We start from the raw sequence: 72,089 nt of genomic DNA, 5'->3' as shown, positions 1-72,089 counted from the left end.
GTTTCGCCATCACGGTGCTCGTGGCCACTCGTGACGTCGACGGTGTAGTTTCAGCGGCCTTGTCGCCGACGAGGTTCGCAAAGAGCGCCTCCTTGTTGCTGTTGTTCCAGATGGCAAATAACCGTCACCTTCCTGCCGTGTTTCCCTTCTTTCCCTTCTCCGTTTCTGTTCCGGTGCTGCACCACTGCTATGGCTCCGAAGGCTACCCCACTACCACTTCCCTGTTCGACTGCCTCGCGCCGCCGCATGGGGTGGCTGAGGTTGGATGCTCCTTTCCGATGAGGACTTGCTGTGGTTGATGGAGAGGCATGTGTATGTGTTCATTAATTGTTTGTCTAGGAAGACTCGAGAAAACCCATCATGGTTTCTGGCCATGGTGGCTGTCACAGATAACGTTGCTGCTCCCCGCCACTCCGAGTTGCCGCCGCCGCCGTACGCCACCAGGTGGGTGGCTGGGTTCCGCCTTCAAGCAGATTATGTGTGAGTTTATACTTTTGTTCTTGTGTGTGTGTGTGTGTATTTTGCTATGAAATTAGGTGTGTGTGTGTGTGTAGCTTAGTGTGTGTGTTTGGTTATTTCGTTGTAATTTTGTATTAATCGGAATAGTGGAAAAATCCGTCACCACCACCGTTAGGTAGTGGCTGCCGCCACCGGCCGCCGTGTCGGGTGGCGGTGTGCTTGTCTTGTGAGTTGACTCGATTGGGGATGCTTGAAACCCTAATGGGCCCAAAGAAGCTCAAATGGGCCCAATGAAGCTTAATGGACTCTAATGGACCCTAATAAAACCCTAATGGGCTTAATGGTATTATAGTGGGCTTAATAGGCCCAATAAATCCCTAATTGACCTAAAAGCCCAACAAATTATTCAATGGGCTAGTATTTGGGTTGGAAACCCTAATTAGGGTTTGGAAATCCCTAATGCCATCAAAAACCTAATTTGGGGAATTAATCGGGTCATACGGGAATTATTTAATAACTGGAGATATTAAATAAAAATATTAGAAGAAATTAATCTATGCATATTGGACTTAATGGATTAAGTCCTTAGTGGATTAAGTCCTTAATGGGTTAAGTAGGAAACTTAACCCTAATCGGCATTTTATGTGAAAACCTAACTTCACTTGGGTTTATTATTGGGCCTTTCTATTTGGGCCTAAATGATCGAGATAATAATGGACCATCCAAGAACAAGCAATTGAACTAGAATAATTTAATGGGCCTGGGGTAAGGCCCATGTAAGGGGTTTGGGCCCAATTTGGAAAATTAGGCCATAGATGGGCCATAGTTTGGGCCTTAATGATTATATAATGTTGGGCCTTAGAAGAAGACCATATATAGGCTTGGGCCCAATTTGGAAAATTGGGCCTTATGTGGGGTGTTGATTCCTAGTTGACTTTGGGCCTACGGATTGGGCCTTGGGCAAATCCAAGCTTGGGGTAATGTAGTAATTATCCAAAGTAAGTGTTTATGGTTATGTAGTGGGACCCAATTATTAATTGGGTTATGTTTTGATATTGACATATCGTGAACCTGTCATCCAGCAGCTGGGGTTGAGTCAGTAGGATTTCAGCAGTACGAGGTTGAGTCTACGGGACTTCAGGAGTGTGAGGTGAGTTACCTTCCAGTAGCGGTGGGTCTACGGCCACAATGCTGGCCCACCAGTAGGAGTTGTGTGTTAGATGATTGTCTTTGTGATATCATCTAGTTTTGCTACTACCTGATATGTTATATGCTAGATTGATGTGTTGTAGTAGTAGAGTTCGGTTGTTAGGACCGAAGGGTAGTCAGACACCCCAGATACGTCTGACAGTGTGTGATGTCATGATTATATGCTAGCATGATCTGAGATATGTGTTAGGGGTAGTAGGAGGGGACCAGTCCCCGAGTTCGGATGTTAGGACCGAAGGGTAGTCAGACACCCCAGATATTTCTGATAGTATGTTATGTTACGATACGTGATAGTATTAGTGGTAGGGGTGAAACAGTCCCCGAGGTTCGGTTGTTAGGACCGAAGGGTGGTCGGCACCCCAAAATGGCCGCACGGGTAGGACGGCACCCCAGAATGGCCGCACGGGTAGGTCGGGCACCCCAGAAATGCCTGACAAGTATGGTATGTTATATGATTGTACAATATGTATGCTATTTGATTGTATGGTATGTGGTATGATGGGGGAACTCACTAAGCTTCGTGCTTACGGTTTACAGCTTTGGTTTCAGGTGCTTTGTTTCAAAGGAAAGAAGTCGGCTTGATCGCAGCGCATCACACTATGTCTTCCGCACACGAGATCCTTAGGATTACACTCTGATATGGTTTCATGATATTATATTTCGATTATTAACACTTGGGTTTTGAGACAAGACATTACTATGAATGTTTTTATATTAATGGTTTTATGTAATGACTTATTTAAAAATGAAATTTTTGGCCTTGAATTTTGGGATGTTACACACTCCCTTGTATAGTCATATACCACTCATATACAATCTCATATGGTTGTAACACTTCATAATAAGTGTTTACTAGTCCCTAAGGTGGTTCCAAATCAATAATTAGTTATTACATACACTAACTGTATACATATATATGTTATTATATGGTTAATAGGATTCGTTTGTGCTCAAGTCTTCAATTGTCACTCAACTTCCTATATCGATCTTACATTCGACTTATTCACAGACAGGTGAGTTTATACCCCTTAATTAACCTTTGAAATGTTATTAAATGTTTTTAAATGCTTTTATATGGGTGGGGGGGGGGGGGGAATACAAGTTGAATCATGTTAGTTATTAGATCAATCACATGTGATTAATAACTAGCATACAAATGGATTTTCTATACGTTAAATTGTTTAACCAAACAAATGACTTCAAACTGTTTATCAAACTATTTTACATGTCAAACTCTTTATCAAATTCACTTTTGTATACTAAACCTTTCTTTTACATTTTTTCAACTTATATATTGTTAAAACCATGTCTACTACATATATAGTTATATAAATAAGGTTTGAAGGACTTAGGAGAGATAACCCACTTTATTTCCTATCCTTGTTTGGTTGTGGACTTAAAGTACTCGGTTGTTTGTCCGAGTGTCGTTGAATCCTTACTTTTATATTATGTATATATGTATAGATATAAAGACTTTTACCTCAGTTCAATACAGTCAGTCATACAGACAAGTCTACTAATAAACTATAATAGGTATAGTTTAGGGTTATACTACTTACTACTTCTAGTCCAATGAAGCATACAAGAGTCAGTTCATTCATGAGTCACTACTTACTATTATGAGAACCTATACAACTATACTATGATGAGAACTTATATAACGATACTATGATGAGAAATAATAAATTCATTACATAAGTACATACATTACATATACAAGTATACTATAACATAAATGTGATCCACTGTATCGGAGCATGCCTTCATCGTCATGGCCCGAGTTGTAACCAGAATCTCTTGGAGGGAGAGCGTGAGTTTGCGTATAGATCTATACTGGATTGACTATCCTACACCTTACTGCTAGCTACAGTGGGATCGGCAGGTCTTCGGGTGCCAAATGTCATACCTTTTGACGATTTACATTGTTGTGTTTCATAGTCGATAGTACGGTACAATTAATCACATAATACCTCGATATAAATCCGGCTTAAGGTAGTTAGTACAACAGTAGTTCCTATAATACAACACTACAGTACTACATTAATTTACCCTTTACATTTATTTGGTGATTACTTCACTTAAACATTAATGTACAAACTATATTTTGATAATGATAGTTACACTTGGGAAAACTACACACTTTAACAAGAAACAAACATACAAAACAGTTGTGCCTTGGTAGAAGGCTGCTTTTAGTAGAAAATATAGGATTTTGTAGGAGTTACAAACTTTTACGAACATATTCATACTTTTACTACAAACATTTACAAATTCGTACTTCAAACACTGTTTCAAACATTTTGATACAAACATAGACACTAAATACTTATGAACCCACCAGCTTTAATGATGATAAACTCTTTCAAAATAACTTGTATTCTTAGGTCATCAGTAGACAGGTACCGATGCCAGCTTTTGAGAAGATGGAGCGCATACAAGACTCATCTTATATTTTGATTCATATTTTGGTGTCTTATATACTACAGAACACACTTGTATTAAAATTATATATTTAATGCAATGGATGATGTTGTTTACTTGTTTACTATTATTCTGTGTTGTGATAATGTACATGACGTCCTCCACCCCAGAACGTTTCCGCCATTCTTGGTTTTGGGGTGTGACAACGAGTTGTTCATACAACTCGGTGAGTCGAGGACAAGACTTGTTCATCATATGAATGTGGACTTGACGAGTTGTTTATACAACTCGGCAAGTCGGATGAGGTTCATACGATGTTCATATAAGAGAGGAACTCGTCGAGTCGTTGCCAAACTCGACGAGTCGAGTTGTGGATAAGGACGGGTAAAGGGTTAAGGACTCGACGAGTTGACGACCCAACTCGACGAGTCGGCTCAACTTGAAGTTGACTTTGACTGGACTTGGACTAACCCTATTTAGGGTTGCACGTGCTGTGTGTTGATTTGAAGGTTGTCGTGTAGGGATCAAGGAGTCGAAGGGAGTCGAATTGTGCGCGGAGGATAATTCAAACACTGCACGACATTGAGGTGAGTTACCTTCCAATAGGGGTGGGTCTAAGGCCACAATGCCAACCCACCAAAAGGGGTATTTAGAAGATGATTGTCTTTGTGATAATTATCTTGGTCTGGTTATGTGCTTTGCCCATGAGATTTATCTGTATGATATGTTATGTGTATAGTAGGGAATAGTTTCCCTGACAGCGGTCCGTAGGACCGAAGGGTAGGTCAGTACTCGGATATACCTGACTATATGTTTATATCTGTTGCTGTATGCTAGTGGTAGGGGTGGAATAGTCCCCAGTTACCTGTTGAAAGATACCGATAATGAATACCGGTTGAAAGATACTGATGATGGTTACCGGTTGAAAGATACTGACGATGGTTACCGGTTGAAAGATACCGATGAAGGTTACCGGATGAAAGATACCGACGATATATTATGGTATGTGGTATGATGGGGGAACTCATTAAGCTTTGTGCTTACAGTTTTGGTTTTGGTTTCAGGCACCTCTTCGTCGAAGGGGAATGAGTCGGCGGTGTAGCAGCGGATCACACACACACAAGGTTTCCTTATTGAGTTTCTGGGATTGTTCTCTGATTTTCATTACTTTTGATGTCATGGTTTGGGACACAACCTTATGATTTTGTAAAGTGTTGTTTTATCGACAATGTTTTGGTAAAATGTTTATTAAATTTTTAATTTAAAAATGAAATTTTCAGGCTTGAATTTTGGGATGTTACATGCTACTTCAAATCTAGGCTTGTCTTGATCCATAAACCCGTAAAGTATCAGCCTTTGGTGTGTTGGTGAAGCGTGTTTGTCATAAACCCTAGCCCTAGGGTGTTAGCCTATAACTCCTTGGTTTCACGTAAAGTTTGCAACTTTACGTGAAGGGTGGGCCTTAGAAGAGTTGATCTACAGTTTGGAGCCCCTGCATGGCTCGAAAAGCCACTGTATGGATTAAGAACTGAAGCGACTCGACGAGTCACATGGGTGGACTCGGCGAGTTGTATGAAGATGGGCAGGAACTCGACGAGTTGGAAGAACAGCTCAGCGAGTCTGTTGAAGATTGACTTGGACTCGGCGAGTCAGATCGCAGAACCCCAACCTCTTTTGGTTAAAGCCTTGGATTAGTGAGTAGGTTGGCGACTCAGTGAGTTGGGCAGGATGGGACTTAGAGATCGTTGGACTCGGCGAGTCTTGGGGCGACTCGGTGAGTTAAGTGTGTTATGAGAGTTTTCTGGGTGAGGGAACTCGACAAGTCGACGGGGTGACTCAGCGAGTAGAGTCAACGAAGAAGGTTGACTTTGACTTTCACTTTGACTTTCACCAAGAGTTGACCAGTTTGACTTCCAAGGGTATTTTGGTAATATTGGTATTTATGGAATTGGTTCTTTGGTAGTGTTCTGTGGTGAAGATCGTGTCGGTGGTCGGATTTTGGTCTTATCTTTTCAGTCGGCAGTGTGAGGTGAGTTATCTTCACTATATTGACAGGGTCTACGGCACCAAGGCCGACCCTTTATCGGATGGGAATCCGGGTATTGTTTGCTATGTTATTGATTTGCTAGATCTGCATCCTGGTATTTAGGATGGTATTATGTTAGTGACCTTGTTAAGGTCGGTATCCCAGTATATAGAGTAATGTTATGCTAGTGACCGGTTAGGTCGGAATCCTAGTTAGGATGTTGATATGCTATGTGATATGTTAGACCGTCTGTCTAGTAAAGGATTTTTAAGTGATTAATTGTTTTATGTGCACATGGTTGTTTGACTGGGGTTGGGTTGAGGCGGGTCCTGCTTTGTGCTGTAGGCCAACATACCTAGGGCGGACCGGATATCCCGAAGGCCCAGCGAGCGGTCCGGATAGGTTTTAGGCCCCAAGAGGGCAGACCAGATGATATGTGTATTTTTATATATATTTATGTATAACATATCTTAATATTTTAGCCTTTATTATTATTATTTAGAACTAAAATATACTTAATATGCTTTGAAATATTTAATTACAGTTAAAATGGGAGATGGAATGCAAAAGAAAGAGAATGGAGCTGAAAAGATGCAAAAATGATATTGCTGGCAGATTGACCCCTCTTCAGTGTTTTGGGTATATCTGATGACTCACAAGTCCAATTGACTAGATTCAAAATGTTATGAAAACTAGACGAAATTTCCTACAACTTATGTGAGAGGGACTTTTGGCTAATTCGACACTTATCTTATCTAAAATCGGCCTTGAAGATGAAGCATAAAAGCTGGACGGAAATTCCCTCCAAGTTACTTATTCCCCAAGCACCACTTTCCTTATCTTTATTTGCTTAATCCCTAAGCCACATTAGTTTCCTTATTCCAATCCAACTCTAATATTCCATATAATTCCATCTCCATCAACTATAAATACCCCATATCATTCCACCAGTTTTATAATCTATGATATTCCACTTCGACTTGTGCAACAAGAAAACTTCATAGTTGCCGTTCTGAGGGTCTAGGAGGCGGCCGGAAGGCCGTTAAGCTAACGGGAGCGGAGATCGGAAGGATTGGAGAGGATACATGTCGGTAATCATATGGGTTGTTAACGTGACCATGTTTAGCATTCCATTGTGTTACTATTCTGTATTTAGTTTCTGATTTGGGTGTAAAAACCTTTTACTTTGCGTTTATGATTGAATGAAACTTTGATTATTAGACTAATTGCTATATTGAATTATTTTTTTATGTTTAATTTATCTTGCCAAGCTTGTTAGAAGATCCTTACGTATTAATGATAATTATTTGCTGTTAATTATTAAGTAAATTGAGTTGTATGAACATCTGCTTGATTGCTTGTTGCTTATGATTTTGATGACCATCAAGATTATAAGTCTAAGAATAACGAATGTGAAACTAGGATTAACTTGGGAATAAGTAAGTTAATGTGTGAGCCTTGTTTGATGACCCTCAACAAGAGGTTAAATTGAATTAGTAATTTGATTAACTATATTTACAAGTCTTGCTTGATACGAACTGAACACTAGGAAGCATGTTAGTTTAATCAACTGATCACTGCTTGAATTGACTTGTTTGCTAAACGATTAGTTGTAGTGAATGCGAATCTAATCATTTAGGAATCGGTGAACATAAATAAATGAATTTATGTATGCAATTGTCTATGTTTTTAAGGTGTAATATATCTAAATCAAAGTACCTGAAGAGATTTGTTTTCCTGTTAGTTTATCGAAAGTTGTTAATTAATTGTTAGTTTGAGATTTATTAAACTATTTCTTTATTCTTTCATGTGACCTGTAGCCTATAATCAAATATTTTAAATTAATTCACCACCGTTCCCTGTGATCGACACCCGACTTACCTAAGCTATACTGTAATCTGACTAGGTACACTGCCTATAAGTGCATAGTTAGTCTAAGTTTGTTAGGTCATAAATATTAAAATTAGTGGGTACTTTTGTGCACATCACCAGACGTGCCGAGCCTCAGAGAGTGGACTAGGCTGACTGAAGGCCCGGTGCGGGCGGACCAGTCATATTGTAGACTCAGAGAGTGGACCAGGTGGATTGAAGGCCCGGTGCGGGCGGACCAATCACACTGTAGACTCGATGTACATGGCTAGGCTCGGAGAGTGGATCAGGCCGACTGAAGGCCCGGTGCAGGCGGACCAGTCATACTGTAGACTCAGAGAGTGGACCAAGTGGATTGAAGGCTTGGTGCGGGCGGACTAATCACACTGTAGACTCGATGTACATGGCTAGACTCGGAGGGTGGACTAGGTGGACTGAAGGCCCGATGCGGCGGACCAATCACACAGTAGATTCGATGTGCATGGTTGTTCTGTATTGTGATATGATATGAGTATGGTTATATGTGGTTGGTATATTGGGGGTAACTCACTAAGCTTTCGGGCTTACAGTTCAGTGTTTTGTTTCAGGTACTTCAGGAGATCGTGGCAAGACGAAGGCGTGATCGTACCGCTCCTCATGTTTTATGATTTATGTGATATGGTTCTGGGGGATACTCTGATGTTTAAACTATTTTGAAAACACATGTATGAACATAATGATTTAAGTAAGAACACCAATGACACCAAGAACACCTACTAAGTTTTTGGACCATAAACACCCCTAAAGGATTCTATATCGTAAGTACCACTCCTCATACTTGTTACTTACTGAATTAATCCTTAGAAAACACCCAAATGATGATCAAAGAGGAGTGTACGGCCGTACACAACCCATGTGGTCGTACACCCCTCCATTTGATGCTTAAAGGCCTTAAAACTCATGTTCTAGGCTAGCACTTGATCAAGGAAACTTAGGGAATGGAAGATAAAACCTTGGAATACATATTTGACCATTTTTACATGATCAACAAGGGTGTATGGCCGTACACTCCTTGTGTGGCTGTACACACCCTTTTTAGGGCCCAAAATGACAATGTACTTTCAATAAGGTTAAAGCATTGGTCAAGACACACCCCTAGATGCAAAAGAAGACTTTAAAACACAAAATGGCAGGTTTCACCATGAGTGTACGGCCGTACACTCACTTTGGCCGTACACGCCCATGAGACACCATATTCTGGCCTTACACTCCTATGTGTGGCCATACACCCGTTATAGGCAACCCTTGGTACTTCTAGCACTTTAATATAAGTGTTTTCTATGACATAGGGTGTCCTTACTTGTATAATTAGTTGTTTAAACACTAATTGTATACATATACATATCATTATATGATAAATAGAATTAGTGTGTGTGCTCAAGTCTTCACTTGACACCTAGCATCCTATACTGCTCATTCATCCAAACCACTCACAACAGGTGAGTTCATACCCCTAATCAACCTTTTAAATATTTTTAAACACTTTTATGGGGGGGAATACAAGTTGAACCATGATAGTTATTATATCAATCACATGTGATTTATAACTTGCAAACAAATGGAATTACTATACATTTAACTATCTTGTCAACAAAACTACTTCAAAATGATTATCAAACACTTTTACATGTTAAACTCTTTATAAAACTCAGTTTTAGTTACCAAATCTTTACTTTCAATTCTTTAAACTTATATATTTTCAAATCATGTCCAATGCATATATAGTATCTAAGTAAGGTTTGAAGGACTTAGGACTGATAATACACTCTATTTTATGTTCCTCGTTTGGTTGTGGACTTAGAGTACCCTATTGTTTGTCCGAGTGTCGTTTGATCCTTAGTTATATATTATGTGTATATGTACAGACATAAAAGCTTGTTATCTCATTTCAACACATTCAGATATACAAACAATTCTACTAGTAAACTATAAAAGGTATAGTTAGTAAGATACTACTTATTACTTCAAGTACAATGAAACACACAAAGAGTCAGTTCATACATGAGTCAATACATATTATCATGAGAAACTAAGAGAACATACTATGATGAGAAACTAGGAGAACATACTATTATGAGAAACTAAGTGGATACTATAACGAGAAACAATACATACAATACACTATACTATACAAGAGAACATACTACATACTAGATAGAGAGTACATACAATACTCCAGTACATACAATACACTAGTACATACAATACATACTAAGATACTATAACAGAGCGAACATACTAAGATGCTATAGCATGGAACAACTACAAGATCTAATTATACCATCAAATCACTAACTCATTGTTCTAAACAAAAGGTGATAGTTAAATTGGGTATACATGATCACATAACTTTAATGTGGATGTACACGACGCAACTGCCGGTTTGCTTGAGTCGCGTTTGGTTCCCAAAATATTTTGACAGGGAGAGCACATAGTATGGGAACTACCCATCACATTATACCTTAATAAGCAATTTAAGGCAATTAGCACAACAGTAGTTATTATAACACAATACTACAGTACTATTACTATTTCCCCATTGTATTCATTTGTGATCTTCTCACATAAACGGTAATGTAAAAACTATATTTTGTTAATGATAGTCACACTTGGGAGAAATATCCACTTTTACAATAAACAAACCTACGAAATATCTGATGCCTTGGTAGAAGGCTACTTTTAGTAGAAAATATAGGATTTTCTAGGTGATACAACATTTACTACAAACGTTTACAAAACTTATACTTACAGCACTTACAAACATTTTCATACAAACAAATGACATTAAAATGCTTATGAACTCACCAGCTTTAATGCTGATAAACTCTTTCAAAATAACTTGTATTCTCAGGTCATCAGTAGACAGGTATCGAGGCCAGCTTTTGAGAAGATGGAGCACATACAATACTCATATGTTATTTTGATTCATATTTTGGTGTCCTATAAATCACATAATGCTCTTGTATTAAAATACATTTGTTAATGCAATGGATGATGTTGTTTGCTTGTTTACTATTATTCTGTGTTGTGCTACTATACATGACGTCCTCCGCCCCAGAACGTTTCTGCCGTTCCGATTTTGGGGTGTGACAGATTGGTATCAGAGCATTGTTTATAATGAATTGAGTATATCAACCTATAAAAGATATACAACTATAGACACAATGGGATTAAAATACTCTGACCAAGAGTTTATACTTTTAAATAATAAAATATTTAACTAAGTATACATACCTGCATTCATACTAAATAGTGTCACTAGGACAGTAAAAAAGTATTACGATTGTTGAATGCCACAAGTAGGATTGGGGATGTATGGTCAGTCCTAGGAGTGACATAACCTGATCAACTATGTTGGTTCGAGGAGTGATTAGCATATGATTGAGAATGGTTGTGATATGGAAACAAGTCTAAAAACTTACCAACACTACTACAATGAAAACATTAGAACAAAACATAAAACTAAAATACTATAGGAGTATTTTATGTTACTATAGTTACTTATTCGAGAACTAAAAAGGGTATTTACTAAGCAGTTCAATAGTTGCTAAGTGGATACACTAAGGTTATATGGGATTAGGGTGTTATAGACTTAGAATCTGTTATCTTTGCTTTACTTCCTGTTATAACACCGAAATTTTCAAAACAAAATTTTCATTTAAAATAGTTTATCTCTTTAACACTTTTCATAAAAATCTCCTTTTTGTTTTAATTACAATACATGACTCTTTTGTTCAATCAATTAATAAACTAGGATCCTCAAAACAAGCGCTTCCTCTGGTGTGTACAATCGAGCCGGTGTCGTGATCCTGAGAAAACCTGAAACATATAACACAAAACACTGTAAGCACGAAGCTTAGTGAGTTCCCCAAAATACCACTATAACACATATTAGCCACTCAAGGCTATAAATCTGTTGACCCTCTGGTCAGTGTGTCTCAGTGGGACCCTCCAGTCCCAACTCTCTATGGACCTTCCGGTCCTAACTCTATGGCCTTCCGGTCCTAACTCCGATAACTCTGAATCATGCATATCACATATCACAATAAATCTCATAAAATAAATAACATACAAATACACTGGCACATAACTCTAAACCTAACTCTGTGGACCCTCTGGTCCTAGCTCTGTGGACCTTACGGTCCTAACTCTGATATACACACACCATAAATCACATAGAAATAATGCAGTGCCACACATCGCATAGATAGCATACAATAACTCTGTCACATAACTCTGTTACCACTCTAGGTAAAGTATAGTGAGAAGACTCACCTGGCAAGCAGAAAGCAGATATCCTCACACTTGAATCTCGAACACGCCACCGCCTAACACATAAGGAAAATATCTCTAATTAACACTTGAAGTCTCAAATCTAATTAAACCGGCGATTACTCTTTCCCTCTCTAATCTGTTAGTGGGTAAAAGACCATTTTACCCCTCCATGGCTTCTATTACTTATGTTGACCAAACCCCAAAGTCAACAAAAGTCGACTCAAGTCAACGATCAACTCTGACCAAACTCGACGAGTACACAGGGGTAACTCGGCGAGTCCATGCATGTCTTCTGACTCCTCCAAGGCCTCACTCGACTGGTCGAGTGAACCTTCCACTCGACGGGTTTCCACTGGATTCGAATCGCGGGGCAACCCAACTCGACTCGTCGAGTCTAAATATGAACTCGGCGAGTTGCTTTCATGATCAAACTCAAACGACCTTCTGAGGTCAGATCTGTTCCTCTAATCCATAGATCCAACCTTCCCAAGCTCAATAAACACATAAAGGTTCAAACTTTAAGTTCATGCAACTCACATAAAGCCATAAATCGAGAAATGACCCTTAAAATGATAACCTTAGCTCCAAACTCATAAAGGACTGCATAAAGCTGGGAAATAGGGACTCTCTGGACCTCTCAAGGTCCAGATCTGAAGATATATACACAAGGGGGCATCACATACTCTAGATCTCTTACCAAAAGAAGAGAAGAAACCCTAGATTCATGAAATCTATCACCCAAACGAAGATGGACATGAATCCTTACCTCTCACAACAGCTCTGAATGAAATGGTAGAAGATTTGAGTCCCACAAGACATCCTAGCTCGAAATCCATCCTTCCCTTTGCTAAGACACACCAAAAGATGATGACTTAGCCCTCCTCTTGCACCATATGCTTTCTCTCTGCTCTTTAGGGTTTCTCAGGGTGTAATAGCCACAAATGAAGGCCATAAGGACCTTTAAATAGGTCCCAAACCCGAGAAATGAGGCTTTCTCTGCCCAGCACCTACTCGACGAGTCCCTCCTCTGACTCGTCGAGTCCACTCATTAAATCCGCATTAAAAGCCCGACTCGACTCGGGGAGTTGGATCCTCAACTCGTTGAGTCTCTCCTTTAACCAAAAGATTAAACTACACAATAATAACCCCGAAAATCTGGATGTTACACCTGTTCCTTGTTTGGTTGTGGATTTGGACTTAGGGTCACTTATTCGAAGGTCTATCCTATTTTGATTTCATATAACTGCTATACACCATGCAAGTATTCAAGTAACTGGTAAGGATTATCTTATAATTATCTTAAGCAGTACGTCTATTTATATAAGATTCTTATATCCCTTTTCTCACATAGATATCATGGTTGGATTCCATCCCGACGGCGACCCGTACTTCCCAAACGAAGGCAATGTTGGATGGCTTGAGGAAGAACCAGAAGATGATCACCCAATCCCTTTGGATGATCACCATGCTGAAGGCTTTTCTGATAGTTATGACTTTGATCCTGAAGTCAACAACCTACCCCAAGTGGGTCAAGTCCCAAATAACAACCCCCGACCAACATTTCAAGGCCCCACACCCTTGTAGGCGACAAACTTGAATCGTTGGAGTGACGAACATGGTCAACCCTTACCTTACTATGGGGACCGAAGCTTTTACAACCTTAGTGAAGGTGGATCAGCTGATCGAGCTCTGCCCGTCATGATCTGCAGGATTACTCGTAATAATGAGTAAGGTCGAGTAGCCATCGACCGAGTCATGGAAGTTGATGCCAACTCAGGCGTTAACACTGTCCGCATTCGCCATCTCGAAGAGGCTGTCGAAGGGACGAGAAGAGCCAATAAGGCTCTGCAGCAACAGTTAACTGCATCCCGAGCTGAAGTCATAGAACTTTGGGTTCGTCAGAGAGCTCACGAGCGCTTGTCTAGTACATCTTTTCTTTTGGTTTAAGGAATAGCCTTTTCTTATCTGTGCTTTATGTAGCACTTGTCTGTAAAATATTCCTATCTTCCAAGTGCTTTAACTAGACTTCTAAAACTGTCAACTTTTTCCCTTATGGTATGATGTAAGACCTACTAATAGGTCATTTTTCCCGAACTTGTTACATCAATAATACCAATAATATTGGCAGTTATCAAATCTGTTGGAAAAATCTGTACTCTTGTGTTTCTCTACTCTTCTATTATGCCTCTATTTCAAAAACATACCCTTATTCAACTTTTGGACTATGACTATTTAGCCCATGGATCACTCTCGCTATACTTACAATTGATTCTTACTATTGTGTTCATCTTTATAAACTTATAGTTGAAGGATGCCTCCTCCCAAATCAACAAGGCATAATCCACCACCACCGCCTCCTCCATAATTCGATGCGGCAGCTTTAAACGTTGTAGTAGCTGCGGCTGTGGCAACAACCATGGCTCAGTATCACTCTACCGGTGCCAGTAGAGGTGGAACACCTATTCATTCTACTCAAGGCGAACTCCTTGTGCGCTCGAGGGAGTGCTCCTACAAGGACTTCACCAACTGCAAGCCAAAGTCCTTTAAAGGGACTGTCAGAGTCATTGCCCTCTCGCAATGGTTCGAAAAGACGGAGTCGATCTTCGAGATTTGCTCTTGCCCTGTAGGGAGCAAAGCCAAATTTGCTGCTTGCACCTTCGAGGAAAAAGCCCTGACATGGTGGAATAGCCATGTCAAGTCACTAACTCTAACAGTGGAAAACGATATGGACTGGGAAACTCTGAAAGACCTGATGATCGAGGAATACTTCCCGCGGGGAGAGATCCAGAAACTAGAACAAGAACTATGGAGCCTAACCATGAAGGGCTCCGACATAGTTTCTTATACCGCCAGGTTCAGCGAGCTGGTGGCCCTCTGTCCCAACATGGTTCCCACGGAGGGAAAGAAAATAGAGAGGTACATCTGAGGGCTGGTGCCTCAATTTCAGGGAAATGTCTTATCTTCAAACCCGGCTACCTTCGATAGTGCCAAGCGATTGGCACAACGACACATTGACCATAAGGTCTGTACCCCATCATCAACAACAACCCTATCCATCTCTGAACCCTCCAAATTCGCTTCCAATAAGCGGAAGTTCTGGTATGACAAGAAAAAGCAAAAAGTTGCCAAAAAGCAGCATGTCGTGGCGGTTCATGCCGCGATAGCACCTGCCGTTGCTGCTCTGGTAAAGCAGTACACTGGAAGTTTGCCTAAGTGCAACAAATGAAACTTCCACCACACAGGAGCCTATCAGGAAATGCAGTGTTCTAACTACAACAGGAAGGGACACACAATCCGTTTCTGCAAAGTTCTGGCAAGGCCAATCAACCAAATCACCGGCGATGGCGTGGGCCAGGCATGCTACGGTTGTGGCGAAGTGGGCCACTTTAAAAGAAACTGCCCTAAGGCAGGGAATGCCGGTGGAGTAGCCAGAATTTTGGCTATAGACCATGAGGAAGCAGCTGCCGACCCCACAGTGGTCACTGGTACATTTCTCCTCAATGAATCTTATGCATGAATTCTGTTTGATAGTGGAGCAGAGAGGAGTTTCGTGAACCAGAAATTTTCTCACTTACTTAAACAATAACCACGCTCACTTAAAGAACCGTTCACTGTAGAAATGGATAACGGAAAAACTGAGAGCACTAGTAATATATACATAAGATGTACTCTAACTTTAGATAGACAATCATTTTCAATCGACCTCATGCCGGTCTCAATTAAAAGTTTTGACATCATTATCAGCATGGATTGGTTGAGTATTCATCGTGATGACATCATGTGTTATGAAAAAGTTGTACGCCTTAATCTTCCGTCTAATGAGACTCTTATTATCTACGGTGACAAACCCGACACGAGCCTTCGTATCATCTCAAGTATTCAAGCTCAGAAGTACTTGTGTAAGGAATATCGTGCATTCCTTGCACACGTTGTTGATACAATCCAAGAAACCAAAGACCTAAAGAACATCCCCGTAGTACACGACTTTCCCGACATCTTTCCAGAAGAACTACTAGGTTTACCTCCACAACGTCAAGTCGAGTTCAAAATCGACTTAGTTCCAGGAGCTACCGCCGTAGCCAAATCGTCCTATCGTCTAGCACCAGCTGAGATGCAGGAACTATCCGGTCAACTTAACGAACTGCTCAGCAAGGGCTTTATAAGACCGAGCTTCTCACCATGGGGAGCACCAGTCTTATTCGTGAAGAAGAAAGACGGGTCGTTTCGTACGTGCATCGACTACAGAGAACTCAACAAACTAACGGTGAAAAATCGTTACCCTCTGCCTTGCATAGACGATTTGTTCGACCAAATGCAAGGGGAGAATTACTTTTCAAAGATTGATCTGAGATCCAGGTATCACCAGTTACGAGTATTAGAGGAGTATGTTCCGAATACAGCCTTCCGAACTCGTTACGGACATTACGAATTTGTAGTGATGCCATTCGTATTGACCAATATGCCCGCAATATTCATGGACTTGATGAATAGGGTGTGCCGTCCTTACTTGGATCAGTTCGTCATCGTATTCATTGGTGACATACTTATCTACTCTCGAAGTAAGGAGGAGCATAGTAAGCACCTGAGACTTATCTTAGAAACACGACAGTCAGAGAAACTCTACGCGAAGTTCTCAAAATGCGAATTTTGGATCCAAAGGGTCGAAGTCTTAGGACACATGGTTAACGAAGAGGGAATCCACGTGGACCCATACAAAATTAAGGCCATTGAGAACTGGTCAGCACCGCAGACGCCTACATAAATTCGTCAATTTCTAGGCCTCGATGGCTACTACCGCAGATTCATACAGAACTTCTCTCGAATTGCGAAACCTCTTACAACATTGACCCAGAAGGGCGTGCCCTTTGACTGGGAAGAGAAACAAGAGAAGGCATTCCAAACGCTCAAACGAACCTTATGCACCGCACCGATACTATCCCTCCCTGAAGGAATAGAAGACTTCGTAGTCTACTGCAATGCGTCCTATCAAGGGTTCGGTTGTGTTCTGATGCAACGAGGTAAGGTCATCGCCTATGCCTCAAGGCAGCTGAAGACACATGAGGTGAACTACACCACGCATAATCTTGAGTTAGGAGCAGTTGTGTTTGCTCTAAAGATCTGGAGACACTACCTGTATGGCACGAAAAGCACTATCTTTACAGACCACAAAAGCCTACAACACATATTCAACCAGAAGGAGCTCAACATGAGAAAATGACGGTGGTTCGAACTACTCAATGACTACGAATGCGAAATTCATTATCATCCTGGTAAAGCCAATGTAGTAGCAGACGCCCTAAGTCAGAAAGAATATTCCGGTCAAGAGTCAAATCATTGACGATGACTATCCATTCGCATCTGTCCACACAAATTAAGGAAGCTTAACTCGAAGCCTTGAAACCTAAATATGTGGCAGGTGAATCCATGTGAGGGATGGATAAGAATCTAGAAGTCAAGGGTGATAGAGCGTTATATCATATAAACCGGATCTGGACACCGAAACACGGTGGCTTCAGAGACTTGGTCATGACCGAGGCGCACAACACTCGATATTCTGTCCACCCAGGTTCAGATAAGATGTATATGGATCTTAAAAAGCTATACTGGTGGCCTAACATGAAACCAGAGATTTGCTACCTTCGTGAGTAAATGCCTTACTTGTGCAAAGGTTAAGTCTAATACCAGAAACCATCAGGTTTACTTCAACAACCGGAGATACCGGAATGGAAGTGGGAGCGGATCACAATGGACTTCATAACTAAGTTGCCCAAGACTACGAGTGGACTTGATACCATTTGGTTCATCGTCGATAGATTGGCCAAATCCGCACACTTCCTACCCATCAAAGATACCGACAAGATGGAGAGACTCACAAGAACTTACATTCGGGAGATTTTACGACTGCATGGTGTTCCTATATCCATTATCTCCAATAGAGATAGTAGATTCACTTCAAGGTTCTGGCAGTCGCTACAAAGTTCCCTTGGAACAAGGCTGGACATGAGTACAACCTACCATCCTCAGATCGACGGACAAAGTGAGAGAACGATACAAACAATGGAAGATATGCTGAGAGCTTGCGTGATTGACTTTGGGAAGGCATGGGATAGTCACTTACCCCTTGTCGAATTTTCCTACAACAACAGTTATCACACGAGCATAAAGGTTGCTCCATTTGAATCCATCTATGGTCGGAAGTGCAGATCCCCTCTATGCTGGGCTGAGGTGGGTGACACACAGTTAGATAAAGGACGAGCACCTGACAGCGCTCTCATAGGTCTGGAGATCATTCGGGAAACAACAGACAAGATCATTCAAATTCATGAACGATTGAACGCCTCTAGAGACCGACAGAAAAGCTACACAGACAAACGAAGGAAACCTTTGGAATTCCAGGTGGGAGACCGCATTCTTTTGAAAGTCTCACCCTGGAAGGGCTTGATACATTTCGGAAAGCGTGTAAAGCTAAATCCAAGATACATAGGTCCTTTCTAGATTCTCGCAAGAATCGGCCCAGTAGCTTACAAACTCAACCTACCCCGTGAACTTAGCAACGTACATTCTACATTCCACGTTTCGAACTTGAAAAAGTGTCTGTCCGACGAGGCTCTTGTAATCCCACTCGACGAGATCGAGATCAACGAGAGCCTCAACTTCGTGGAAGAACCTATAGAGATCATGGACCGAGAGGTCAAGCAAACGAGGCAAAGCCGCATCCCAATAGTGAAGGTCCGCTGGAACGCCAAACGAGGACCTGAATTTACTTGGGAGCACGAGGATCAAATGAAATTGAAATATCCTCATCATTTCGCTTAGTTATTTATAACTATTTATTTCTTAAACTCTAATTTCGAGACGAAATTCTCTCTAACGAGGGGATGATGTGACAACCCGAAATTTCTACCATGTACAATAGATCAATTCAATCAAAGTCAGACTTGTTTCCGCTATCTTTTAGCACTTTCTAGAGCCTGTTTGAGTGTTCTAAGCATAGTACATTCAAGGTATGAGTCCCGGGATGAGTGTATAGGAGTTTAATACCCTTCAAACGAGCCAAACACCCCTTGTTAAGGAGTGTACGGCCGCACACCTGGGTGTACGGCCGTACACCCCCCTTCTGGCCATACACTTATGTGTATATATGTGGGACTTAGCCTCCTTTCATCCCTTTTCACTCTCTTAAGGCCGAATATCACTCCTCTCTCAAGTATCATCCGATTTTGACTTCAAATCTTCAAGTTGTAAGTGTTTCTTCCATCTATTTGATGATTCATTACTCTATATAGTAAAGATCTTCAATTTCATCCATAAAACTACTGATTTTATTTATATATTCAAGTGTTCATCAAGAACACCAATAACACCAAGAGCACCTACTAAGTTTTTGGACCACAAACACCCCTAAAGGCTTCTATATCGTAAGTACCACTCCTCATACTTGTTACTTACTGAATTAATCCTTAGAAAACACCCAAATGATGATCAAATAGGAGTGTACGGCCGTACACACCCCATGTGGCCGTACACCCCTCCATTTGATGCTTAAAGGCCATAAAACTCATGTTCTAGGCAACACTTGATCAAGGACACTTAAGAAATGGAAGATAGAACCTTGAAATACACTTTTGACCATTTTTAGATGATCAACAAGGGTGTACGGACATACATTCTTTGTGTGGCCATACACACCCTTTTTAGGGCCCCAAATGACAATGTACTTTCAATAAGGTTAAAGCATTGGTCAAGACACACCCCTAGATGCTTAAGAAGACTTTAAAATACAAAATGGCATGTTTCACCATGAGTGTACGGCCGTACACTCACTTGGGCCGTACACTCTGGCCGTACACACCCATGAGACACCATATTCTGGCCTTACACTCCTATGTGTGGCCATACACCCGTTATAGGCAACCCTTGGTACTTCTAGCACTTTAATCTAAATGTTTTCTATGAAATAGGGTGTCCTTACTTGTATAATTAGTTGTTTAAACACTAATTGTATACATATACGTATCATTATATGATAAATAGAATCAGTGTGTGTGCTCATGTCTTCACTTGACACCTAGCATCCTATACTGCTCATTCATCCAAACCACTCACAACAGGTGAGTTCATACCCCTAATCAACCTTTTAAATATTTTTAAACACTTTTATGGGGGGAATACAAGTTGAACCATGATAGTTATTATATCAATCACATGTGATTTATAACTTGCAAACAAATGGAATTACTATACATTTAACTATCTTGTCAACAAAACTACTTCAAAATGATTATCAAACACTTTTACATGTTAAACTCTTTATAAAACTCAGTTTTAGTTACCAAATCTTTACTTTCAATTCTTTAAACTTATATATTTTCAAATCATGTCCAATGCATATATAGTATCTAAGTAAGGTTTGAAGGACTTAGGACTGATAATACACTCTATTTTATGTTCCTCGTTTGGTTGTGGACTTAGAGTACCCTATTGTTTGTCCGAGTGTCGTTTGATCCTTAGTTATATATTATGTGTATATGTACAGACATAAAAGCTTGTTATCTCATTTCAACACATTCAGATATACAAACAATTCTACTAGTAAACTATAAAAGGTATAGTTTAGTAAGATACTACTTATTACTTCAAGTACAATGAAACACACAAAGAGTCAGTTCATACATGAGTCAATACATACTATCATGAGAAACTAAGAGAACATACTATGATGAGAAACTAGGAGAACATACTATTATGAGAAACTAAGTGGATACTATAACGAGAAACAATACATACAATACACTATACTATACAAGAGAACATACTACATACTAGATAAAGAGTACATACAATACTCCAGTACATACAATACACTAGTACATACAATACATACTAAGATACTATAACAGAGCGAACATACTAAGATGCTATAGCATGGAACAACTACAAGATCTAATTATACCATCGAATCACTAACTCATTGTTCTAAACAAAAGGTGATAGTTAAATTGGGTATACATGATCATATAACTTTAATGTGGATGTACACGATGCAACCGCCGGTTTGCTTGAGTCGCATTTGGTTCCCAAAATCTTTTGACAGGGAGAGCACATAGTATGAGAACTAGCCATCACATTATACCTTAATAATCAATTTAAGGCAATTAGTACAACAATAGTTATTATAACACAATACTACAGTACTATTATTATTTCCCCATTGCATTCATTTGTGATATTCTCACATAAACGATAATGTAAAAACTATATTTTGTTAATGATAGTCACACTTGGGAGAAATATAGACTTTTACAATAAACAAACCTACAAAATATCTGATGCCTTGGTAGAAGGCTACTTTTAGTAGAAAATATAGGATTTTCTAGGTGATACAACATTTACTACAAACTTTTAAAAAACTTATACTTACAGCACTTACAAACATTTTCATATAAACAAATGACATTAAAATGCTTATGAACTCACTAGCTTTACTGCTGATAAACTCTTTCAAAATAACTTGTATTCTCAGGTCATCAGTAGACAGGTACCGAGGCCAACTTTTGAGAAGATGGAGCACATACAAGACTCATCTATTATTTTGATTCATATTTTGGTGTCTTATAAACCACAGAACTATCACACCCCGAAACCGATGGCGGAAACGTTCCGGGGCGGAGGACGTCATGTAAAGTATCACAACCAATGTACATAGCAAGCATAGTAACTCAGAACATTACATTACATAGGAATATTTACATTTGTTTGAAAGCAAGGTAATACATGTTTTATATATACATTAGTAACAAAAGTAAAGACGTGACTTCTATACGCTCCGTCTTCTCCAAAAGATCATGGGGTACCTGACTAACGAGGACCTGAGAATACAAGCAGTTTGAAAAATATCAGCATAAAGCTAGTGAATTCATAAGCGGTTTGTTTCTGGTAAAAGAACAAGTTTCCTTTGGTTTTCTGAAAAAGTTGTTATCCAAGAAATCCCATATTTCCTTATAAGAGGAGTTTAGTTATCCATTTGTTAAACAACCTGGTTAAGAAAGTTAAGTTATCCCAGGAAAAACCCTTATTTTCCTTAAAAATTGGTGGTTGGTTATCGATTAGGAATGCAGTGTACAAGTATCTACCATACTTGTAGCGTTTAAGTGAAGCATCCTGAAAGCCTGGTTATCCTTGAAAAGTACATTAGTTTTAACACGTATATAAAACTAATAAGTAGGTAGTAAACTAATTTCTAAGGGTGTTAGTTTACTAGGTTCATTATTACTAAAAAGTAAATCTCCATTATTCCAGTTTGCGAGTTCCATAACCATACGATAGACTAGATATGGCAATAAGAAGTCCATTATCATTTTATGACTTTTGTCACCCGTAGACCTGCCGGTCCCACTGTAGCTAGCAGCAAGGTGCGGGGTAGTCATCCTCATATAGATCTATACACTCAAGCCACGCTCTCCGTCCAGGAGATTTTGGTTACAGGGGCGGTCCTCCACTCGCGTATCTCTGTGGAGTGTTACAGAGGACGTGTCTCCAATCTTAAGAATAACGAATTTACAAGTAATAATACGGAAAATCCTGTTTAATGATTGGTGTGAAATCCTTTATGAAACATAAAATATAACATTTTATAATGAGTTTCACAATTAGTTTGAAAACTAACTCTACAAGTTAAACGATTGGTTAATACGGATTTCAGTGTTAAAAACATACGGAATATGAAACATTTCATACGAAATAATAAGTTTGAGTACAAGATTTCCTTGTACTTTTGCTTGTATCCCCCCCCCCCCTCTGAAAACATGAAAAACGCGAAAAATGGTGTAGGGGTATGAACTCACCAGACGAGAAATGTGCCAGTTAGGATGCTAAGTGTCGGTTTAAGGCTTGAACACGCACGAGGATCCTATGTAACATGAGGATATATATAATTGTATCTAATTAGACTTTGAACTACTAATTAAGTAAAATAATACACTCCGAGACGCGAAAACACTTTATTTCAAGTGTTAGGAATGATCCGGGTTGCATCTAAGGGGGTGTAAGGCCTAGATATGGAGTTTTCTCTTCAAGAGTAAACTCTTAGGGGAGATTACGGACCATAGACCATATCCCCATGAGTTTACGGCCGTAAACTCATGGGTGGGGTTCTCTTGGTTGCTCAAAGGGCTTATAACACTTGGGAAATTAAGCTAGGTTCATTTCTAGGGCATATGAAGTGACTGAATCAACAAATGGACCATGATCTTGTGTCGTAAACTCATGTTAACTCCCCAAATATCAATATTTTGGTGTTCTAAGTCCATTCATGTAAGCCCCTAAGTCATATCTAAGCATTAGAAGTGATTTGGAAGGGTTTTAGGGCTTCAAAACCCCATTTATGGGTGTTTGCGGTTTGGGATTGTTCATGGGATGTAAACACATGTCTTTGGTCCTTTTGGATGATTTAGACACGGATTTGAATACTAAACAAGCTAAACTATCAGCTAGGATGGATTACTTACCAATTTGGAGCTTGAAATGGGTGATTTTGGATCAAAACTTGGATTGTAGAGAGAGAGTAGTGAGAGAGAGTGAAAAAGTTTCAAATCAAGTTCTTTCACCTTTATATAGGGTTTGAGTTTAAGGCCCGGTGGAAATCTACCCGATACTGACGTTAAACGGGGCTTATGGTCGTATCCGATTAAGTTGTGGTAACCCGATGTGGTCGTAACTAAAAATTTTCTAGTTAATATCGAAGGTGTTTTCACGTGTTTCTAATGTATTTGGACACTCATGAAGTCATAATAAAGGTCTCAATTTAATTAACTTAATCCAAAAGTTAACGGAAAAATTGAATTACAAGCGGGTTTTATTAACGGAAATGGGTCATAGTGACGGAAAATTTTCAGATTGTCACATTATTCCCCTGTTAGATGGAATTTCGTCCCGAAATTTAGAATTAAGATACAAATCATGGATTTGGAAAGAGATGCAGGTATTTCTGTTTCATCGAGTCTTCGCGCTCCCAAGTGAATTCGGGTCCTCGCTTTGCATTCTAGCGAACCATCACTATCGGGATACGGCTTTGTTTCGTACGTTTGATCTCTCGATCCATGATTTTGATGGGTTCTTCCATGAAGTTCAAACTTTCGTTGATATCGATCTCATCAAAAGGGATTACGAGCGTTTCATCGGATAGGCACTTCTTAAGGTTAGAGACGTGGAAGACAAGATGGATGTTGTTAAGCTCTTGAGGTAGTCGGAGTTTGTAGGCTATGGGACTGATCCTAGTGAGGATCTCGAAAGGTCCTATGTACCTTGGGTTAAGTTTTCCATTCTTTCCAAAGCGTATCATGCCTTTCTAGGGTGAGACCTTCAATAGGACATGGTCTCCAACCTGGAATTCCAAGGGTTTCCGTCATTTATCGGCGTAACTCTTTTGTCTGTTCGTGAAGCTTTCAGTCGTTCTCGGATCTGGATGATCTTTTCGGTGGTTTCACGGATGATTTCAGGACCAGTGAGAGAACTGTCGGGGACTCGACCCTTAGCTAGCTGCGTGTCCCCTACCTCGGCCCAGCACAGATGGGATCTGCACTTGCGACCGTAGAGGGCTTCGAACGGGGCAACCTTGATTCTGGTGTGGTAGCTGTTGTTATACGAGAACTTGATCAAGGGTAAATGAATGTCGCATGACTTTCCGAAATCGATGACACATGCCCTCAGCATGTCTTCCAGGGTCTGAATAGTTCTCTCACTCTGTCCGTCTGTCTGAGGATGATAAGATGTACTCATATCCAGCTTAGTTCCAAGAGCTTTCTGAAGGGACTGCCAAAACCTTGAGGTAAACCTGCTATCCCGATCGGAGATAATGGACACAGGCACACCGTGCAGTTGGACTATCTCTTGGATGTAGGTTCGCGTGAGTCTTTCCATCTTGAACAATTCTTTAATCGGAAGGAAGTGAGCGGATTTTGTCAATCGGTCGACAACTACCCAAATGGTGTCGTACCCTCGGAGATTTGGGTAACTTCGTGATGAAATCCATAGTAATCATCTCCCATTTCCACTCAGGTATCTCGGGCTGCTGGAGCAGACCCGAGGGATTCTGATACTCGACTTTTACCTTAGCGCAAGTCAGACACTTGCCCACGAAGGTAGCGATTTCGGCTTTCATATTTGGCCACCAGTATAGTTTCTTGAGATCCAGGTAAATCTTATCCGAACCTGGTTGAACGGAGTATCTGGTCTTGTGAGCTTCATTCATAACAACTTCCCTGAAACCTCCGAACTTTGGGGTCCAGATTCGATCCATGAAACAATAGGCTTCGTCACCTCTGATCTCAAGTTTCTTATCCATTCCCCTCAAAGCTTCATTCAACACGTTCTCTAGTTTTAGGGCTTCCGACCGGGCTTCTCGGATCTGAACGGATAAGTGGGAATGGATGGTCATCATCAGTGTCTTAACTTTGCGGCTTGAATTCTCCTTTTGGCTAAGGGAATCTGCTACCACATTGGCTTTGTCGGGATGGTAGCGAATTTCGCACTCATAATCATTGAGCAGCTCTACCCATCGCCCCTGCCTCATGTTTAAGTCTTTCTGGTCGGAGATGTGTTGTAGACTTTTATGGTCGGTGAAGATCGTGCACTTAGTTCCGTAGAGATAATGTATCCAAATCTTTAGTGCGAAGACCACTGCTCCTAACTCAAGGTCATGAGTTGTATAGTTAACTTCGTGTGCCTTCAGCTGCCTCGAGGCATAAGCAATAACTTTTCCCCTTTGCATAAGCACACAACCTAAGCCCTGATTGGACGCATCGCAATAGATAACGAAATCCTCTGTCCCTTCGGGCAGGGACAGGATAGGTGCGTTGCAACAGGCTCACTTTAACGTTTGGAATGTAGTGTCCTGCTTTTCACTCCAACAAAAGGGTACACCTTTCTATGTCAGAGTGGTTAGGGGTTTGGCGATTCTGGAAAAATTCTGAATGAATCTGCGATAATAGCCAGCGAGACCCAAGAATTGACGGATTTCAGTGGGTGTCTTCGGTGCCGACCAATTCTCTATCGCCTTGATTTTGGACGGGTCCACGTGTATACCCTCCTCGCTCACCACGTGACCAAGGAAAGTTACCTTCCGAATCCAGAATTCACACTTGGAGAATTTCGCGTACAACTCCGATCTAAGAGTTTCCAACACTAATCTCAAGTGTTGTTTGTGATCTTCTTCGCTTCTGGAATAGATATGTATGTCGTCAATGAACACGATGACGAACTTGTCTAGAAAGGGGCGACACACCCGGTTCATCAGGTCCATGAACACAACCGGTGCATTGGTTAGACCGGAGGGCATCACTACGAACTCGTAGTGACCATATCGAGTCCTGAATGCTGTCTTGGAAACATCATTCTCGTGAACTCGAAGCTGATGGTACCCTGATCAAAGGTCTATCTTCGAGAAGTAACTGGCTCCCTGAAGTTGATCGAAAAGGTCGTCTATTCGAGGAAGGGGATAACGGTTTTTGATGGTCAATTTGTTCAACTCGCGGTAGTCTATACACATCCGAAAGGATCCATCTTTCTTCTTCACAAATAATACCGGGGCTCCCCAGGGTGAGGAACTCGGTCTGATGAACCCTTTGTCGAGCAGCTCATTGAGTTGGCTGGATAACTCCTGCATTTCTGCCAGAGCTAAACGGTACGGGGACTTGGCTACAGGGTTAGCTCCAGGAATTAGGTCGATGCGAAACTTGACTTGGCGTTAGGGAGGAATTCCCGGGAGCTCTTCGGGAAAGACATCAGGAAAGTTACAGACTTCGGGGATGCTCTCGAGGTCTCTAACTTCCTGTTTCTCATTGATTACATGAGCTAGGAATGCATGACACTCCTTTCGCAGAAGCTTTTGAGCTTTGATGCAAGAAATGATGTGAAGATTGGAACTAAGTTTATCGCCGTAGATCATGAGAGTCTGACCAGATGGGAGATTGAGACGGATGGATTTTTCGTAACAAAGGATATCAGCATGATTGGAACTCAACCAATCCATGCCAATGATAACATCAAAGCTTTTTATGGAAACTAGCATTAGGTCAATGGAAAAGGAATGATCATTCAGGGTAAGGGTACAACCTATGAATATATCGTTAGCGTTTTCTTTCTCACCGTTAGCCATCTCAACGGTAAATGTTTTGGTTAATGGTTGAGGATTAGGTTTAAGAAAATGTTTGAATGAATGGCTAACAAAACTTCTTTTAGCACCAGAATCGAAAAGGATATTAGCATAAGAGTTGTCGAGAAGGAACGTACCCGAGACAACGGTGGGATCAGCGACTGCCTCCTCCCGTCCCATAGTTAGGACTCTTCCAGTGTTGCCAGCTGTTGCCGCCTTGGGGCAGTTTCTCTTGAAGTGCCCGACTTCACTACAACCGTTGCAGGCCTGACCGACACCCGCTCCGGAAGCTTGATTGGTTGATTGAGTTGGTGCTTTGCAGAATCGAGTCGTATGCCCTTTTTACCACAGTTGGAGCATGATAGTTCACGACATGGACCGGGGTAGTAGCAGCGTGGACTGCCACAGTTTGTTGCTTCTTCGAGGACTCCTGTGAAGACTGACTCTTATTCTGCTTCCAAAATTTTCTTTTATCACCACTCCTTTTTGTCGGTTCAGGAGTGGTGGCCGCTTCCTGAATATTATCTTCATGGTCGATTAGAGTTTACGCTAGGCATTTGGCGTTGTCGTAGGTGTCTGGCTTTGCAGCCAAGACATTTCCCTTGGTTGGCTAGGTTAACCTCGAGATGAATCTTTCAATCTTTTTGCTTTCCGGGGTAACCATTCCCAAAAAGAGAAGCGCCAAATCATCAAATCTGGAAGTGTAAGCGGCGATATCGGAACCCTTCATCTTTAGGTTCCAGAGTTCGTGCTCCAGCTTTTGCATTTCGCCCCATGGGCAGTATTCAGCAAGTAGAAGCTCTTTCATGCTCTCCCAACCAATAGCATTGGCTACAGGTAGGGTTAAGGATTTGACTCGGCCGTTCCACCAAGTCAGGGCTTTATCGGTGAAAGTGCAGGCGGCGAACTTCACCTTATCAGTTTCTGAATAGGCACAGATTTCGAAAATAGATTCGATTTTCTCAAACCATCGAGTTAGAGTAATAACACCTCCAGTGCCATTGAAGGGTGTGGGTTTCGCGTTCATAAAGTCTTTATAGGAACACTCCTTCCGGTGTCCCTGACTACTTTCCTGGTTTTGGGGCTGAGTGCCACCTCCTGGCCCGCCTGAACCACTGGGGTTCATTTGTGACATAGAAACAGCCACAGCAGCAGTAACAACTGCTTGGAACATGGTAGGATCAAATGGAGAGGGAGGTGGTGGTGGAGGAGGATTGTTGTTCTTTGAGCTGGGTCTTTTCCTTGGAGGCATCTTGATCTAAAATGATCAGGAAAGAGAAGATGGTAAGTCCTCTAAATGGACTCAAGAGATATGAAATAAGATATATCTCATTATGGCAGATATAGAGTTCTAGTTAAGCGATAAAATAGGAAAGAGTTATCAAAGCGGGTAAACTATCGTTAAGGAAAGAATGAGTACCAACATTCGGAATGAATTTCTACAACATATTCAGCTTTGGCTAAAATACTCCTATAATATTTTATGGTTCGTTGCGACGATGACTCATTGTTTGGATATTTGGTAAGTTTTAGGCATGCTGCACACCACAGTCACTCCCAAGCACATGTTGGTCGTGTCTCGAATGAATATAGTTGATCAGGCTATATTGACCCTAGACACGACTACATAACTGCTCAGGTTTGACCGCAGTACACAACACCTAATTACTTATGTTTTTCTCTACTTGAGGTTACGGTCTCTAACGTTTAGGTATTCTTGTATACTTTTGAAAAATACTTATATTTTAAATTATACTTTTAGTTCAGAGCACTTCAGCCCCTTAGTGTTTATAGTTATATACCATGTAAGGTTCGGTATACTTAGTTCACTATAAACAAGGGCTCTGATACCAATCTGCCACACCCTGAAACCGATGGCGGAAACGTTCCGGGGTGGAGGACGTCATGTAAAGTATCACAACCAATGTACATAGCAAGCATAGTAACTCAGAACATTACATTACATAGGAATATTTACATTTGTTTGAAAGCAAGGTAATACATGTTTTATATATACATTAGTAACAAAAGTAAAGACGTGACTTCTATACGCTCCGTCTTCTCCAAAAGATCGTGGGGTACCTGACTAACGAGGACCTGAGAATACAAGCAGTTTTAAAAATATCAACATAAAGCTAGTGAATTCATAAGCGGTTTGTTTCTGGTAAAAGAACAAGTTTCCTTTGGTTTTCTGAAAAAGTTGTTATCCAAGAAATCCCATATTTCCTTATAAGAGGAGTTTAGTTATCCATTTGTTAAACAACCTGGTTAAGAAAGTTAAGTTATCCCAGGAAAAACCCTTATTTTCCTTAAAAATTGGTGGTTGGTTATCGATTAGGAATGCAGTGAACAAGTATCTACCATACTTGTAGCGTTTAAGTGAAGCATCCTGAAAGCCTGGTTATCCTTGAAAAGTACATTAGTTTTAACACGTATATAAAACTAATAAGTAGGTATTAAACTAATTCCTAAGGGTGTTAGTTTACTAGGTTCATTATTACTAAAAAGTAAATCTCCATTATTCCAGTTTGCGAGTTCCATAACCATACGATAGACTAGATATGGCAATAAGAAGTCCATTATCATTTTATGACTTTTGTCACCCGTAGACCTGCCGGTCCCACTGTAGCTAGCAGCAAGGTGCGGGGTAGTCAGCCCCATATAGATCTATACACTCAAGCCACGCTCTCCATCCAGGAGATTCTGGTTACAGGGGCGGTCCTCCACTCGCGTATCTCTGTGGAGTGTTACAGAGGATGTGTCTCCAATCTTAAGAATAACGAATTTACAAGTAATAATACGGAAAATCCTGTTTAATGATTTGTGTGAAATCCTTTATGAAACATAAAATATAACATTTTATAATGTGTTTCGCAATTAGTTTGAAAACTAACTCTACAAGTTAAACGATTGGTTAATACGGATTTTAGTGTTAAAAACATACGGAATATGAAACATTTCATACGAAATAATAAGTTTGAGTACAATATTTCCTTGTACTTTTGCTTGTATCCCCCCCCCCTCTGAAAACATGAAAAACGCGAAAAATGGTGTAGGGGTATGAACTCACCAGACGAGAAATGTGTCGGTTAGGATGCTAAGTGTCGGTTTAAGGCTTGAACACACACGAGGATCCTATGTAACATGAGGATATACATAATTGTATCTAATTAGACTTTGAACTACTAATTAAGTAAAATAATACACTCTGAGACGCGAAAACACTTTATTTCAAGTGTTAGGAATGATCCGGGTTGCATCTAAGGGGGTGTAAGGCCTAGATATGGAGTTTGCTCTTCAAGAGTAAACTCTTAGGGGATATTACGGCCCATAAACCATATCCCCATGAGTTTACGACCGTAAACTCATAGGTGGGGTGCTCTTGGTTGCTCAAAGGCCTTATAACACTTAGGAAATTAAGCTAGATTCATTTCTAGGGCATATGAAGTGATTGAATCAACAAATGGACCATGATCTTGGGTCGTAAACTCATGTTAACTCCCCAAATATCAATATTTTGGTGTTCTAAGTCCATTCATGTAAGCCCCTAAGTCATATCTAAGCATTAGAAGTGATTTGGAAGGGTTTTAGGGCTTCAAAACCCCATTTATGGGTGTTTGCGGTTTGGGATTGTTCATGGGCCGTAAACACATGTCTTTGGTCCTTTTGGATGATTTAGACACGGATTGTTCATGGGCCGTAAACACATGTCTTTGGTCGTAACTAAAATTTTTCCAATTGAATATCGAAGGTGTTTTCACGTGTTTCTAATGTGTTTGGACACTCATGAAGTCATAATAAAGGTCTCAATTTAATTAACTTAATCCAAAAGTTAACGGAAAAATTGAATTACAAGCGGGTTTTATTAACGGAAACGGGTTACAGTGACGGAAAAATTTCAGATTGTCACATTATCCCCTCGTTAGAGGGAAATTCATCCCGAAATTTAGAATTAAGATACAAATCATGGATTTGGAAAGTGATGCGGGTATTTCTATTTCATCGAGTCTTCGCGCTCCCAAGTGAATTCGGGTCCTCGCTTGGCATTCCAACGAACCTTCACTATCGGGATACGACTTTGTTTTCGTACGTTTGATCTCTCGATCCATGATTTGGATGGGTTCTTCCACGAAGTTCAGACATTCATTGATCTCGATCTCATCAAAGGGGATTACGAGGGTTTCATCGGATAGGCACTTCTTAAGGTTAGAGACGTGGAAGACAGGATGGATGTTGTTAAGCTCTTGAGGTAGTCGGAGTTTGTAGGCTACGAGACCGATCCTAGCGAGGATCTCGAAAGGTCCTATGTACCTCGGGTTAAGTTTTCCATGCTTTCCAAAGCATATCACCTTTCCAGGTCGCGACCTTCAACAGGACACGGTCTTCACTTGACACCTAGCATCCTATACTGCTCATTCATCCAAACCACTCACAACAGGTGAGTTCATACCCTTAATCAACCTTTTAAATATTTTTAAACACTTTTATGGGGGAATACAAGTTGAACCATGATAGATATAATATCAATCACATGTGATTTATAACTTGCAAACAAATGGAATTACTATACATTTAACTATCTTGTCAACAAAACTACTTCAAAATGATTATCAAACACTTTTACATGTTAAACTCTTTATAAAACTCAGTTTTAGTTACCAAATCTTTACTTTCAATTCTTTAAACTTATATATTGTCAAATCATGTCCAATGCATATATAGTTATCTAAGTAAGGTTTGAAGGACTTAGGACTGATAATACACTCTATTTTATGTTCCTCGTTTGGTTGTGGACTTAGAGTACCCTATTGTTTGTCCGAGTGTCGTTTGATCCTTAGTTATATATTATGTGTATATGTACAGACATAAAAGCTTGTTATCTCATTTCAACACATTCAGATATACAAACAATTCTACTAGTAAACTATAAAAGGTATAGTTTAGTAAGATACTACTTATTACTTCAAGTACAATGAAACACACAAAGAGTCAGTTCATACATGAGTCAATACATACTATTATGAGAAACTAAGAGAACATACTATGATGAGAAACTAGGAGAACATACTATTATGAGAAACTAAGTGGATACTATAACCAGAAACAATACATACAGTACACTATACTATACAAGAGAACATACTACATACTAGATAGAGAGTACATACAATACACTAGTACATACAATACATACCAAGATACTATAACAAAGCGAACATACTAAGATGCTATAGCATGGAACAACTACAGGATCTAATTATACCATCGAATCACTAACTCATTGTTCTAAACAAAAGGTGATAGTTAAATTGGGTATACATGATCATATAACTTTAATGTGGATGTACACGATGCAACCGCCGGTTTGCTTGAGTCGCATTTGGTTCCCAAAATCTTTTGACAGGGAGAGCACATAGTATAAGAACTAGCCATCACATTATACCTTAATAATCAATTTAAGGCAATTAGTACAGCAGTAGTTATTATAACACAATACTACAGTACTATTATTATTTCCCCATTGCATTCATTTGTGATATTCTCACATAAACGGTAATGTAAAAACTATATTTTGTTAATGATAGTCACACTTGGGAAAAATATACACTTTTACAATAAACAAACCTACAGAATATCTGATGCCTTGGTAGAAGGCTACTTTTAGTAGAAAATATAGGATTTTCTAGGTGATACAACATTTACTACAAAGTTTTACAAAACTTATACTTACAACACTTACAAGCATTTTCATACAAACAAATGACACTAAAATGCTTATGAACTCACCAACTTTAATGCTGATAAACTTTTTCAAAATAACTTGTATTCTCAGGTCATCAGTAGACAGGTACCGAGGCCAGCTTTTGAGAAGATGGAGCACATACAAGACTAATCTATTATTTTGATTCATATTTTGGTGTCTTATAAACCACATAACACTCTTGTATTAAAATACATTATTTAATGCAATGGATGATGTTGTTTGCTTGTTTATTATTATTCTGTGTTGTGATACTGTACATGACGTCCTCCGCCCTAGAACGCTTCCGCCGTTCCAGTTTTGGGGTGTGACAATCACCCTTCAACTGCACTCCTGCCAACACCCTTCATCTACGCCATGACCCTCATTGAACAAAAAAAGAAGAACAAATCTGCTATTTTCCACCTCTGCCTCCGTTCGAAACCCTAGTTTCGGTGGTACCAGAGGGTTTTGTGTCAAATCAAACTCATTACAAAAGTTTCAAGTTGGAAGAAATCGAGTCTGCCACCCGGTACTCTTCTGATGCGAGATACGAGTTTGTTGGGGAGGAGAAATTTCCTCAATTTACAAAGGGTTTTGAGGGATATATCGGCTGTGTCAGTGAAGTTTTTAGAGGCGGATGCTTTTTAGTGTATGATTTTGCATCAAAAGGGATATGTTGAAGGAAGATCCAGGTTAGGTTTAAAGTGGGTATTGGTTGTAGTTTGTAACAATGAACATGGGTGTGATAAGAGTGTTCTGATGGTGGTTTAAATCGGCAAAGGATGAGCTAGGAAGTTGGTGGTGGGTTTTAAGGTGGTATAAGGTGTTTGATTGAGGAAGAAAGGTGGAATAAGGGTGGAATTGGGAAGGTGGCGATGGAATTATGGTGTTTGAAAGATGCAAGTGGTGTGCTTGATCCGGTGGTGGTTACCCTATTTTCCTTTTATTTTTAAATTAATAATAATAATTATAACATTAAATTAAATGGAAAAGAAAAATAGAAGGGCATAATAGTCATTTTATGTCTCGTAAGGGATGAAGCATGCAAATTTAAACCAACGAGGGATGAAATGTGCAACTTTTAACCAAACGAGGGATGACCTGAGTTAATTTTTGAAATCAGGGACCACACATGCTTTTGAGAACATACACGAGGGACGATCAGTGTAATTTACCCTACATTTTATTAGTATATGTATGATTGTACAAGTGTATAATGCGTAAACTATGCATTGTGTGGTTCTACCTTTTGTTAATATGTTTAATAATATGATTATTTGATATAATAATGATCATTGTTGTTTGATGATGTTGTACCTTTGCATTTTGATGTTTTACATTAGTTTATCAAAAAATGTTTATTTAATTGGTATTGTTATAAAAATGCTTATAAATAGAAAATATATTTTATATATAATTGGATTATTTATCTTTGTTATAAATAGATATTTAGTTTATTTTGTGATTTAAATTGCCGAATGTTTTTAAATATAATAGTTTATAAATGTTGAATTTTTGTTACAATAATATGTTGCAGCATGATTATAGAAATGTAAATGTTAAAGCTATTGTTAACCTAAAAATATCGTAATGTAACATATGGCAAATATTTGAAGTATTGCACAGTGTGCAACGATAAATTTTTAGAAACACTGTGTTTGGTTACTTGTTAGACGTCGCTCAATTACAAGGGGACGGGTTGTTGTTTCATAAGGTGTTTCTTCATCAGTTACAGCCGGACGCAGTAGTATCCCCAGATGACATGAAGTGATTGTATTTTAAATTGGGGGATACTGTAACACCTGTTCCAGGTATTACTTGAATTATTTAATTCTAGGGTTTTGGTGTGTGGACTCGGCGAGTTGGGAGCCCAACTCATCGAGTAGAGGACATTTCAAGGACGTGGGATCTACACCCTACTCGACGAGTTAGAAGGCCGACTCGACAAGTAGGCGCTGTAAAGATAAAACCCTAATTTTAGGGTTTGCACCCTATATAATCTCCTTAAGAGCCTTGAAGCCGACCTTTCATCAGCCTCCAAACCCTAAGAATGTCTGTGCTAAACCCTAATCCCCATTTTCTTTCATTTTGTGAGCTAGAGTGACTTTTGAAGCTTAAGAAGAAGAAGATAGTGTGAAGAAGGAGAAGCTCCAACAAACCAAGCCCTTATTCTTGAGCTTGACCATCTTGTGGACTGCTGTAAGTCTTCAAGATTCGATTTTTATCTTAGAATATGGCTAGATCTTGTGTTTACTCTTCATTTCCTATCCTTCTTGTTGATTGCATGCACGGGGTTCATAAAGTTTGCAACTTTATGGATCTCTAGGGGAAAAATGGTCCCAAGGTGGGCTAGATCTATCCTTTGGTCAAACAATGACACCATGCAAGGGTTTTTAGGCCATTTTCTCTCTTTTTGGCCATTTTGATTTAAAGACATGCATGTCCATAAAGCCTCCATCTTTAGGACGTTTTGAGGACTAGAAACTCTTCTGGAAAGGAGGGATTTCAGATCCCTAGAGTTTTGGACCATATGACAAAGCTTTGGAGCTTTCCAACCTTTAATAAGGGCCTTAGAGCATTTGGAATGGTTCTAGAGGGTAAAGTTGGAAACTTTATCCTTTTAGACACCTTAGGGCTTCAGATCTAAGCCTTGGAGTCCCTGTATTCAGTGTATCATCACAACAAGCAAACAGGAAGAGGGACTCGACGAGTTGCCCTAGCAACTCGACAAGTCGGGTTGGGTTTTCCCGCCTTCTGGGTATCAAGTGAGCTCGACGAGTTGCCCTATCAACTCGACAAGTCGGGTTGGGTTTCCCCGCCTTCTAGGTATCAAGTGAACTCGTTGAATCGATGAAACAACTCGGCGAGTTGGCTAGAGTTTGATCAGGTTTTCTGGACTCGGTAGGAACTCAACGAGTCGCTAGATGCACTCGACGAGTTGAGGTCAACATGGACTGTTGACTTTGACTGTTGACATTGACTTTGACCAAGGTTGACCAGGGTTGACTTGGAGGGTAATTTTAGGATTATTACAAGTCCATCTTATGATGCTTACAAGCAATTGAGTTGGAGCAGCACGAGGGATATCTTATGATGCTTAAAAGCAGTGTGAGATGCAACCGTGGGAAGTGCCTTCCTGTGGCTTGGTGAAAGTGCCACTTGCGCTCTCTAGCGTACCTATCAACCTTGCGTCTTACACCGTCGCTTGGGATGTCGTTTGATGCATCAAGGGCACCTGCTAGTTTTCTTCCATAAGAAAGGTGCACCCACACAAACACCCCTACAAAGACGCCCACCTACCCACCCCACCCCTACAAACACATACACACACACCCCCACACCACACCCACCCCTACTTCCACCCCCCTACACACACACACCCACCCACCCCTAGAAACACATACACACACACACAAAAACACACACGTACACACAAACCCACCCACCCAACACCTCTACCACAATCATCAACCCAACATCACTATCACCACCACTACCCCATCATCAGCACCACCACCACCGCCTGTAATCACCACCACCGCCGTCACCCCGCTGTCGCCACCTCCACCACCACCACTGCCCCCGACCGTCACCCCCACCTCACCCTACCACCGCTACCGTTTTTTTTAAATGAAAACCAATAAAAAATATACATCTACACATATTTTCTAATTTTCTACAACTGAAAACGAAAAATAAATAAGTTTTAACTAAACGCGTTTTCTAAATTTCCAATGAAAATTGAAAACGGAAAACGAAAACTAAAAAAGACAAACAAAAAACAGAAAATGAAAATTGTTTTCCGTAACTAAAGAGAGTATTATTATATTTCTATTGTTGATTATTATCTAAAAATATTAAATCTGTCTTTCCAGAGAAAGAAAAAAATTATCCTTACTAATAAATGAAGGTTTTTTTGCCACTTGTCATATTCTCCTTCATTTTGACACATGTAATTTTTCTAAGATTTTTAAAATTATTAATTTCCACTTGTCATTTTTTGAGGATTTCACATTTCTTAAAATAAAATTCTAATGGGTCATATATATATATATATATATATATATATATATATATATATATATATATATATATATATATATATAAGGTTATCGTTCTATTAATTTGATAATATATTCTCAAAAATGCTCCAAACGATTTGATTTCTTTCATAAATGCCCAAAAGATTACATTTTGTATGGAAAAACATTATTTTATAAAATATTTAATATTTACATAATTTTCATATTAAAATTTTACTTTTAATAAACCCGTATAATATACGGGTCTCACACCTAGTTTATTATTATAGAGGTTTATGGGGAAAATAAGACTCCCTACCATAAAAATATCAATGAAAATATACTATAAAGAAATAAAAAATCATGTATTTGCTTTTTTATTCTTTTTTTTTTTAATTTCAAAAACCAGATTTTTTTTTATATACATTTTATAAGATGGAAACCTGGTCTATTTAGAATAGGGACGTCTATGGTTAGAAAATAAAAAAGTTATGGTTTGGTCTTTTGAAGGAAATAGATACATTTTCAAGAAAAACAAGGGAAGTTATATCATAGTGTAATAGATACATACATAATCAAAATCAGACACATACACATGGAATCATTCACATAGTATAGTTCAATACTTAGAAACTTATTAGGAAATCAGAAACGTATGTAATAATTTATTGAAGAAAAATATATAAACCATAAAAGAACTATATGGGTACTGATTCTCAAGTAGCAATGTTTTTGGTTCCGGGACCGACCCGACCCGAAACGGATTTAATTTAAACCGAAAAGTGTGGATTGATAGAAACGATAGAGGATATACATTATATTCCAGTTCGGTTCCGGTATGGAATAGGTATTTCCTGGACAATGATAAGCAATTTAGACAGAATCAAGTTATTGCGTCTCATTTCCCGTATGAAACGGTGATAACTTGTTATTATCATTGCAGAATCTATTTAAGGGTTCCATACCATACGTGAAGATTATAGTTCGATACACACAGAATCATACGTGTGAAGGTTATCTTGGGATCTTTTGGAAACAAATCGCTGAAAATTACAACGCTGGAGGAGGAAGATCGCAGTGCTGAAGGAGGAAGAAGGAAACAAATCAATGCCGAAACTAAATACTCTAATTAAAATACATTATCTATTAATGAGGGGTATATATGTCCATTAACTATAAAATGCCATGGATGAATAAGAAAATGATGTGGAATCGGCAAACATTCAAATAACGAATCAAACTTCAAACCAAAAGTCGGCCCATCCAAACAAGAACACTAATTCGAAAATGGAAAGATGCGAAGCGATCATCTCGACGCCTCTCTATTAATCCAGCTCATAAAACGTACAAAAGTTTCCAATATCCTCCTAGAACAATCATCAAAACAAGAAAAAAAAAACATGGTTTCTCTCAAACCACTGCTAATTTTGCTACTAACGTTCATTTCTCTTGGAGTTTCCAAGAATACTCCCCAGCAAAAGCAACAATCGTCTACAGGTATATTGGGTTTACCATTTTCATTTTTGTTTTTGGTCGTCGTATTTTATATTAAGGTTGTTTGTTATTGAACTGTTCCGGTGTTCGTAGGGGTGATCGGCGGCGGTTATGGTGTTTTTCCGGTGAGGATCGGGAGGTCTGTTCTTGAAGGGGAAAGTGATGATGAGAATTCTTCTTTGATTTTGGCTGAAGAGAGAACGAGGAGGAAAGACCCAACGAAAGGTTTAGAGTATTATACCGGTGGATGGAATATCAGTGACGCTCATTACTTCTATGTAAGCTTTCTACCTAGTTCGCTGTTTATTTAGAAACGTCTTTTTTTTAGTCCTTCAATTTTGACTTTTGGAGTCAACCTAATTGATCTTCAAATTCAAACTTTGACACCAGTTCTTCGGTGTTTATAGCTAAAAATTTATGCCTGTGCAGTCTGTATCATTTAGCGCTGTCCCTGTGTTTGTGATTGCTGCAATCTGGTTTGTGGGATTTGGAATGTCCTTACTCGTAATCTGTTGCTATTACTCTTGCTTCCGGAGAATCCATTACAGCTATTCTAGAATCGCTTATGTCCTCTCTCTCGCCTTCCTCACCCTCTTCACCATTGCTGCCATGTAAGCAACTCTCAACCCCTGTTCGTTGTTATCCACTGTCACTTGTGCAAAAGACATGAATGAATGCGCTTCTTTTGTGGATGTAAATATAATCGTAATTTGTTTCAGAATCGGATGTGTGGTGCTTTACATGGGGCAAGGGAAGTTTCATAAGAGTACATCGGACACATTGGAATTTGTTGTGAGGGAGTCTAAAGATACAGTTCATAAGCTCAACAATGTGTTGGATATTCTTGATACAGCAAAGGGTATTGGAGTAGATCAAGTTTCTTTACCTGCGAATATCAAGAACAACATTGACAGGGTCGATGAAATGATAAATGCAGCTGCTACAGACCTTGACTCCGAGACCGAAGAGAACGAAAAAGATATACAGGATGTTTTGAACTCTGTGTATGTAAATATGTTACAACGATTTCTTTCAACAACATATACAATTAGACTCGTATGTTAAACGTTATCATTTTTTTTGCAGGAGGCTTTCTCTTATAATTATCGCTGCTGTTATGCTTCTCGTAGCTCTTCTTGGTTTTTGTAAGCCTAAAGATCCTATCTTTTCATGATTTTATGCGTGTTTTATAGTTTTTCTTGGTTTTTAAGCCTAAAGATTTGATCTTCTAGAGATTTTATGTTTAAACGATTCCAATTTTTGAAGATTTAAAATTAAATTTGCTTATCAACTATTCATGTTATTGACTGTTGGTTGCAGTGTTCTCCATTTTCGGTTTCCAGGTTCTCGTTTACATGTGAGTGGTGATCACGTGTGTGTGTGTGTGTGTTTTACGTGATGAATTCATTTCTTGATCATAATTTCCGCTTATATGGTTGCAGATTGGTGGTCTGCGGTTGGATTCTTGTTACAGCTACGTTTATCTTGTGTGGCATATTTTTCACACTTCACAAGTGCGTTTTAACAATCTTCTCAATTGCTAGAATAACTACATTCCATCTCCATTAATCTAACAAAACGATTACTATTCATGTTGGTAGTGTTATGGGCGACACTTGTGTTGCAATGGATGAATGGATTCAGAACCCTACTGCTCATACGGCATTAGACGAGATACTTCCATGTTTCGACAATGCAACTGCTCAAGAAACCTTGTTTCAGAGCAAAGATGTGACTTTCCAATTGGTGGGAATGGTCAATATGATCATCGTCAAGGTAGCAAACATCGATCCACCACCTTTTCCTGGTTTCCTCGGTTACAATCAATCAGGCCCGTTGGTTCCCATCCTCTGTAACCCGCTAAACGATGATAAAACTGATCGGAAATGTCAAGCTGGTGAATTGGACGCCGGTGATGCCAGCCAGGTATGTTTTATCGAGTTTCCCAATGCAATTTTGACTTTTGAGTCAAACCATCTCTCAATTTCAGAATTTCTGAACTAATTAGAATTCTTCCATTTCGTTTTCTTTACTTGGTGTTGTATTTCTTCATATAATCTTATCAATCATGAATCAATTAAGTCATGGGTTTGACTTAATTTGGAAGTCAACTGAAGGATATAAATGGTGTTTTGTTTATAGGTATGGAAAGATTATGTATGCCAAGTGTCAGAAAAAGATATATGCACAAATGTGGGGAGGTTGACTCCAAAGATGTATGACCAGATGTCGGCTGCAGCCAATGTAATCTCGGGGTTGTCAAACTATGGACCGTTTTTAGCCGGTTTACTAAATTGTACTTTTGTTAGGGAGACATTCACAGGAATCCATGAGGATCATTGTCCAGGATTGACTAAATATAGTCGGTGGGTGTATATTGGATTAGCTATGGTGTCTGCTGCTGTGATGCATTCGTTGGTGTTATGGGTGTTGTATGCTCGAGAAAGAAGGCATAGAAAGTATACCAAGCTTGGGGTTCCTGCATCAACACAAAGTTCATTTGCAAAATGAAATAAGTGTAAAAGAGTGAAAATATAGAAATGGAATTATGTTTAGAAGAGTTTAAATTTTTCATATTTTGACCCGAGTTCCGCGATATATTTGAATGGCAAATTTTATTCAAAATATTAGAAAGATGTAGGGATGTTATTTGGGTCGGAACCGAACCGAACCCGAATAACTTGAAAACCGAATAAGGGTAATCGCATGAACCGAAAACCGAACCTATTAACCAATACGGGTTTGGTTCAGATTGGGTATTAATCAGTTTGGTTCGGTTATTATCCGAATAATCTGAATAACATGTACAAAATGATTAAATATCTAATATAAACAGGAAAAAAAAAACGAATAAATTGTAGGATTTTATAACCCAAATGATAGAATAATAATGTACTTTTATACATAAACATAAAATATTCAAAAACTAATATAACACAATAATAAATTGAAAGATTAACAATTATACAGTAGATTAATATAATAATAATTAATTTCTTAATTGAGTTTCTTGAATTGGAACCTAGTTTTTCATGACTAAACAAAATATGAATTCATGAATCCTTAAACAATAGGAATGATCGGTTTTTGAAAGTTTGAAATAAGAGGAAGGATTGACAAAAGTGATTTCGAGTTTGGAAATAGATGATAAGATTGGTCGATTTTGAAACGACAAGAACAAGTGTAGGTTTTTTTTTCTTTCTATTATGAACGACGATGACAAAAATATGAATCATGATTTTGATTTCTATCGATCAGAAAAAGAGGAGGAATGCTTATTCGGGCCGGGTATCTTGAACCGAATAAGCTCTTATTTGGATAACTCGAACCGAATAACCCGATAACTGAATAAGCATAATATAGATACGCGAAACCCGAATCGAATTGCTTATTCGGGTCTAATTCGGTTCGGTTCAAATTCGGGCCAAATTCTCATCCCTAGAAAGATGTTAGAAAATATTGCAACGATAAAAAAAATATATAAAATTCTAACCACAAAACTAATCAGTCACCACTCACCACCGAACAAGATGAAAACACAAAATAGAATCTGCACCTACTCCTCTCATTTGGAGGCAATAGATCAAGAAAAATATGTTATCCCAAAACATCCACTTGTCTTAATTGTTAGTTTGAGAAAAACTAGCCAACACTTCCATTGCTTAAACTCCCTTTGGTTCTTGAAACCACATCGATATGTGAGAAGCATTGTTTAACCAAGAGGAAACCTTGCAAGCTGTATCCAATTCTAACATATACAATCCATGATATCGATGACATAACAAAATATCTCCCAACTAATTTTCATTCCAAAAAACATGTTGAATTTCGCAATCCAACCTTTTTTAAAGTACACCTTCAAATCTATACAAAGAATCAACAATATCTTTCCGGACTCCTTGAGATTTAGGCTATATAGATCACATGACCGAGCCTCCAAGTAGGAATTTTAAGAGGATTAATTGACCTTAAGTAAAACCTTCACCTTCTAAGAAGAAATATATTTCAAAAGACATCAATAATACATGTCCAACTTTCAATCTTCTACATGTTATAAGGCTGGTAGGTGTGGGCAACGTTTTTAGAGAAAAAGAAGGAAAAAACATCGGGAAGCAACGTGCAGGTGTATAACGCCCAAACACGGTGAAAAAGGGCGGTTTTTGTGCGTTATAACTCACAAAAACAACAAAAAACGTTCCGATTGGCGTTATCCATACCAAACAGTCTAACCAACCAGAATGTCAAGCAAAATGTTAAAGGGAAAGTTTTCCACTTTATAACCCAGTAACCCATAAAATATTATGTGAAATTTTTTAAAATTAAATAGCTAATTCATTTGAAGCTAAACCGAATAAGTCATTCATTTGAAGGTGGATTAACATGAGATCTATTTGAGCATGTATTTTAGAGTTTGTACTTAATTTTAAGCTATAAATTCATTATTTTTTTGTTCCATATTCAATGAGTTATATCACGTATAAGTCGGAATATCAAAGTTGATAGTTTGCAGCTTATATGTTTTCTCCTTACGTATTTGTTAAGCTCATAATACCATTTTCCCTAAAAACTTTCTTACTGCTTCAACTATTTGTACCATACTTAACAAATGTTGAACTGGTCTACCGGTCCAAGAACCGGAAAACGGATACTGACACTGGCACTGGTATGTCTCAATAGGTCCATTCCACGGTCCACATAATCCTTTCAACCCGGGTTCTTATGGAACTGATTCCAATACGATCCGGTCCAAATAATCATCTTAGGTAAGATAACCAATACGACCGGATTGGTTCTAGTGGTTTGTCTCACTTTCTGGTTAACATTTGTTGTTGCACTATTAATTTATTATCGTTTGAAGTTGAATTTTAGTCGCTTCCCTCCATAAATGACTCAACTCCACATCAATGTAGTATTTATTTCTAGAAGTATATTATCTCGGAATATTTTGTTTGGATTTAATAATCCCTAAAAACTACAAAAAGACGAAAAATATCAAACCGACTGTGAAACTACGTGGAATGACTAGGCACATCGTATGGGTATCATGTGTGGGAGTTAGGCGAGACGGGCCTACAACTTTCGGTTTTCTTTTGCTTTTCTCCTTATGCCATCTCTCTAATTAAACATTTTAAAAATAGTTATGGCCTCATACTAAAAATATAATAATCAATTAATTTATATAAACATATTTTAATTTTTAATAAAATAATAACAAACTCACCATTCCATATTAGATCTATTGAGAATGACAATTTCCTAATAAGAATGCTCTAAAAAATAGTTAAGATAATTCATTGTATAAATTGATAGGATGATGAAAATACATTATCTTTTCTACAGTTAACTTTATAAAAATGATGAAAATATATTATATGTTTTAGGCTTGGTGTGTGACCGACTGACCTTATGATTAATCCTGAAAATACAGCCTACTTCGCTACGGGTCTTAATTTGGCCATCATATTCAAAATCATCAATAAAATGTTTGAAATCTGTAAAAAGTTATATTCATGATAATATGGCTAAACTTGATTGTCATTATTCATAAAATTTCGGTTATGATCAAATCCAAAATAACAAAAGTAACATTCAACGAGACCATAATTAACTCAAATAAAACATAAAAAACATCTTAATTATTTTTAGTGGTTTTCAAAACTTTGATAAACATAAAAGTTTTATAAAAATTTATGAATATTACCCATTGAAACATGTATTTCTTCCAACAATAGACACCTCTTAATTCTAAAAAAAAAAGGATTTTTTTATTCCGTTTTTGGTCACATAAAAAGTAGAAGATTGCATAAATGGAAGAACGATCTCTTAGAAATAAAAATTTGAAATATGGGTAGAAATTGTAAATTTGCATTTCAAGAAGGTAACTTTTTTACTTTTAGCATCTATTTTCGCATCAAAAAACGTTAAATTTTGAAAAGCCATTGAATAAGTTTTCTTTGAAAAACTTCTATAAACTCTTACCATTATTTTAATTACGATTGTGGTGGGTCTTCAACCAATTATAAATAGAGAATCTATACAAACCATAATAATGTTTATATTAATTGTCCCCATATCTTATATAATTGGATCCATATATGAAATGTTGGATCCATAAATTATAGTTTTATCCAATGCAGATCCCTCGGAACTTAAAATTAAATTAACCTTAATCAGTTGACATGCAAAATATCTCTCATTACAACTTTTCACCAACCTTAAATGAAATGTATACGTCAAAATAGGAAAATAGACTTAATAATGTAATTAACTTTTCAATTTGTTTACATCTGGGTAACTATCTTTTTTTTATACACATCTGAGTAACAAATTTTTTGAAAGTGTTAACATATAACCATTATGACCCGCTGTAGCAGGTTACATCCGGTCATAATGGTCACATGTGAACACTTCCAAAATGTTCGTATACCTAGATGTGTACAAAAAATATGTAGTTGCTCAAATGTGAACAAACCGTAAAAGTAAATTACACAAATGGTCCCTATAGTTTGGGTAATTTGTGCGTTTGGTCCCTAATTTATTTTTTAACTTGGATGATCCCTACTGTTTATTTTTGTTGTGTGTTTGGTCACAGTCTTACCTCAAAAGACTATTGTGCCTTAAAATTATTTTTCTTATTTATATATTTATTTTTTATATAATTTAAAAAATTAATAGACCCCATATATTTGTATCTCCTCACCTTAAACCTGAAACAAATATATGGTTTCAGGTTTAGGGTGAGAAGATACAAATATGTGGGATGTATTAATTTTTGTAAAATATATAAAAAAATAAATACATAAATAAAAAAATTAACTAAAAATAAAATTGAAAAAGGACACAACAGTCTTTTAAGGTAAGACAAGGGCCAAACACACAACAAAAATAAACAGTAGGGATCATTCAAGTTAAAAAATAATTTAGGGACCAAACGCACAGATTACCCAAACTACAAGGATCATTCGTGTAATGTACTTTTACCTTTTCGGTGTGTTCACATATTGATAACTATTTTTTTTGTACATATCTAGGTAACGAATTTTTTGAAAGTGTTTGCATATGACAATTATGGCCCGATATAACCTGCTACAGCCGATCATAATGGTCATATGTGAACAATTCTAAAAAGCTCGTTACCTAGATGTATACACAAAAAAGATAGCTATTCAGATGTGAATAAACCGAAAAATTAATTACCTTATTAAGTCAATTTCCTGTCAAAATAAGGTAATTAGCTACAACAAGTTAATTCAAGTCAGAAAGAATAAACAATTAGATAAATTTACATTCCTCCTAAAAGTAAATTCTCTTACAACTCCATCTACTTTTGAAAATTATATTATTTTATTTTACAATTAGTTTATCTTACCATATCAAGTCAAGTTTGTACCAAAGACCAAAGTTTTAACTTGATGTAAGTAAATATTGGGAGCGCTTTGAATTTGCTCAATCTTACGTCAATTTGTAGAGTTACCATTTATGCATAGGGGTAGTTTTGACATGAAATACAAAATTGAAGGTTTTTCTGAAATAAACCCATGATGTAGGGGGATTAGTTGTAAATCTGAGTCCTAATATTACGCGTTGAATAACAACCGAACCCGATCAATCAAATTGAAGTGCATGCACAGACACCCCAAAAAGTGATGGATTCTGGTCACATAAATTCATCATCGTCGACGTCGTCAAGGCGGACATGCCTCTGTTCTCCGACGAACCATCCGGGCTCATTCCGGTGCGCACGCCACCGCAGCTCGTCTCCTAAAGTAGGGAGAAAATTGATCGCGGAGCAATTAAATCGATTGGATGTTAAGAAGACGAATCTGGTGAAAGAGTTTCTGTTGAAGATAATCAAACCGTCGAGTCATGATATCCAAAGGAGGAAGAATTTTGAGCCGAAGCCTTCCAGGTTCTCTGTTTTGGATCATTGCAGCCATGGCGGCAAGGAATTGGTTGTTTCCTAACTCATCCCAAATTTCATCAAAATCGTTCGTTCTTCATCTCGATCTCATCTCTAATCCTGTAAATTAACTGATGCATGTTTGATGTAAACTTCGATCGTCTTTTTTTCTTTTTATGTGAATTAACTGATGCATCTGGAATGATCCATCGACTATTAATCGTGCTGGTATCATTTCCTGGATTTTTTTCTCTCCTAATAGAAATATTGATCAATACCTCCTAGAATATTGAAGATCTTTATTTCCTTTGGAAATCCGAGGTAGTTTGATATATATGAATTATCTTGAATGATTTCACTTATAAAAAGCTGCATCAACCTATTAAAAATTCAATTAATCGTTAGAGATGATTGTAGATTTTCCGTCTGTGTTGTAATTACGCATCAATTATGATTTAATGTGGGTTCATAAACAATTATGAAGCAGTATATCCTGTGATTACATTCATTTAGTATCTTGAGAAATGGGTATATAATATCAGAGATGAGATAGATGATCAGATGATTGTAGATTCCGTCTGTTTTTTCGTTTCTTACAGAGTTACAGTAGACTCAGTAGTAGTGAAGGCAGTAGATGACCGAAGGATGCCTCATTACGTGTCATTGATTAGTGATGATTCATCACCTTCAACCCCCACCACATGCCTCCTTGTAAGGTGTAGCGTGCTACAGTGTGGTGCGTTCTACTCTATCTTCTCTTCTGTATTATCCCCTAAATTGAAAATATACCCAACTTTTGTAATATACAAAAGTTTGTTATTAGAAATTTCATGCTTTTCGTATTTTATCACTTTATAAATTAATATACTGATAATTTTAGTTTATATTTTATTTATTTCTTCTTACTATGAGTAGTAGTAGTATTATCATCTACAATAAATATAAATTATTGTCCAATGAAAAACAAATGCAACAATTGTGTGACATAAAACGTGGAAGTGTATAATTAAAGTGATACGGGTTCAAAATGTTTGTTCTTTCTTTTTGTTTTTTATTTGTTTATTTGTTGCAACTGGGTCGGGTGTGGAAATCGAACTGTTCCTTGCTTTTCTTTTAAAATTAAAAGTGATTTGGTTGCTTTCCAACTTCTATTCACGCGTAATTCATCATATGGAGTTGCTAAATTTAGAATGTTTGATTGGGAATGCTATAAAAAGAAGGAATAAGAAAAGACTAATCGTAATTATATAGACCTTTGTACCTTTTTACTTTTTGGTTTAATCTTATAATCTATACGAGTACTGAAGAAAAGAATAAAACTTATATTAGTTGTTAAATATTTGAAATTATTTAGGTTAGTAATTCTCTATTTTTCTTTATCATCTTGACAAACCACGTTTGACAGATCTTATCAAAGAAAGACATCAACTGTTATATGAAGAAATAAGTCGTTGTATTCTTAGACAAAATCTATAAAATTTGGAATTCTACAAGAGTCGATATTTAAATGAGATTACTAAATTTACAAAGTAAGTTAGCATGTATAGGTGACATTTCGTCCAATCGTCCGCTCCATACAGCTTACAACCACATTCATAGATATATATTATTGAAAGATTACTTAGATCTGATGGGACACTACAACACCTTGTAGCACTTAAAGGTCTCTGATGATATGATATGATTACTCTCACATTGAGTTATTTTTTCCTTTTTTTTTTTCCAACACGTGAATTGTTTACGACAAATTTATCAACACCCATACTGGAAAACATGCATTAATTACGAAAAATTTATCAGCACCCATACTGGTACTAGAAATTTTGACAATGACAACAACAAAGATGAAGACGTCGAAGTGGAATACGACACTTTATGAGAATCTAAGATGAATATGATAAAAGAAAACCAAAGGGTTTGTAGCAGGGCTCAACCAGTTTGGGGCCTTAAGTGACCAAAAAATTGGGCCCTTTAATACAAAAATCGATTGAAAGCGTATATAGAAAACTCAAGCCAGGAAACAAGAAGATTTCAAAAGTATATTACACTTGCTCACAATCAGTATGTCTTTGTATTAACCAAACAACATTTTTAATTATTTATACTTCATCTGTTTATATAACACAATTTCATTTATATAACTTTCACATTCCGCTGCAATCCATTGTGAAAACTGAAAATATTAACCCTAATTAATTGCCTATTAACCCCAATTAGATAATCACAGATAATAATCAAAACTAAAAATTGAAAATACAAAGCATATTGCCGTTTCAATCATTCAATGACAAGAGAATAGCAACAGCGAGAATGAAGAAGGAAGAAGATCCTGGTTTTTTTGGATGATGATCTGTTGAGATTCAGCGATTCAGCGAGAAAACGAGACAACTCAACAGAAGAGTAGAAGAAACGATTGGAGAAGAACATTTAATCGAGAACAAGAATGGAAAAAAGATCGGAAGTTTTTGTTGCCGTATCGTCGCTTGAAGAGTGGATCAACACTTATGCCTGATTTTTTGGAAACTAATAACCTTTGATCAAAAGTAAACGGGGCCCTTGCAATTGGAGGCCCTAAGTCCTACCTTTAATCCTCAAACAATAAGGCCGGCCCAGCCTTGTGGGTACCAGGTGTGTTGCAGGGTCAAGTCCCTTGGACAAAAGATAAAGATTTAAAAATAAGATTAATAGGTATGTGAGTTATCCGTTCTAAAAACAGGCCAACACACGAAGAATATTGCATTTTATGGGAAAAATAATTTAAACGGCATACTTCTTTCTTTAATATATTTTCTAATAAAATAAAACAAAATTATATTTAGTTTGGATAAAAGGTTGTTAAAAGTTATAACTTTTACATCTTTTTTGGTAAAAGATTTAAAAAGTTTTTTAGGACGACGCGGAGATAAAATGTTTATATTTTTGTTTCATGTCTGAAAAAATATAGACTATATATAAGCTTGCAATCTTGTAACGTCTCAAAAATATGAGCAAAAAATTTCATTTTTAAAACATATACTAGGTAAAATATTAGAAATAAAACGTTCACCGATCATAACATTTCATAAAAGATAACGCATGTCTGGAAAACGTTTTCATAAAACATAATAAATGTCAGAGTACAAATCCCCAGGAAGATCTCATAGTGCAAAATACGAGGCGTGTGTGCGATGGGCCGCTACCGTGCCAGCTCCTTCTCCTTCGAAGAAGAGGTACCTGAAACCAAAACTAAAAACTGTAAGCACGAAGCTTAGTGAGTTCCCCTATAATACCTCATACCATACAAACATACAATGAACAACTAGGAGATACGGGCCTCGCCCACACTCTGCTATCTGGGAGATACGGGCCTCGCCCACACTCCACTCTCAGAGAGATACGGGCCTCGCCCACACTCAGCTGCTAAACCATAACATACAAGTATCACACAGACAACGAGTATAGACAATTCTATCATACTGACATATATCATAATCAACTCAACCAAGAGATACGGGCTCGGTCCACACTCCGATACTAACATATCGTCTATACGGGCCGGCCTTGGTGACTTAGACCCATTACTACTGGAAGGAAACTCACCTTGAAGAGTAGTTACCGAAGGTCTGACTGCTAGACGTCTGGCTGCTGCACCGGTAATCCTCCGGCTACAAACCCATAAACATAGATTAGCCACTCATAAATACCCTTAGGTCAATTGACTGACCCATCCCTGGTCCAAGGTCAACTCTTGGTCAAAGTCAACTTCCAGTTGACTGGACTCGTCGAGTCGTGGCACAGACTCGCCGAGTCCTTCTCCTACTAACCCGGTCATACTCGCCAAGTCCCTCTTTCCACTCACTGAGTCACCCTTGACTCACTACTCGGGACTATGGAAACGACTTGTGATCCGACTCGCCGAGTCCGAGAGCAACTCGCCGAGTTCCACGAGCAGGTCTCCCACTCGCTTCCAATCCTCACCAGAACATCCGCAAGAGGATTTGGGGTTTTGGGACTACGTTACACTGTTAATCCCGCGTGCAGATACGAAGGGTTGGACCTTCAACACTTAAACCCCTCTTACTCAGTGAAAGTTCATATGACTTGCCGAGTTTGAAGAACAACTTGGCGACTTCCAGGCAATCTTCATAGGACTCGCCGAGTTGTTCTTCCAACTCACCGAGTCTAAGACCATCTTCATAGAACTCGCCGAGTTCCATTTTGGGACTCGTCGAGTCCCTACGACCCACTTCCCATACAGACCAAAACTGCGACATGCAACGCTTCTAACCCATAGATCTATGCTCCTAGGGCATGCTTATCATGTAAAGTTGCAAACTTTACGTGCATGCATGGCCCTATGAGCTCAAGAAGGCAAATCCAAGCTCTTTAAGGGGTCATACACTCAATAGGGACCTCAATAACCCCAACCACAGAGACTTTATACTTCTAGGATGTCCATATGATCCCAATCTGAAGTCCTTTCAGAACTTAAAGCATAAATACATGGAATTTGAAGTTTTAGCGCTTGAAACCACTAATTTGGGACAAAAGGGGATCTAATGAACTAATGATCAAGGTAAGAACTTTTCTACATGAATGGAAGCTTCTCACAGTGTAGATCCCGGATCTACCTCCCCTCCTTGCACACTTCAACCTCCTCTTCCTTTCTCTAAGCTCCAATCCTTCTCCACAAGGCCAAGATCACTCTTAAGAACAATATGGGGGCTAGGGTTTCTCTCTAAAGCTCTCTGGAAGTGTTAGGGACTAAAGATGCCAAGTTAGAGCGTTTAAATAGGGTGCAAACGCCCGGATTAGGGTTTTTTTTTCCAAACAGGGTCTACTCGCCGAGTCCGGGGACCGACTCGCCGAGTACAAAGTTCAAACCCCGCGCCTTATCCCGCTCCTACTCGGCGAGTTGGTCCTTCAACTCGCCGAGTCCAAGGCAAAAATGCATAAAATTAAAATATTAATCACAAGAAGTACGTACCAGGAACCAGGTGCTACAAATCTGCATAAAGAAGTCTGTTTTTTTACTGTCACCATTGTCCATCACCAACATTACTTAATTTGAACACCATCATGTTCCGAAAATCAATAAGAATCATGTTCTTCAATCAAGAAAAAAAATAATCCAAAATGAACCATGGTGCCAAGTTTTGTGGATCGGCATAATAAAATTGTATCTTTGTCCAACTAGTGGTAGGTTCATTGAATAGGGTTGGCGAGGAAGCTGACAAGCTCTTTTTAGGCTTTACTGAGAAACACAAGGCAGTGGGTTATGATTTTAATGGTGTCGACAACAGGTTAGGTCTAGCATTCAGCTGGTTCAATTGAGCATGGGAAAAGGAAAAATCTGATGTGCGTAGGCCATGACATCCAACTAGAACCCTACCCCTTACGAATTTGGAAAAAAGATGATTGAGAGGAGTTGTCACCTGTTTGGAGGACGATTGTTGGAGTTGAAGGATCAACGTCCACTACGGTTGTTAGGTTTGCCTCCCCTACAATTATTATTTCATCAATGATATTGTTGACCATTGGTAGAATGTTAGACTAAAAGAACTGTATAATTCAAAAAATGGTCCAATTGAGGAGAATAGTAGGAAGGATCTTAAACTTATTTCATGTGTTGCTCCTCAAGAAGGAACATGGAGCACTTTTCAAGAAAAATGAGATGATGAATTCGATGGCGAATTAGACTTGCAAACACATTTGAACTTGGATGATAGACCATTAATGGTGTATGGCACTTTCCGGGCATAGTAACATTATAGGTTGTCTAAGATATCAACAATAATCTTTATTCAAATACAACAATCAAATATGATGGAGTCTCAAATTTTGATGTTACGAAGTTTGTTATCATGTTGAATTGCATTTGAATATTTGTTTAATGAAACATGATTTCTATTTTTTGCCAAACTTGTTGTGTTGTTGCCTTTTTCTTGAGAATCATCTGTAGTAAGGGGTGTTTGGATAGGAAAAAAAGAGATGCATATTGCTTATTCCCACAACAATTTAATTTAAGTGTTTTGATAAAATCCAGCTTATTAAACTAAATAAGCTAATTTTAATAAGCATCTCTCCCCATGCTTATTGCTTATTGCTTATTTCCACCACAAATAAGCTATAAGCAATAAGCTAAAAAGCTAATCCAAACACCCCCTAAGAAAAGGCAATAAGTGTTTATCTATTATTTATCTTTTTAAATAAAACTATATAAAAAGAAAAGAAAAATAAACTGAAAAAGGATATATAGTAATTTTAGATCAGATTTTTAATAAATTAAAACCATAAGGATCAACCTTGCATGATTTAAAAACCACATGGTTCATCAAATAAAATTAACAGGTAGTAACTTTATAATTTTTGCTAAACTACAAGGACTTTTTATATAATTTTGTCATAAATATATACACTTGAAAGTTGAAACCAGTTTATTAGGGGCCCATTTAGAATGGGTTACATGGCTGTAAGGTTGATCAACATTGGGCCCATAACTAGGCCGGATGCCACAGTTCTACATAAATGAGTCTGATAAATTCAATCGTATACTAAGATTAATTCGGGGCTCCAGTCCTCTGGTCTAAAGACCGGTTTTGTGGGCCTATATATAAGACCATGTCCAAAAAAAAGTTAGGAAACATAACAAGTAACGCGTTTATAACCACAAAAACTAAGTAAGGTAACCTAAATAGAATATTTTTCTAAGAATCGTATACAAATTTATAACTACAAAATTTGTTGTTCAGGTAGTACACATGTCAAACATATTTTCAGAAATTGATGTTTCATGATCAAACCTATTATATATTAATCAATTATGATCACATATCTGTGGTGTGGGGTAACATGCTTATGCCATATGTTTTTTGGTGAATGGTTCCAATAATATCGTAGTCAAATTAGATATTTTCTAATCCATATGAATTAAATATAGAGATAATGTATCAAATATTTTGTCTATATCCCAGGTCTTTGTATCTATCATATTTGATAAATTATATACATTTTTGGTAAATTCTACTTTTTCTATAGTCATTTTGGCGAAATTAAACTTCTCTACAAGATAGGATAAACTTTTTCTATACCCTTTTGTCGCAAACACAATATATTTAACAGTTTTTTGCTTAATTTGACAAATTACATTTTGAACATTTCTTGCCTCATTTGTATTTCCAACAGTTTGTCAAACAATATTATTTGACAACTAGTATTTATTTTAACTATTTATAGTATATATTAAATATACAGATAGTCATAAAAAATAGGCAACAAAAAACGTTTGAGTAATATATTAGAAATGCGGGTAACATGTATGGATTCAATATAAAACGTTTGAACAAAAGATTTGACAACTGTGGCCTGTGGGACAAGTATTCAAAATTTTGAAGTAGACATTGGGACAAAAGATTTGAACGAATTGTCAATCAAATAAGTGAAGTTAAATGATTATAATATTAATGTTTGCAAGTTGTTTGTGGGTCGTATGATAAAAAAGTGAATTTTAGACGGTTAAAATATAGAAAGATTAAAGTTATATTAGTATATGAAAAAAAAATAGTGTTTTGGGACTATGATATTAGCAAGGTTCTAAAAAGTTAGTATGGCGCACCATGGTTCTAATGATTTTATTTGATGTCACGTTTTAACAAAATTGTTGTTTTAAGCAATGCCTTATAAACGACGTGACTCGCCACTATTTGTAAAAACTTGTGACTTGAGATTGTTGCAAAATCATGTAACCGTGGAGATATATATATATATATATATATATATATATATATATATATATATATATATATATATATATATATATATATATACCCGTATAATATACAGGTTAATTAAAACAAAATGTTAAATAGGAACAATTAAATAGGAAGTTTATTTGAATTTGAAAATTATGAGAAGAAAAACATGCAAAAAATAAATAAATTAAAATTATGTGTTTAGTTATCAGACTCGTATATTAAATGAGTTAATTATAACAAAATGTTCAACACAAAGGTTTAAACTGTAAATTTATTTGAAATTGAAATTGAAATTTAAAATTTAAAATTAATAGTTATTATGGTAGGTTTAATTTATGGAAACTAAACTAATGATATATTTGAAATGCAAAATTGAAGTAAATGATAAGTGGAAAATAAATATATCTCAAAATTATTATAAAATGACATGTGGCCAATTGAATGAGAGAAAGACATGTAACAAAATCATTCTTATTTATTAAGATACTAGGTTATAACCCGTGGGAACCACGGTTATAAAATAAATTAAGTATTTATAAAAAACTTATGATTACTAATCAATTATTGTAAAAAAATTATTAATTAAGATATATATTTTTGTATTTATATAAAATTATAATCGTTGTTTTAAATGAAAATCTAAAATATATTTTAAAGATATATATCACACAATACTTATTTGTGAAGCAATGAAGAAAAATAACAATAATATATAATAAAATAATAAATGTATTATAAAAATAAACAACCACAGTAAATGAAGTAAATTAAAATTGTTATGTAATTAGTTAATTAAGTTGTTAAAATAAACATATATGAAAAAATATAACAAATCACAACTGAAAATTACAATAAAGTTTTATTAAAAATAATAATAATAAATGTTATATGAAATAATATTGTACAAAATATTTACAGATTTCTAGAAACTTCTTTATAAACAACATTAGAAGTTTTATTTGTAGGTCTACCATCCTTATCTAAAATTAACAATTTTAATCCTTGTCTACTTTGAACTCTAGATAAGGCAACATACAATTGACCATGTGAAAAAACCAGATCATTCAGAAACAAACCAACCTTAGATAAGGATTGTCCTTGGCTCTTATTAATTGACATTGCAAAACAAATAGCTAATGGAAACTGTCTTCCTTGGAATTTGAATGATATTTTTTTTTCCAGATGGTGTTAAGGTCATTCTTGGAATAAAGGTCCGATTTCCAATATTAGTTCTAGATATGATAACCGCCTCAATAACACATTTGCCCAAAGATACCACCTGTAGTCTAGTTCCATTACTTAAACCAGTTTTTTGATCAACGTTTCTCAGTAACATAACTGGAACCCCGACTTTCAAAACTAACTTATGATTTGGGAGACCTGAAATTTAAGACCATTTAAAACATCAGGTGAGTATAAATTGACATCAAACTGATCATGGATAAACTCAGATTTGCATAGTTTATCTGAACTTAGATATTCGACTTCATCTCCTCGAAATAATGATAGCAAACGATCATTTATTTTTCTGACAACTTCATTTTTTGAAGCAAGTATTGCTCTTTCTTGAAAATATTTTGGAATGTTAGAATATTCAAGAATAGAAGGATATACAAACTCAATTAATGAACCTATAGGATCACAATGATCATTAATTAGAAGATCCTTTGGAATATCAATAATCGCTTCACCATCATTAGAACCGCCAAGTTTCCCTTCTCCTATATCCAAAAGCCATTTTGTAAAAGCTGTTGTTTGTTTAATAGCAGATGTATCACTTCCAACAGTTAGCCTCATGTTTTTCATTAGTTTATGGACTTTGCATTGTTGCCATAAATATAATGAACTTAAAGACGCATTGACAATGTCTTGTCTACTACCACTTGGGATAACAGGCAAAATTTGTCTAAAATCTCCTCCAAAAACAATCACTTTCCCTCCAAATGGCAAATTTGAATTTTTAGGATTATGACACTTGAATATATCTTTCAAAGTTCGATCTAAAGCTTCAAATGCATGCTTGTGAATCATGGGCGCTTCATCCCAAATGATCAATAAGGTTTTTTTGTAATAAACTGGCAAGTTCACTATTTGGTGTTATGGAACAAACAAAAAGCTCAGTAAGAACCAAATGAATTATAAACCGTGAATGTGTTGTCCTACCACCAGGTAATAATAAATAAGCAATCCCACTGAAGCAACATTTAAAACAATTTGCGCATTACATCTAACTGCAGCAGATAACATCTTCCGAAGATAAGTTTAATTTATGGAAAACTAAATTAATGATATGTTTAATTTATGGAAACTAAATTAATGATATATTTGAAATGCAAAATTAAAGTAAATGATAGGTGGAAAATAAATATATCTCAAAATTATTATAAAATGACATGTGGCCAATTAAATGAGAGAAAGACATGTGGCAAAATCACTCTTATTTGTTAGGGTGTATATATATATATATATATATATATATATATATATATATATATATAGGGTTAAGTTATTATATTCTAATTAATTATTGTGTGGATGTAGGAATTATTGTGGGCCAATCATTTTACTTCTTTTAAGAAAGTAATTAATATTAAAAATAATTAAAAAATACCATCTAATTTCATTTTATTTGTATTTTAGTCAATTAACGTAAATTTAAAAAAGAAAATTGTAGATTTTAAGGAATAGTTCATTATCTAAACTTTAAAAGTCTGATTTTTTGGATAATAAATATATCAATTCAAACATTTAAATGAATGCGTTTATGATTATCCTGGAAAAAAAAACATTAAATCCTGACAAAATACTATAAAGATATATTATCAAGATTAATAACTTTTAATGAATACAACTTTTATATGAAAAGAATTTTAATATCTTAAAATCATTAATTACATTCATTCTTAACAAAAACATACATAAATGACATTTATTCTGAAAGAATATAAGTAGTAATGGTTAACAATTACATTTATTCTTTAAGAATAAAACAGAGAATGATTAAAAATCAAATAAAAACATTGAAATCTAAGTAAAACACAAATACGTTCTAATAGAATTTTGTTGCTAATCTTTCTAACAGAAAAAATGTTAATCTATTCTGAACAAATATTGTTGTCTTACTTTCCATTCTTCACCAGGCTTCAAACCGAGTTTCCATTCTTCATAATGCTTCTTTTTCTTTACTTGATGTTATTTCTTTCAGAATTTATAACTTCATAAGAATGTATAACTTCTTAAACCTTGCTTCAATAATGTTTGTACGCACACAAAAAACATTACAATTTACTTAAGCATGAGAACATCTAGTTGGAAGCATAAGAATTTTGTTGAGACATTTAATATGCAAACCAAAATAAAACAATGTAATGTTCAATTTTAATAATCGTTGTTCCAAAATACAAGGAAAATGAAAAAATTGTAATATTCAACTACAATAACACAATAAATGAAACATGTTGCTACATGACTAGATAGTAAAAATAGGTTTAATTTTTTTTACATATGTCGTGATCACTAAGTTACCAAATTACCACTTTCATAGTACCAGACAAAATTATAGACATAAAGAAACAGACCAAATATAGAATTCAAGAAACCCCAAATCCAACTCTAACCTAGACACCGTTTTAAAATCAAAGAAGATGAAAAAAAAAGAACAAGCAAAAAAACCTATTCATTACTTATATTCTTTCGAAATGAATGTCATTTATGTATATTCATTGTTGTATGTGTTAAGCATGAATGTAATTACTTGAATGACGGCCAAGTGAAAATTACTCCGGATCACTATAACATGGGTAGGTTTCATCACCACTTTGAACTATTCGTCTTTTAGGTCAAAAGAGATGATCGCTCGACCTAAATCAACGACGACTCTATAGCTAATGGATTATCCCATTCACTATAGGAACTTCAGTCACTTGCCTGTCAAGTTGATAAGGCACTTTCCCGAGCGTTCTTCATGGATTCTTGTTTGTTTCTTTGGAAATGGTGAGAATTTAAACCTCTGATTTCGGGTAATTCATATTGTTTTGAATGACCCGCCGTTTCCCTTGCCCGTTTCTGTAGTACACAATCTTCACAACAATGTACTCGTTCGTAATTGGGTGAAATCTGAATACGAACATCACCTCCTGTTCCAGAAACTGCTTGAATTTCAGAAGCTCCAGATAATCTCGGGAAAATAGGTTGAAAACGTAAATGGGTTCACCATAAAGCGAATCAGACAAGCATAACAAGCCATTACATGAACCCATGATGTTGAATTCAAGCATGGAGCTACAAAAAGGTGTGAAAATCTTTCTTACAATCTTGTCGACGTCGTCGTCTTCATCATTTTCATCGTCGTTGCCACCACCATCGGAGGATAACTCTATGAAAGAGATTTGGCTACGGATAGGGTAATTACAGTGGAATAGTAGTGTCAGATCATTTTCCGCCACCGCAACATGGTGAAGCCGTGAAAGTTCAGTGTCGATTGACAACACTTTCATGAACGACATACCAACCGGAACTGAATCAAGGATGAAATCGGTAGCTTGGCGAGTATGTCCATGAGTACATCTCTAGGTAAATTCTCCAATCCGAAACCCTCGCCATGGATTCTGTCATCATCATCATTTAATCATTTTAACTTATTTTAGGGTTCGATCTGGAAAGATGAAATCTGGATTTGGAAATATGAAAAAAAACCCCAAATCCAAATCCAGATGACATTTATTCTGAAAGTCATCCTAGGTTTTTTTGGTGTGGTCTTCGGAGGGGTTGTTAATTACCATATTTACCGATCGTCTGGAGATGACCTTATTTACCGATCATCTGTTGATGACATTTATTCTGAAAGTCATGATGGATGGATTACCTGGTATCAAACGATCGTCTGGAGATGACCCTATTCACCGATCGAGTAACCATTATTAGAGGCGGTGAATTACGATGATGATGGTGGTGTAATGGTGTTATTATAGGATCTTTGAAAACAAATAACCTAAATTGTTGGGGTTATTAATTGAATTAATTTTTTACTATAATTAACTATTGGTCAATTTACTATTACACCCTTATATATTTAATAAATTATTAAATATTGATAATTAAAATGATTGGTCCATATTCATCCTTACATCCACACAATTCTTAGTTAGAATATTTGAACCTAACCCTCTCTCTCTCTCTCTCTTTATATATATATATATATATATATATATATATATATATATATATATATATAAAAGAATGAATATTCTCAAATAAGAAAGAACAATAAAATCATACAAATTAAAAGGAAATCTGCTTGACATAAAAATATTAATGTTCTTTGATTTATAGCTGACTGGTCCAGGAAGTCATTCCCGGTCAGGATGCTTGATTCGCATAAGGGGCACATCTGACTCAGACATTTTCCTTTGATTTAGTCAAATTCCAAATGTGCCCTAATCCCTTCGACATTTGTGTTCCTCCACATATAAAGAAGTAGGATGTGGAGATGTAGATCCATTTGGTGGACTGGTGCAAGCTTCATTGTGTGGGATCTAGTGAAGTTCTGCTACTTCCTATGCTTTTCTTTAGCTTTTCATGTTTTTCTTTAGCTTTGTCAGTAAATTATCACTTATATGTTTTCCTCTTGTAAAGTCTCAGTGTAATCTGACTGTAAACATAGATAATATAAGTATTTTCTTGTTGATTACTTAGATACTATGCTTCTCTCAAGTGTTATCAAATATACATGTCAAATTATCCAATTCTTTTTTATTTATCTTGCTATGATGATGTTGGAAGCTATGAATAATCAGATTTATGGCACAATCAGTCGGATGAATAATTCTAAGGGTAATATGGTCATTTGTATTATTCAACACAACCATTAAGATGCATAATCAAACAACATTATTTCATTTAGAGAAAGACTCGGTCAGGCCTCTAACACATTCAGATCTGACTCAATCAACAACTATCAGTGTAACACCTGGATTTCATGTATTTCTTATTTTGATCATTGGTATTGATTTAGTTTGCAAATTTGGTCCCAAGGGGTGTAAACTTTAACTTTTAGGGTGGGGTGTGTATGCTGGTCGTATTCCTAGTATGCTAGGCATACGTGGCTAGGGGACAAACCCTAACTTTTAGGGTTTGGAGCCTATTTAAGCATCATTTTGGAGCTTAAGGCTGCTCCCTCATCAGCCTCCTTACCCTAGAAGATATCCCATAAAACCATATCTATATTTTGAGTGTTCTTGAGCCTTATAGCGATCTTGTGGTGTTTTGGGTGGTTCTTGGTGATGAAGGAAGTTCTTTGAAGAAGGAGTGGTGCATTCAAGCCCTTAGATCCAGATTCTACACCTTCTTATGCATCTTTTGGAGGTATCAATTTCACACCTTGGAGTTCTTTGTTCTAGATCTCATTATGTTCATTTTTATGAACCTTATTGTCCCAAATCCGTGGTCTTATGAAGTATGGACAACTCTAGACCATTTGAGCTATCCGTTTGAGCATTTAGGAGTGCATGGAGTCATAAAAATCAGATCATGGAAGTTAAAGTTCACCCATGCTTGATTTATTGGCCTTTATATGAAGTTTTAAACCTAAGGTTTATTGGTGGGTCCCATTAAGACATGCAAGTGAGTAAAGTCACCAACTTTATCGATTAAGACCTTATTTAGATGTAGATCTGAAGGTTGGACGTTAAGGTCTTAATGGATTAAGACCTTTGGCTTAGGAATAGGACTCTGGTGTGACAACCCTGAAAAATTCTGTCACTAGTCAGCATTAGGAAATAATAAGAAAAGAAATGTAATAGAAAGCAATGTAATATTTGATTTTTAAGTTAATAAGAAATGGATATGCTGTTATATTTATTTGTTAAAAAGCGTCCATTAGGCTCTAAAAGTTAGCGATCAAAAGTTGTGATGTTTGCCGATTCGGTTAACATATTTGGATAATACTCATTAACGTGATCTCAGGGATTTAAGATTCCTAAAAGTCTGACTTTGAAGGAGAGAGTTATGGATTTTATAAAAATAGAAATGAACCGCATTGTTAAAACTAGTTACGTCGAAACGGTACTTAGAGATTGGTTGAGTTTTGACTAAAAGTGCAAAAAGGAGTTTCTTACTACTCATTTGGTTATTTAACTCGTTTTAAGTTTTACAAGGTCATAAAACTTTTGGTTTTGTGCTCATTTAGTCACTTAACTTTTGGTTTGGTCACTTAAATTTTGGATTTGTGCTCATTTAGTCACCTATGGAAAGCAGCTAGAAAACGGTGTGATGTTTCGAGTAATAGTAGTGATTTGGGATCCATGTGTGTGGGGTAGCTTGTTGATCGGGAGATGCTAAGCCTCTTGTAGTGAGATTAAATAATCTCAGAGTAATTAATTTGACCCTGTTGCGCAGCTCTCGTTTGAGTCTAACTGTTGCAGGGATGGATCTTCTACTCGAAGGATTATCTGAGCCATCTGTTAAGTATGGGCATTTTGCATCGGGTTATGGTTAGTGAATTTATTCTATTTGTAGCATCAAGATGATCAGGATTGGAAGTGTTATGTTTGGTCTGTTATTTGTTGAGAGTTTGGCATGGAGTTGTTTTAACATGGTAGGTCTTTCGAGGAGTTAGGCCAATGTAGATTCCAGGTTTCAGAAAGGGTAGAAGTGGTTTCCTTCGGGGGATCATAGTTTGTTTTTCTTCGAGATGGAAATTTCGGTTTGGGTTCGGTTGTCTTGGGAAAGTCATTTTATACGTAGAATTTTCGGCTGCATTCCTCAAATTGTTCGTTTTGATACGAGTGTTAGTAAGGAGCGATTTCGAGGACGGAATCTAATTTAAGTGGGGGAGAGTTATAACACTCGATTTCGAACTTGCTTCTTTATTTGGGGTTGCGGCCCAATCTTTAGTGGTTATGAGGCTTAAGGCCTTGGGGAAGGAAGAATTTGGCACTTCTCGGGTGTGGGTGTTATGGTTTAAGTGATCCAAGTGTTCGATGTTGTCTTTACAGGTCAAGGGTATCATCATAATTTGATAATTCGGTCTTTTATGAATTTTGGATTTAATTTTGGTTGGTTTTCAGACTAAATAAAGTTTATAGAAGTGTAGGGCTTCTTGTTACCTTTTCGTGGATATAAAGGACGTCAAAAATGGATAAAGGATGCACAACTCTTGTTTGAGTCCAACCGTTCTAGTGTTGAGTCTCTTACTTGAAGGATTATCTAATCTATGTTGCATGTGACTATATTCATGAGGAAGCTAGTTGACATTGGTGGGAGTCCTTCAACAACTGAGGACTGGGTGACGTCGGGAACCTAGGAGAGCCTAGGATATGTTTCAGTGGGTTTGTAGTGCAGTTTAGTGAGTTTTGGTGTATTGGTTTGAGGAAGTGACTTACAGGATTCGGGAGTATTGTTGAGGAAAGTATGGATAGTTGTGGAAGGTAGTATTGGGCCCGTACTACTGAAAGCACATGATCCATACTCGAATCGGTGAGAGTCTTGGAGAATATAAGAAACTTATGGGAGGAGGAGTCTTGGGCATGTTTTGATCGTTGGCATGTTGTATTTCAGTTTGGATATGAGCACTCAGGGAGGTGGTTCAAGTTCCGACTCAGGTGCAGGTATTGAGTCGATTAACGAGCAGTTGCGGGAGTTCATATCATTGGAGATTTCTCATAGTATTTTGGAGATCTTGGATGAGGTCTTAGGTGTGTTCCGTGCTGAGATTATTGCTATTGTTGGAGCTCACACACTTTCTTTTTTGGAGTTTCGTGCTTGTGGAGTTCCTGCATTCCATGAGGAGGAGGAAGCCATTGTTAGTAGGAGGTGGTTATCGAATATGGCTAACGCGTTTCAGACAAGTTTCTGCCCCGATGAGGCGAAGGTCAGATATGCTTCCTGCCTATTTAAGGACAAGGTACGAGATTGGTAGGAATAGGTTAGTAGTGAGTTGGGTGATGATGTTGTCGATGCTACTAATGGGTTTTATGCATAAGAAACATTCCTATGTGCTCATACAAACCCTAATGCTTGGATCTAGGTTTCTCTATTGTACATGCTTTGATTCCAAGACTTACAAACCTAGATCTAACATATATAATTCAAAATTATCATAAGGAAAACAGATCTAAGTGGTTTACCTCTTCCAAGCAGCTTGAATCCTTGTAGTCTTCTTGATCTTGAGCTTAGAGTCACAAATGTAACTCCTCTAATGGTTCACAAACCCCACAAGCAAGAAGGAAATATGAGAGAGGGTGAGAGATGCTAGAAGTCGGCCTAGGGTTCTCTTAGAATCAAGTGGTAGTTGATTTCCATAGCCTAGGGGTCTTATTTATACTGTTGGCTGCTAGGGTTTCAGCCAAAACCCTAATGGACAACTTAATCACCAAGCAGCCCATAGAACCTTCTAGATTAGGGCCCTTGGACGAAAATATGATGGATCCCCATCATAATTTCATTCCCCCTTATTCCATTAGGTTCTCCAGCCCAAAACTCAACTATCATGCATTTGACAGTTTATACCCCTTTACTTAATTAGTCTCTTTTAGTCACCAAATTAATTCCTAATTAATTTATGACTAATACTAATCAAATAAATATGATTTCTCCTTTAATATCTTATTCTTATAATATATTAATAAACCATAATATTCTCTCTTTCTCCTTAAATTACCTTATCATGTTGCTTTGGAGAAGGCAACCCAAAAGGACCATGCACAACTGGGTCAAGTACATACCAAATATAGTTACGGGCTTAGACACTATTCCAACAGTCTCCCACTTGGATAAGTCTAGTAACTATATCTCACATATGACTTCAGAATCCGACTAGCAATCATAGCTCTTATACTTCGCTGTCAACTCTGATCAACTTGTCCTTCAGATAAGGGATCGTATAATCCTCTATTCTAGATATCATGCTGACAATGCTTATTGTCCAACATTTGTTCCTCGAGTTCCGATTTATTTGACATAGAATTTAGTTGAACACATCAACTTCATTCTGACCGGGCCCGACACATAAGTCAAACCAAAGCATCAAGTGGCCAAGATATCGCTTTTATTCTCATAGAATAAAATGAACAGATCAACTTCGACTCATATGCATCTATTATTCACTGATTGAATCATGCACAATAATACGTTTTATAACATCAAGTTACTGATGCGTTTACACATCATCAATGCATAACCAACCAGCAAACACAACCATATCTCTAAGTTTTAAGACTATATGATATTATCTCTTTGCGATCACTTAAGGCAAAACACCACGAAGTGATACCAGCAAACTCGGGTTTGTTCCAATGCTCAAATCATATTCATAAGCACTCATGAACTTTGCAGCAAACCTTTGCTATGTCCAAAACCTTTTAGACAATCTACAAACAATTCATGACATTCTTCATTCATATCTACTTCCAAAATATGACCAACTGTGGACTGTTTAAATAATCCTATCATTCAGGAAGTCAAAACATGCAAAATTGAAACAATAGATAAATAACCAAAACAAGATAGTAGCTTTACTCATAAATAACACAATTTTATTTATTCATCAAATGTTAAGTACAAACTATCTATTACACGTTTCCTATCTAATCCAAACTTATATCATCCTTCAGCCCAATGCTCCTAGCGTGCTGCAAGTGTTTGACCTTACTCAGTCCCTTCGTAAGGGGATCTGCTGGGTTTTCTTCTGATGATACCCTCTTCACAACGAGGAGTCCCTCTTCTACCCGATGTCTGATAAAATGGTATTTTCTGTCGATATGTCGAGATCTACCCTGATCTCTCGGTTCCTTGGTCAACGCAACCGCTCCTTCATTATCACATAAAATTTCCATCGGTTACTTTATGGATGGCACACTCCAAGGTCTCCAAGGAAGTTCTTCAGCCATATAGCCTCATTTGACACTTCGCTCGCCGTAATGTACTCTGATTCGCACATTGAATCAGCTACGGTCTCTTGCTTGGAACTTTTCCAAGTCACTGCTCCTCCATTTAGGGTAAAGACCCAGCCCGACTGTGATCGGAAATTATCCTGATCCGTCTGAAAACTAGCGTCGCTGTACCCTTGTACCCTTAAGTCACCACTCCCACCGAGGACTAGAAATCATTCCTTGGTCCTTCGTAGGTACTTAAGAATGTTCTTTACCACAATCCAATGAGCTCTACCTGGGTTCCCCTGATATCTGCTGACCATGCTCAAAGCGAAGGCCACATCAGGACGAGTACAAATCATAGCGTGCTTGATAGAGCCTACTGCGGAAGCGTAAGGTACTCGGCTCATATCATCTATCTCTGCCTCTGTACTCGGGCTCCGAGTCTTACTCAGCTTGGTATTACTTTGGATTGGCAACTCCCATTTCTTGGAATTTTCCATACTAAAACGCTTTAGCACCTTGTCCAAGTATGTATCATGACTGAGTCCTATCATTCTCTTTTCTCTGTTTCTTACTATCCTTATTCCCATAATATAAGCAGCCTCTCCGAGGTCCTTCATAGAGAAACATTTCCCAAGCCAGGACTTGACCTCCTGCAAGGTTGGGACATCGTTTCCTATGAGCAGTATGTCATCTACATACAATACGAGGAAGCTCACAACACTCCCACTGGCTTTGACATACACACAAGATTCATCTTCGCTTTGCAAAAAGCCAAACTCTTTAACCTTCTCGTCAAAACAAGGATTCCATCTGCGAGACGCTTGTTTCAATCCATAAATGGATTTCTCAAGCTTGCATACTCTATTTGGATGCTTCGTATCGACAAAACCCTCTGGTTGATTCATCGAAACATCATCAGCCAACTTTCCATTAAGGAAAGGGGTTTTCACGTCCATTTGCCATATTTCATAATCATGAAACGCAGCTATTGCAAGCATTACCCTAATAGATTTTATCTTCACAACTGGCGAGAAGGTCTCACCATAGTCAACTCCGGGAGTTTGAGTAAAGCCCTTCGCAACCAATCGCGCGTTATAAGTATGCACTTTCCCATCCATTTCCGTCTTCTTCTTGAATATCCACTTGCACCCGACCATCTTACGACCGGTACATTATCAACCAAATTCCAAACTTGGTTGTCGTACATGGACTTAATCTCGCTGTCCATTGCCTCTTTCCATTTCGCAGACCCCGGGCCTGCCATGGATTCCTTGTAGCTGCTAGGTTCATCCAAATTTACTAGTGTACTATCACTAATAAATGTATCCCCTTCAGTAGTGATATGAAAACCATAAAACTGGGGTGGAACACTATCCCTAGTGGAACGTCGAAGAGGTATTGACTCGTCAACAAGTTCAACAGGAGTTTCCTCCTCAGGTTGAGTGCCAGTGTCAGAGGTTCCTTCATCGCTTTGATCTTTAATCTCTTCAAGTTCAATTTGCCTCCCACTGTCTTCTTGGCTTATCAATTCCCTTTATCGGAAAACTCCTCTTCTAGCAACGAAGACAACATTGTCACTCGGTCTATAGAAAAGATAGCCAAAAGACTTCTGCGAATAGCTGATGAAATAACACTTCTCACTACGAGGTTCGAGCTTGTCGTGAGTATCTCGTCTTACGAAAGCCTCGCAACCCCAAACCTTAATATGTGCTAACGAGGGAGCCTTCCCTGTCCACATTTCCTGAGGAGTCTCGGAGGGAACTAAGTTAAGGATATGGGCGGCAGTCTCTAAGGCATACCCCCAGAAAGCTATTGGTAACGAAGTCTGACTCATCATAGAACGAACCATATCCAACAAGGTCCGATTACGTCTCTTAGCCACACCATTCAATTGTGGCATCCTCAGAGGCGTCAATTGCGAAACAATTATGCATTCTTTTAGATAGTCATGAAACTCAAGACTTAGGTACTCTCCTCCTCGGTCTGACCGAAGCATCTTGATTTTCCTGCCCAGCTGATTCTCCACTTCATTCTTAAACTCTTTGAACTTTTCAAAGGTTTCCAACTTTTGCTTGACTAGGTAGATATATCCATATCTGCTATAATCGTCTGTAAAAGTCACGTAGAAGCGGCAAGCATCCCTTGTGGTGGATCTAAAGGGCCCACACACATCGGTGTGTATGAGATCCAATAAATGCTCACCCCTTTCACAAGTGCCAGTAAAGGGTGACTTGGTCATCTTCCCAAGTAAACAAGATTCACACGTGTCATCGTCCCTAAGGTCGAATGACTCCAACACTCCATCCTTTTGGAGTTGGGCTATGCGTTTCTTGTTGACATGGCCAAGGCGACAATGCCACAAGCATGATTTGTCTAGACTAGTAGACGAATCAATATTCAAAACATTATTTCCTAAATTATCAACAACCATCACGGATTCATAAATCCCATTACAAGGTAATGCATTGAAATAAAATACACCATTCAAATAAACGTTAATAGAACCATTACTATTATCAAAAGAATATCTGAAACCTTATCTAAACAACCCATGAAATGAAATGATGTTTCTTGCCATATCTGGCGAATAATAGCAATTGTCTAAATCTATCCCTAACCCATTACTCAACACTAAAGAATAAACACCGACTTCGGTCACAGGCGACGATCTTCTGTTTCCCATAATCAGGTTCATCTTTCCATGTTCCATCTCCCTACTTCTTTTTAGGCCCTGCATATCAGAACAAATGTGGTAACCACACCCTGTATCAAGAACCCATGAAGTAGCAAATGATGATTTATTAGATTTAATAGAATACATACCTGCAAAGGTGGGCTTAATCTTCCCATCTCTTATGTCTTGCAGATATTGTGGGCAACTTCGCTTCCAGTGGCCCTTTTGGTGGTAATAGAAGCACTTTGCTTCTTTCGGATCGGAAGAGGGTTTAGTAGAGCTGGCTTTGGTCCCACTTGAGGATGAACCATCTCGGGGCTTCCTCTTTTGGTGGATCTTACATGGAGCCTTCCTCTTTTTACCCTTTCCTTGACCTATTGCCATCACAGGAGCGGCCACAGCAGGGGATGGTGCAACGGATTTGTCTTTGAGGTTGCTTTTAGCAGTCCTCAAGAGCCCTTGGAGCTTGCTCAAGGAGACCTCCGCCTTGTTCATGTGGTAGGTTATCCTAAACTGGTTGTAACAGGAGGGCAAGGAGTGGAGGATTATGTCGATAGCCAAATCCTCATCAAACTTGACATTAAGTTTGAGAAGACGATCAACATACCTCTGCATTTTCTGCAAATGAGAGGTTAGGGATTCTCCACTCCCCATCTTAGCGGTGATCATGTTAGTAATTATCTCATAGTGCTCTTGCCTCGTGCTCTGGTGATACCTGTCCAGCAAATCCTGATGCATTTCATACGGATACATGTCCTTATAGAACTTTTGGAGTTCGAGGTTCATGGTGGCCAGCATGATGCAGTGAACTTTCGTAGCATCATGCTCGTGGGCCTCAAAGGCAGCCAGCTCTTCAGGAGTAGCAACATCTGGGAGGATCTTTTCAAGCTTTTCATTGAGGACATATTCTTTGTCCTCATAGCGTGTGATCATGCGAATATACCTCATCCACTCGTTGAAGTTTGACCCATCAAATGTCACTTTCTGACACAGGTTCATCAACGAGAATGACCCAGAAGCGTTGTTGTTGTTGTTGTTTGCAGACATCTGAAAAGAAAGGAACAAAGTTTGATTATAAATGAATCCCTAATTAAACACCCAAATGAGAAATTAGGGCTAGGATCCAACAACATTATTTACAACTTAGAAAGGGATGTCGTACTCTAAAAGTAAATAATTTGAAGGTAAGTGAATGACGATTCACTAATTCTCACCATGAAAAACGAAAAAGGATATTTAGGTTTTAAATGTATTGAAAACTCCTAGATCTTTGAGATTCATTGAACTTTTAAATGGCATGTTTAAATCTCGATATGCATTTCAAATTTGTGACTGGGATACCGAGGATCGCAAACAAATTGAATAACCATACGAATCAACATGGTGCACTCAATGTCTCTATCACCTAATCAATGTGCCGGTAAACTACACACACTCCATTGATTTATGACAAACATCGAGTCACCCTTTTCTACCAATGTCATCCCCAAATTGATGTGCCGGTTAACCACACGCGCTCCACCAATGTTGACAAGGGTTCAAAGTGTAATTTCATGGGTTAACATCATTTTCACATTTTACCCTAAAGTAACTAAGATTGGGAATTTGTAAAACACGTAGTTACTTTGTATCTTACATAATACCTTTAATGAGGAGAGGGTTGCCCTATCCTACCTGTTCGGCTAACGACCCTCCACCAGTCAAGCAAACGGTGGGTGTGAGTGTACACCCATTAAGCGCCATTTTATAGGCAACAACCTTATACCCACCTTATAGACCGGCTTCGTGAATGAGGCCTACTAACGGTAAGACTAGCAGTTTTAGTTATATATATATATATATATATATATATATATATATATATATATATATATATATATATATATTAGTTAAGCTTGTAATAATATATAATAGTATAGGGTTTAATTTTAAAATTGTAAAATTCTAAGGGTTTGAAATTTAAATTATTCAAAATTAAACTTTTAATTACAAAATTCAAATTTCAAAACTTGAGGGCAAGTTTTGAACTTTTCAAAATATAAGGGATCAAATAAAAAATAATTTAAATTAAATAATTAATTTCATAAGTGTCTATATTTGACCTAATCTTATTTTAGTCATTAGATAATTACCAAATATAAGCCGCTGTAGCACATTTAAAACAAAAAGATAATTACCAAATAATTTTAAATAATCCATATTTATCATATAAACAACCAATATTTAAAAGATTTGAAATTATCTATTGTTTTGGCAAGGATAATCATTTAATTAAGATAAAATTCAGATTTTAACTTCAAAAACGATTTAGGCATCAAATCCAAGTCAAAACAGCATCTAAATCCCGAAATACCCTCTGTCTGACGCATAAACTCGCCGAGTCAGACCTGGACTCACCTCGTAGGGCCAACTTGCCGAGTCCAGATACTGACTCGCCGAGTTGTATCGGTCAGAGGCAAGAAACTCGATTTTTAGCAAGTAAAACAGTTAAGCATCTCATACAACTGAAACCAATCAAGGCTCTGATACCATTGATGAGTTTTATGCATAAGAAACATTCCTATGTGCTCATACAAACCCTAATGCTTGGATCTAGGTTTCTCTATTGTACATGCTTTGATTTCAAGACTTAAAAACCTAGATCTATCATATATAATTCGAAATTATCATAAGGAAAACAGATCTAAGTGGTTTACCTCTTCCAAGCAGCTTGAATCCTTGTAGTCTTCTTGATCTTGAGCTTAGAGTCACAAATGTAACTCCTCTAATGGTTCACAAACCCCACAAGCAAGAAGGCAATAACAGAGAGGGTGAGAGATGCTAGAATTCGGCCTAGGGTTGTCTTAGAATCAAGTGGTAGCCGATTTCCATAGCCTAGGGGTCTTATTTATACTGCTGGCTGCTAGGGTTTCAGCCAAAACCCTAATGGACAACTTAATCACCAAGCAGCCCATAGAACCTTCTAGATTAGGGCCCTTGGATGAAAATATGATGGATCCCCATCATAATTTCGTTCCCCCTTAGTCCATTAGGTTCTCCAGCCCAAAACTCAACTATCATGCATTTGACAGTTTATACCCCTTTACTTAATTAGTCTCTTTTAGTCACCAAATTAATTCCTAATTAATTTATGACTAATACTAATAAAATATATATGATTTCTCCTTTAATATATTATTCTTATAATATATTAATAAACCACAATATTCTCTCTTTCTCCTTAAATTACCTTGTCATGTTGCTTTGGAGAAGGCAACCCAAAAGGACCATGCACAACCGGGTCAAGTACATACCAAATATAGTTACAGGCTTAGACACTATTCCAACAGCTACATCATGGGATGACTTCTCAACCAGGTTCCAAGATGATTTTGTACCGATGATTGAGGTGCAACAATTGGTGATAGAGTTTTTGGATCTCCGCTAGAGTATTGAGATTGTGGCAGAGATAACTGCCAAGTTCCGGGAGAGGGCTTTATTGGTATCGCAATACACAACAAATGAGGAAATTAAGAAGGTGAGGTATCATGATATGCTGTGGGATGACATCAGGGAGTTTGTGAGTATTTTAGGGTGTGAGACCCTGAATGATATGGTTTCTAGAGCCCGAGAGCAGGTGATCGATTTAGAGCACCTCGGGAAGAGGGGATCAGCTTAGGTGCATGTAGTGGAGGGTCCCAGGAAGAGACCCAAGACTTCTGATTAGCATTTGAGAGGCCAGCAGGGTCGGGGTCAGTGCAACACGTGCAAGAAACTACACGATGGAGTTTGTGTTCCAGGGGTTTGGGCTGCTACATGTGTAGCAAGGTTGGTCATATCAACATGGATTGTCCTCATGGGGCAAGCCCGTTATTTTTTACTGCGATTACGTGGGCCACAAGTAGGCCGACTATCTGATGTTGAGGGGAGGAGCAGTGAGTGCGCCTACTCTAGCTACTTTGAGGATTACCGATAGATGAGAGGGTAGGGCAGGAGCCCCATCGGAGAGGAGTCGGGCTTTGTAGTGTCAAACAGGGAAGGTCAGGATTCCAGCAGGCAATGTTGCGGGTATGTATCTTTTGCTTTCTTTTCAGTTTTATCTAAATTTTGTTGTTTGGAATCTTGAATTGGTTTAGGGTAAGCGTATCTTTGGTTTATTTCTCTGCTTATGTTTGGGTTATATCTTCAAGAAATGTTATATGCCATTTGCATTCCATGAAT

General features: G+C 37.6%; 3 protein-coding genes across 3 annotated transcripts; 1 reads left to right on the top strand and 2 right to left on the bottom strand.

Moving 5' to 3' along the window:
- Window positions 1–38,321: 38,321 nt before the first annotated feature.
- LOC111910548 (uncharacterized) lies at window positions 38,322–41,342 on the top strand. The gene is made up of 9 exons (XM_023906384.3): window positions 38,322–38,711; window positions 38,802–38,986; window positions 39,138–39,319; window positions 39,428–39,712; window positions 39,795–39,853; window positions 40,029–40,065; window positions 40,151–40,222; window positions 40,310–40,634; window positions 40,851–41,342. Exons 1-9 carry the CDS (start codon window positions 38,510–38,512, stop codon window positions 41,217–41,219), a joined length of 1,716 nt encoding a protein of 571 aa, XP_023762152.1. The 5' UTR covers window positions 38,322–38,509; the 3' UTR covers window positions 41,220–41,342.
- A 14,358-nt stretch (window positions 41,343–55,700) lies between these two features.
- LOC111910518 (uncharacterized) lies at window positions 55,701–56,372 on the bottom strand. The gene has a single exon (XM_023906355.1). It carries the CDS (start codon window positions 56,370–56,372, stop codon window positions 55,701–55,703), a length of 672 nt encoding a protein of 223 aa, XP_023762123.1.
- Window positions 56,373–58,342: 1,970 nt separating this feature from the next.
- Window positions 58,343–58,837, bottom strand: LOC111910517 (F-box protein At3g07870). Its single transcript, XM_042901992.1, has one exon. It carries the CDS (start codon window positions 58,835–58,837, stop codon window positions 58,343–58,345), a length of 495 nt encoding a protein of 164 aa, XP_042757926.1.
- Window positions 58,838–72,089: the final 13,252 nt, after the last annotated feature.

Source organism: Lactuca sativa, chromosome 5 (assembly GCF_002870075.4).
Source record: "Lactuca sativa cultivar Salinas chromosome 5, Lsat_Salinas_v11, whole genome shotgun sequence".
In the NCBI taxonomy this organism is placed as follows: domain Eukaryota; kingdom Viridiplantae; phylum Streptophyta; class Magnoliopsida; order Asterales; family Asteraceae; genus Lactuca; species Lactuca sativa.
Note: the sequence above shows the minus strand (reverse complement) of the source record. Positions and strands in the feature narration are given on the sequence as shown.

What these genes read in the sequence shown, in the direction of transcription:
- LOC111910518 (XM_023906355.1), bottom strand. Translation starts at nt 56,372, where the DNA reads ATGATTCACAAGCATGCATTTGAAGCTTTAGATCGAACTTTGAAAGAT.
- LOC111910548 (XM_023906384.3), top strand. Translation starts at nt 38,510, where the DNA reads ATGCGAAGCGATCATCTCGACGCCTCTCTATTAATCCAGCTCATAAAA. An exon ending in CAGGATGTTTTGAACTCTGT is followed by an intron (nt 39,713 to 39,794) that starts GTATGTAAATAT and finishes TTTTTTTTGCAG; the next exon opens with GAGGCTTTCTCTTATAATTA. An exon ending in TTCCAGGTTCTCGTTTACAT is followed by an intron (nt 40,066 to 40,150) that starts GTGAGTGGTGAT and finishes ATATGGTTGCAG; the next exon opens with ATTGGTGGTCTGCGGTTGGA.
- LOC111910517 (XM_042901992.1), bottom strand. Translation starts at nt 58,837, where the DNA reads ATGAAAGTGTTGTCAATCGACACTGAACTTTCACGGCTTCACCATGTT.